This window comes from Lagopus muta, chromosome 1, assembly GCF_023343835.1.
Source record: "Lagopus muta isolate bLagMut1 chromosome 1, bLagMut1 primary, whole genome shotgun sequence".
NCBI classification, from domain to species: Eukaryota; Metazoa; Chordata; class Aves; order Galliformes; family Phasianidae; genus Lagopus; species Lagopus muta.
Window position 1 is genome coordinate 108,890,188 of NC_064433.1, and position 71,278 is coordinate 108,961,465.

Consider the following 71,278-nt stretch of genomic DNA (forward strand, 5'->3'; position numbering starts at 1 on the left):
AAAGAGTCAGAAACCATGAGTCAAAGCCCTCCAGAATGAAAAAAATGGTCCGGACCTTCATGAGGCTATTTCTGAGTCAGATTTTGGCCTTAGGCTTTGGAATTTCCCTTGCCCATCCCTAGCCCAGCAACACAACAACTTTAAAGCCAGTAGGGCAGTCTACTCACTTTATTCTTACGCTTTGTCCAGAAATCACTTTTTCACATACTGCCTCAATGTTCTTTTATCAAGCCTTTCTCTTGCAGCTGTTGGACGTTTTTTTTTTCTCCACCAGCATAGGAGGAAGAAAGGATGAAGCCACTTCCACATTCACTAGCGAAAAAGGAGGAAGGGACAGTAACAAATGACACAGGACTGTTCTGAGCTGTGCAGCCTTCTCAACTTTCTCTTAAACACAAATATTAGCTCTCAAGGGGAAATGAGATAGCAGGAAAAGTAGAGCAGGTGCTCCTTTGGCTCTTCAGGCTCAGAGTTGCTCCTCAGGCCCAGAAGGTTTGCTGCTACACCTGGCTGCAATGGAAGCAGCTTCGTCTTTCCTTTCTCCTATTTGGAATCCCAAGCAGCTGCAAGAAGCAAGTGAAAATGGGCTGGAAATACAGCCAAAATTCAGTTGCATAGGTGGCAATGCTTGAAATTGAGCCAGCTGCCAGCAAAAACACAGCAGGCCTAAACCTGGCAGACTGTAGAGCTTCCAGTGAAAAACAGAGGGGCAGGCAGACTGGCTCATTTGCTATGCAAAGCCTGTATCCACACTTAGTCTCATAGCCCAGTAAAAGCAGGGCAGGAACGTTTTAATTTATTTAATTCCTTCAGACTTAACCAAAAGAGCAGCTTTAGAAACTGACAACTGAAGTCAGTACAGTGCTCTAGCACTGCTCAGGAGAACAGCACTCTGCATGCCTTCTTCAGAAACCAATGAGTTTGTCTCAAAGGAATATGGATTGTAAGTTTTCTCCCTAGTGGGAACAATCATCAGAACTCTGAATATTTCTAAGATACTTCAATCAAAAGGAAAACTGTACTCACACAAACTGGGCCACAGCTCACCTGGGAAACTACTGCCCAAAGCCTCACTTGAATGCAGCCATTTCATCAGAAGCTATCACAGTGCTGTTCTGCTGATGTAAGGATGCATGTAACTTGTATTTGCCTTTAGTCCTGCCAAAACAATCTAGTCAGAAAGCAGCCACCAAAACTCAAAGTATGAGAAAAGTACTGAACTAGCAACCGTCAGAGTGCAATGAAGAACGTACAGAGCTGATAACCATCACCTTTCTCTCTCCCACTTCACATATGGAGAAATGAAGATGCTGGCTACCAGAGCTGGTCTGCTGGCAGATACGGTCTGGTAGCTCTCACTGTTCAAACTGTTTTCAAAAGTCAATTTACAGCTGAAACTTCAGAGCAATTGAATTGACGCCTTTTTTGGCAGGAACTTTCATCTCTGCAAGATGGGACCTTCTAAAATAGCTCTGGTGCAGCTGCTGAAACTGTGTGCAGCTGTGGATGGCGTTGTCCTTTGCTATTCTTTCTTCTTGCTAAAGGTTATCTTTATAGGAAATGAAGCATGACACTCAGCACTAGAAGATCAGATGTTTATGACTGATGAGCACACTGCTGAGGAGCATGGATCATTCACACAGTCCAAGAGACACGCTCCATTTCCTATATACACATATTGAAAACTGCAAAAAGAACCAGGAGACATTTGTAAATATAATGCGGTAAATAAAATTGGCTAATTGGATAAATTCAGAAATACCTGTGCATAGTCTTAGGATGCATCATGTATCTTTTCGATGCAAAGACAGGCTGATTTGTTCTGTAGACATCTGGCTGCAATTCTGGTTTTTTAAAATGGGAATTCACACATTCCAGTGTAAAGCTACGCTCAATAGCATATACCTCAGGCTCACCTTTGTAGTAAATTAGCACAGCCATATGTATTCTCTCCCATGACTGGGAGAGAATACCCATGTCTTACCTATTAGGTATTACTTCCTTACCAGCTGATGTGAGCACACACCAAGTCAGTATCATTTTTTTCAGCTCTGACACTTCCTCAAACAGGACTGATTTTCAGAACCCTCCTAAGTGAGTGCTTGGAGAACCCAGTGATTAATACTTTCCCTACCTGATACAAAAGCAGTTCACGTTCTGCAATGTTAAAGACAGCATACTTGGTACAAGCTGCAATTGTAAAAGTAAGACTGTGGGAATTAATGGTTGTGTCCATTGCCAAAGTTTTGCAGTACAATCCATGCAACACTGGGGAAAAAAAGAATCGCCTCCAAAAAATTGTCCCCCTTCTCAGTCACTCGTTTCCTCAACACTTCTTTTTTTTTTTCTGTCAAAATGAGCTTTCTTGTTCTCTATACATTACCACAATAGAAGAGCCCTTATCAGGTTAGGAAAATAAACAGCAACCAACCCACCAAGTTACACTCTTTTGATAGTTCAACTTTATGAAGTAAATATCATTGTTTTGTTTGTTATGTATTTAAGGCATGCTCCACCAGCCCTACAAAAACAAGTCAAAGGATCATTTGAAAGTGACTTGAGCCAAAAGCTGAGAATTTAAAACTGTAGTCTATGTCCTCATCAGTGATTTAAAGAGCAGCATCCCATTTAAAGGAAAGGGATAATTTTTGTCAGATTCTTATTAAAAAAAGGCTTTATTTTTGAACAAATTTTCTCCATTTGGTTTTACAGTCTCAACATACATCATATTCATGGACAAGCAGCATTTCCACAGAATAAGAGCCAAATACAAATAAGAGGAAGCCACTCGGGATTAACATTTTCAACCTAATTGACTCAGACTTCCAAAAATACTGTATGCTGTCACTTATTTGAGGTATAGGAATTCCGTAAGATCAGACCCACTGTTAAGAGCCAACAACAATGTATCTGTGAAAAACAGGACCTATAGGGAGAGAGGGAAAAATTCAACTCTATACATATAAGAACAGAATGGGCGAGTAGGATTCCCTACCTTTGCGTTGGTAAATGAATCAGGTTTGGACTACCATGTTTATCTAAATTTGTGCAGTTTACATTTCAGATGGGATTAATTTTATTGGTAGCATACATCCTTAAGGGTGAACATCACTGATGCTGTATTATGAGCTTGGTTTACATGCTGAATGCCGTCACCAGTAAAACTCATTGCTTTCAGCACCCTTTAAGACATCTTCCAGTAACAAGAGGAGGAGGAAAACTGTTTGCTATCTGTTCACACAAAAAAATGTACTTGCTGTTCAGCACTGCTTAGATAAACAGATGAAAGCCATTATAAAGACACATTTATACTAGTTTAAAATGGATTTGTTTATACAGCAAACTAGCTTGTGCCAATAACCCATGTGAAAAAAGATCTTAAGCATTTTAAGTAGTACCCACTAGTAACCACATTATACTGGATACCGTATTAAAAACTAGTGGCTACTCTCACCTTTTTGAGCTTGAGATTTAAATTAGTTCACTAATAATCCTAAATCTCATTCAGGAAATGGAACTGGATTAATGCCCTTTAGACCAGAACTAAGTTATCAATGTTAAATTCCTCATACCTAGCAGACATATCACAGGTTTCAGTTCAGCCATCTATTCTAGGCACCAATCAACTTCTTCCACCAAAAAAGAATTCATAGTTCATGTATTTGCAACAAAATATAAATACTGAAGCTGTCTTCATGTAGAGATACCTTTCTTTTTAAAAGTTATGGCAGAAAAAATTCCACAAACTGGTTGGTCAAACCACTCAGAACAAATGTAATAAATTCAATTTAAGTTGGTACAACAATATAGTTCTAAAAGACAACTTATATTCATTTAGAAATGCACTTTTTAATACATTTTTTCTTCGCCATCTCCAAGTTACAGCAAGCAAAGTGATTTTTTATTTTGGTTTGTTAATCTGTCTATGCAACACTTCCATATTCTTTATTATCCTTTTATTTACTTTAAATGATTAAGGAGCAGATCTATCACTTATCAAGTTACCATACTCTAAGAATTAAAGAGCTGGTAAATGCTCTGTCACATCAGAAAGCTATTATTATTGCATTAGGTAGTTTTACAGACATAAATATGACCACTGACCAAAACTTCATGCTACCTCACAAGCAGAATAAAATTGAAATTGCAAGTACACTGTACAGTCTCTCAAGCAACATTTCAATTAAACTCCTTAAGGGATGCACAACCTAGGATACATAGCTGTTGTGCGATTCAACTGGACCAAGACAGAAAATGTCTTGTGAAGAAACTGCCATCTGTTTGTCAGCCTCCATCACACTTTACATCTCTTCAAAAGTAAGTAAAACTGGAAAAAAATATATTTTCCACAGTATCCAATTAGTCCTCTGTCATCCCGAAGGCTAGGGAAACACTCTTCATTAAGCAACAGCTAGGAGAACACAGTGAAAAAATTCAGTCTGTTAAGAAATGTGGGCCTTCTATTTAGGACCTTTAGTTTCTGTCAATAGATGCTGTGTTTCCTGTTGTATGGAGCATGAGTTTTTAAAAAAGAAACTCATTGCTACTGAGACAAAAATACTGTTTCCCACCCCTCCCACACACTGCAATAGGTAACTTCATTTCTAGCAAAGATGAGGAAATCAGTCAGGAATAAAAAAACCCCTCAGCTACGAACTCTGGCACTGCCAGGAGTAGCAACGCAACTACTCTGGAGTGCTTAGAAAAAAGGCTTTAGATTTTACACCAAGAAACTGGAATTTATTGTAAATGCCACAGTCACATTGATAGACAGAGCACAGACTTCTGGTAACAAACAAACATACATTTTGTAACTAAGCGTTTCTACTTGGTAAATAAATGCACTTCGCACAGCCTTCCTTTTAAATGTGCCTAAACTAACCTAAATAAGCAGACAGCATAGCAGAAAAGGGAAACTTATTTGAGTAACTGTTTCTTAAGCAGTATATTATTTTTTTACTATGTATATAATATTTCATATTATATACACACACATTTTCATCAACAGTTCAAATCATGTCCAAATAAAAAATAAAAACAAAAAAAAACCCCAAACTGGCCCTCCTCCAATACATTTACCACCTTTCCCTCAGGCATAGTATTAATCCAGGTATTTGTCAAGATAGAGGAATGACAGTTAAAAAGACCCCCCCCCCCCCCCCCCAACAAGAAACAAGTTACACAAAGAATACTGTATCACTACAAATTTTTATTCAGAAGCCCATCTTTAAAAAAAATCTCATTATGAACTTGTTTGGTCAAACTACAACACTTTCTAGCAGACATACAGTAAAAATGGCATGGCTCAGAATCGACCGGATCTTTCACGATCTCTTGATCGCCTCCTATCACGTTCACGTCCTCCTCCTCCTCCACCACCACCTCCACGACCACGATCTCTGGATCTAGACCGACGTTCACGGGACCTCGACCTGGATCTATGCCTTCAAAGAAAGTTTGAACACTTTATTATTTCAGCACTTGCAGTAGCATTCCAGGGAATATTGAAGGATGAAAGTAACGGGGCAGAAGAAAAACAGTGTGGAATACTCTAAGTATTGGTAAATTGGCACTCACACTGTGAAATCACACACTTATGTATTGAACAAACCTAACACTCAGGAGTCAGCTATCGTAAAAAGACTCCGCTGTTCACTGCCAGTCATAAAACTTGAGGAGAGGCACGTAGAGGAAACAAATGCACTTTCATACAGCTGTTAATTGAAGCAAAAAGAAAAGGGGACAACTGCTTCTGTAGCTGGTAAATAACAGCTCTCAAGCACACAGAGGAAAAACCTTCAGCTAAACATTTACAAGTCCAAACCCATTAAATCAACAGCATTATCTAGCAGCTAAAAAATCTGAGTTTTATGCAGTTTTGCTTTTTTTCCTGCCTTCCATTTCCAGAAGCCATCAACCTTTGCAAATAATCCTTCCCTGCCTCTAGTGTTGATGACTTCAAGAAGAATGCTAAAGCCACACAGAATTCTAACACAGCTACTATGGATTTGTATCTTACATGGCACTTGTCAAGGAAACAATGTTCTGAAGGGTTATTAAGATTTCAGACAATTCAGTAACGGGAGAAGAAAGTAAACACTACTATTTAAATACATGCAGAAATTACAGCAGAATTCAGAAGACCATGGAAACAAATGCTACAAGTCTGGTTTTACAAAACATTGTTCCATGTCGAGGTGCTCCAGGATGGGAGCAAACACAGAGGCATACAGGTCTTGCATACCACTGAGCTTCAGAATTACTAAATTAGCTTATTTTTCACAGGTTCAGGTACACCCTTCTTTTTTCTACTTGAAATTTCAAAGTACATAATTTTATGTAGGCGTATTTTCAGGTCATTCTAATCTATACAATCTACCTGCAAAACCCCATTGATGCAAGAAGTGCATGTTTTAACATCCAGCCTTACTGCTAGCATGTGACAGCCTTAGCTTCACCAAGAGTTTAAAGAGGACAAATAAAGACTAAAATACTCTGAGGACTCAACTATTTTATTTGCTTGACCCCAGACTGAAATTAGGCCATGGTAAAACAATCATATTCCACAGCCAGATACGCAAGTCTGATCTTTACTGCGATAAAAGATGACTTACTGGTGCCTAAGTCAGAAAGATTCAGATTCTTGGGTGTGACCAAAAGGCTAAGATGAGCATATTTAATCTTTTTTCACAAATTGTTTGAACGCCCCAAGAAATTACACTGAAATTTGAACACTGTAAGAAAGTTAAACATGTTAATTCACATTTTGAAAGTTAAATTTATCCTCACAGATTTTAAGATGCTGCCTATTAGAGACACTTACAGGAAAAGCATTTTCATATTCCCAGGCTCCCTCTGTGATTGAAAGAGCCATATAAAACCACTCCATACAAAAGCAAATACAACAATTAAACATGCTTAACCTAAATAAGAAGTTCCTAAAACCAAAGGGATTCAATCCAGCACAAAGTGGACCATCCACAAAAACATGCTGCATTAACAGCAGTGATGTAAGCTTTTCCACAAAGTATCTTAATAAATATATACTCTAGTATTAACCTCCTGTTGCTAAGGTACAAATACTGGCTACAAAAGCTAGCCATTAACTGTTAAATCAAACTAAAGAGAAATACTAAATACTCATCAGGTCCTGAAATGACCCACAGATCTTGACAGAATCATACTTCTGGTTGTTTTTACAAAAAACACACTCTTTGGTTCTAAGCTATCTGCTTTCTAGCTGTACTCAATGCCTTTCACAGGTGCACGTCAGTAAAAGCAAGAGAAGACTGAAGTTTAAAAGGTTTGTCTTCTGAACATTACACAACTGATGTGTAATGTATCTGTTTTAGTTGTTTAAAAGCAAACTCACTTTTTACGACGACGCCCGTACAACTCACGTCTTAACTCTCGAGAAATGGGCTTCAAATGCATGAAGTTGCAGAAACCTCCTCGTGTACACTCTCTGAAAAGAAATGCCAAGAAAGTTACAGTTCTCAGCTCTAAAGTGGATCTGTTTGCCCTAAGCCCTTACTAGGCCTCTAGCCATTCACAAGTTCATCACCTCTAATACTAGAAACAGTAAAGAACATTTACAGAAACTGACTTGCTCCTAGATCAAAATCCAAAAGATGTAAAAGTCAAGAAGCTGACTAGATTCTCCAGATTACCGTTGCCTGAAGTGCTTTTTCATCTTACTCTGAATTACACATAAAACCCACACCCAAGCAACCATCTTGTCTGTGCAAACACTTCAAAAGACACTTCCATAGGCAAACAGGAAGTTGCTTTTTACCCCATTTCGTATTGACGGCAACAGGCCTCTCTGAAATCGGTCACAGGTGAAAGCTCAGCATGAATAGGCTGCCCATTAAACCAGCGATTGTTCAGGTCAATCACAGCCTTTTCCGCATCTTCTTCACGGCGAAACTAAAAGCAAAAATATTTTTTCATGCTGTGGAGAAGCAACAGAAGTAGATCAAAGATTCCTGACAAAACAGGTTCATGTTATCTGTGGCTTAGGACTACTAATATAATTACGAACTACTTCAGAGCTCCTAAGACAGACAGTCTCATCAGGGTAAAAATAAATAATCTACTTTTCACCAATTTGAATTCAGGGCTAATCACAACAGATACTTTTTCACAGCCATATTCTCTTGGTCTTTTCAGTTTTGCAGCTTATAATGTAAGTTATGGGAACGCTGCCTTCTCACTACAACTTTAAACACAGCGTACATCATGTAATACTAATGCTCCAAACGTAACAGAACTTCTTCAAGCGTTTAAGATAAATCAGCATGAGAACTGAAGCCCTTGTTCACTTGCAGAAACTTACATCCTCTTTCAAAAAGAGGATGAAAAGCATTTTTTTTTTTCCCCACAGTCCCAACATAAATTTTCAGAAGCAACTTGTCTTTCCGATTATTACGGTCTACACAGATACATGCAGTCATACACATATGGCCCCCAAATATTTCCCAGTTCAGGAAAATTACAGTAAAAATATTCACCTGCTCTTGTTCACCATCTTCCTGACACTTTGCATGCACAATGAAATTTCTGCAAGTGGGTAACTGTGTACATATGACTGAAAGCAGGTATCAACAGCTTTTAACAGCTAGACCTAAGCCCTTCAGTTTGGACCTTAAACCAACTAGTACCATTGGTTACAAGATGTTTTGTTTAACTGGGAAGTTAGGAACTAAGTGCATCTGTTGAACATGAGCACCTGCTGCAAATAAACCTCTACTCTTAGTGAAGTTCTTAGAATGCAGCATGACAGGAAGAAAGATCCAGAATTCATACTGGTCAGTTAAGAGACCTTCAGCAGAGACTGTTTATTAACCAGGCAAAAAAGGTTGCATGTGTCTTAATAACCTGACACAGACTTTGAGTATCAGAAACACTTTTCACTGTTTCTAAAGATTTGTTTCAAATTCCATTGCTAGTTCCACTCTTTTTAACTTATAGTAATAAGCTGGAGAGCATTTAGGATCCTGAAGTGCAACCTGCACAGAAGCTACAAGAGTACAGCGCTTTTAAACTTATGAATCTGTCATACTACTTCTATTCATTTCAATTAACAATTCTCTTTTTATCCTACCTTTACGTATACATTTCCAACTAGATGATCTCCAAGGTTATCACAAACATTCATCTCCTCAACTTCACCGTATTTTTCTTCCATTTCTGTGAAGACCTCCTGAACACAAACCGGTTTAAAAAATAAAGAAAATTAACATGTTGGGACATGCTGAAGTGCAGAACGGATGCACTTAACTATTAGTAACAACTGAAAGAAGACCATTCTTTGAAGTCTTTACATTTCCCATCTTAAAATTGGTACTTGCTTGGCCTGTACTGCGTCCACCTCTAAGCACAGTGCTAACAGGATAAAATAAAAAGCTAAGGAAAACATTAAGCATACAGTATTTAGTCAACACATAAGAAGCACTAAAAACACCACACATAAGCCTTGCAGCTATAGTGTTCCTTACATGTATATCCATACAAATGATTATGTGTTGGGTTTTTTTTTTCATTTACAGAAGAGATTACAGAATCCAAATGCCACTCAGCATGGGTTGACAATTTTTAAACAAAGCCTGTTATATACAGTAAAGCTAAACTGAAGTTACACCAGCAAATACTTAGCACTGAAAGTCTGAAGTTTAAACAAACACCTGAGGAAACAAATGGTCTTCTCTGAACCCTTTACTTGTGATATTCACCAAAACTCACTTAAGTCATTTGCTTCTGTAAATCTGAGAACACTTCAATGCATTTTGAACATTTGCTTTTTCTGCATACCTCAAAGAATTCATCATAATGCTCCTGCATCTCAACATCGCTCACAGCACCTGCAAAAATCAAGAGTCATACCGATTAGAGCCCGTCACGAAAGAAATAAATGCTTATACTACAAAACGTAACCTAGAGGTGCCACCTGGAGCATAAAGGACACCATATATCATGTAGCTAACTAACAGGAGTATTAAAGAAAATCGGTATATGCCAACAATTTAAAGTCCAAAATAATACGTCAAGGCATTCTATTGACATGATCAAATCAGAACCAATTTTAAATCAGAACCAAACTTGTATGCCACAAATCTAAAGGGAGGAAAGGGAACGGAATTGCTCTGAAGTATGATTTACGTTTGATGCACAATTCCACCCTTTATCTACCAACAATGTTACCTAAACAGAAGGCAAGTGCTTTGTCACAGGTGCATATTCCTAAGTACAATTGCAGTTTATCACTTCTCTCCCTAAATATAGAATTTCCTTTTAACAAATCCACCTCTCCATCTCCAGCACATAGATATTAGAATGTGAGAGTTCACCAAGTAACGCAGCTCAGAATTTTATTTAATTCTTTTAACAATTTCCTCAGAGGAGTTATTAAAATGGTGCTTCTTAAGTGCTCCCAAAGAAGGGTACTACAATGCCTTGCAACAGAAAGCACTGTTTGGGGTTTGTTTTTTGTTTTTAAAGTATCACTTAGTTTTTTTTATAGCCCTGAAAAAATATTTTAGTGCAAGATAAGCCAGCCACATAAGTTAAACTGTTTTACATGCTCCAAGCTGCACTTCACAAATGAACGCTGCTTGCCTGCTGCCATTAAAAAAGCAACATAAGTTTGGCTGATTTACAGAGCATTAAGAATATAAAAATAAGTTTAATTTATTTCCACTACTCTGTGGTATTTTAAGGTATATTAAGCTGTATACATTAAAGCCTAATGGATTAGCTCTTCAGCAGTTAAGTGGTTTATTACGATCAAGTGAGTGGAGCAGTTTTAAAATGAACCCTGCATTTCAGGCTAGAAAAATATTTTAGCCTTTAAATTACAAACACTGCTGTTTTAGTTCACAGAATGCGAAAGAAACAGAGCCAACAAGGCTAAGTTTATTCAGCTTGGGCTGCTATGAAAAAACAGATGCCTTGGGCTCGGCCATTTTTGGCTAACAGTACCATCTGGAAGAACACAGCATCTTTCTTCAAAGTCTCTAACAGTAACCAGCCACATTCTCTGGAACTGCAATTATTTTTCTCCCAGCCAGCTGCCTCCTGAAGAAGGCTAAGGCAGGCTTGTCATGCAGTTTAGGTTCACGTTTCTTGATTTGAAAAATGTTTGCTTTCAGAGCTTTCATCTTCCTCACCACTTTCCCACAGTTACACAGCAAACGAAGCAAATACCAAACGTTCAACCAGTTCTTCTAGACAGGTAATACTTTACTATATTCCCAAGGTGGTGCAGTCACCACTCATAACAGCTTATAGATACCTAAGGATTTATTTATTTTTAAGATATCAGATGGGGGCTCCGTGAGCCACATAGGGAATAATTAATTTTAACCAAATGGATGAGTGCTAGAAACTTTAAGGAGATTCCACTGTCAAATTAAGAGATCATAAGCAACAGTTAGTTAATGACTACGTGAAGGTCCTTCTAAGTGGGAAGCATACATATGCACAGGCTTTACAAACATTCATGTTCCAGGGCCACCGGTATCTGAACCTTGAGAAGCCCCATTACTAATTAAAATACTCAGGAAAACTATTATCGTTCAAAACTAAGGTTAATCCTCTACGACGGCAATAGAAAGGAAGACAGTTAAGCAACAACAAACAACACATTCAATAGCTACCCGAGTTACCCATTTAAAATACATGCAGTACTTAAGTTGGGACAAAAATATGGAAAAAACGGGGAGCTGGGAGTTTCAGCAAACGTACTGATAACAGAGCTCCAGCTCTACCACACAAGGTACAGGCAGGCTCTGTTAAATGACTACCCACTCGTCAAGGCAAACTGAAGTTGGATACCAGCTTTTGGAAGACTAGAGGGTCTGTTCAAGTCAAGACTCTCGCAGCTGTACAATCTAAATAGCTCCACAGACCAAACTGCTGTAACCGTGCAAATTAGTTACCAGCGCATTGAGAATTTAGGGACAGTGGAAAAACCCAACTGAACGTTTTTCTTTTATCAAAACAGCATTAACTACAAAGCATCTGCAGCGAGGCCTACAAACCAATGGAAGTGTTTAGCATCTAGACAAACTTACACAGCTCATTATGCATCTAGCTTGATCGCTTCACATAAAACAAGCTCGAGTTGCTTAACTGGGCCATTATTACTTCTAAAGCAGACGACACAGTGTTGACTTTTAAGGTAGTGGTTGATTTCACAAATGCTGGTAACTAATCTGAACTAGTCTGTAATCCGACAGCCCAAAAAAGGAATAGCCAAACAAAGCTTTATTACCACACAGTCATATTCACTTCAACAAGAAATATTAGTTAGAAAATAATATCGATCCTTTTTGATTCTAGCTTTTAAATTTAATCTTATTCTAATATGATGTTTCAGTCACAATGACAGGTCAGTAATTGCAGATCAACAATCTTGGTCATTTAATTTCTACCAGTCTTAGAGTAGATGTTTTCCTCTTTTGTCCATTCCTACCTCATGAGGAGTCATCAAGTTAATTTGTGACCATGCACAAATGGCTGCCCCTCCTCAAAAGTACTTTTAAAGATTTATTTTCCTACATGAATATGCAACTTGGTTTTGGAATTTGAATTTTCAAAGCATGGAAGGAATTTTAACCATGCACCTATCCAAAAGGACAGCTGCCAAAAGGGAAGCTATTATCAGTGCATTCTTCCAAAGCAGACTACAAATGGAAGCCACATCATTAACCTAGAACAAATTTCTGCTTGAAGTCTGAAGAGTTTCAAATTCAACTTCCCTTAACAATGACAGCAGGAAATTTACTCTGGATGAAGTCAACGTGTCATTATCCTGCTCTTTTAGGCGGTGGAATCTTATGGATACCATAAAACATACAGAAAAGCACTGCTTGGAAGCAAGCAGCTGGCAAGGAGAAAGGAGGGGCGGATGAAGGCAGTGCATCGAGACTGCTTTTACATGGAAAGTACACTTCCAACTTAATTAATAGATGGTATTCAGATTCCCCTCATAGTTTTCAGAGTAGGGAAGAAGGTGAGCGGGACAAAAAGTTTTGGGTATTTTTGGGGGCACATTTCATTAAACGTGGTCAGTTTGATCTGTTAAACTAATATGGTAGACCAGCTTAAGTCGACACTGAGCTCTGACAATCAAGCCCAGGGAACCAGTGAAGGAACTTGTATGAACTTACAGCGCAAACCGTCAGCAGACTGGGAAGAGTTTTGAGGGTTACGGTAAATGTTCAAGAGGGCAATGGTCTGAAATACAAAACGCAACAACTTTATATTATAGAAAATAATTTTAACAAGAAACTGGTTTCCTTTAGGGTCGCTCTAGCCGAGTCTGTGCTGAAAGAGAGGTGGTTATTTTCTCCCAAGAAGGAGAACTTTCTCTTAGCTGGTGACCTTTCTGAATAATCCTAACACTGTAAAATAAGAGATCTCATGATACTCCACTATTGTATTTTACTTTTATTTTAGTAACCAATATTAACCTGTGGAGGGGTTTTGCATGACTTCATGCAGACACGTAATAAACGGTACCCAAAAGCAGTATTCAAAACTATGGCCACAATCATACTCGCATGAATTTGGTCTTCCTGAATGGATTCTTAGTAACAAAGCCCCAGGAACAGAGATAATACAATATCGGAGCATGACATGAGATCTCCATCTTCCTATAAAAGTTAAGGCGAAAGAAGAACCACAGTCTGGGAAACTTACCGTACATCACAAATAGACCTATTTTTTTTGTTGTTGGATCAAGAATTTGATAAATGCCTGCAGTTTAACCCTTTAAAAAGAATGCAGCGTTACTAAGCAATCCAATTTGCATCAAGTCCAATTCATGAAACCACGTTCTGCATTCTGAATTGCACACATTTGACAAGTTCTTGATATATGCGCAAGAAGAGTTCCATCACTTGTCCTGTTTGCAACAGCTTTATGTCAGCAGCTCAGAAGCCAACATGATTTTCTCGTAATTAGGAGTGGGCTCTTTAACACCATTCTTTAAAAAAATTTCTCCAACTGTGGGACTTACAGTGTGAGCCGTCAGCCGTCTGTGCACTGTTTTGGGGGTTACGATAGATGTTTTGAATCAAGATGGTCTGCGGGGAAAAAAAATAAAAAGGGGAATTCTACTGGCTGCTGTGCATATAATAGACAATTGCAAAGAGACAACTTGTTTGCAAACATCTAAAAGTAATAGCTTGTTCTTAAGACTTCCTTTTCGCATTTGCAGAAAATCTTCCAATTGCATCCAGACCATCATATTATGAAAACAGTTGTAATTAACCACCAAGAAAGAGCTGCGTTTGTCTCAACAGCTATCCTCAAAATGGGAGTTGTGAGGCACAGTAACCTGAAACACCAAACTACGTGATAGGACGGATACACCTAGCTTCATCTTATTTTGAAGATCAGATTCATTACTGTGAGTCTAGGAAAAAAAGTAAGTGTTATGTGCACAGCATACAATACATAATGCCACAGAGCCTAGAACGTTACACCACACCATAAGGTTTTTAGGCATGAGCTGCATCTCGTTTTGTGTATCGGGAATTTCTTGGTGGAATTTCTGTTTAAATAATATAATAGCATCATAGGTTCGCATGTTTTCCGATCCTTCAAATAAGGACAATATCCTTTTAGCCCTTCTGCTTTTTACTTGAAGAATTAGCCCAGGCAGACTTGAAACCTTACATTTGTACCGTTCTTCTTAAAATCAAGTTGTCTGAAAAAACAAACCATGTTTAAGTTAGTAAACTAATATTACAAAAAAAAAAAAAAAAAAAAAAAAAAAAAATCCAAATGTCCATATCACTGTAAGCAGCTCAAAAACTGAAACGTGATTACTTACTTAAAGTACAAGCTCAACGTTAGTACAAATCGCAGTCCCCAAATTATCCTAGCTTATACATTATCATTAGTTACATCATGAAAAGAAAAGTCACAGGACCAGCAATGTCATACCTACATATGCTGACCACTTAACATTACAGAATCTGTAGCATCACATTTAAATCACACACTTGTTTTGTAACAGGTACGGTCTTATCAACCAAAGCTTTGTGCTTCCGTGGCCCAGGTTTAAAATAACTGTTTTACTCTACAATTGGAGAGAGCCAGAAACACAGTTACAGTGTTTCTGCTAATTAGTGGTAATTTGATCGCTTTGGATTGCATAACCTTGCCTTACACAGCCCTTCAATAAGGGCCGCACCAGGGGAAGATAGAAACACTGAGGCAGCAGCTTCCCATTAATAGCATATTTCTTCCTCTATTTTCTATCACAGCTGATTACCAATCTGCACACAAATAAAGATTTCTGTAAGGAATCCCAGACACTGCAGATGTTCCAATACAGTGTGTCAGCCAAGAGCAGCACTCCCAGATGTCGCCAGATGATTCCAGCATGCCCTGCTGACCCACTTCAGCCAGCAGTACTAACTGCAGCTTCGGCAGCAAAACTGAAGGCTGCAGCCAAAGGGCTGCATATAAATGCTCTCTTAAAAATACACATATGGTTTTAAGATTATAACAACCACTGTGGAAGTTGTCTAGTTTCAAATTATCTTCTAGTAGCCAAGAACCTAAACTCAAGCCTCTACATTACCTAATGATTTGAGTATGCTGTCCATCTATATCAGTAACAGTCAGAAAAATGGGCAGTACTGTTTGATAAGCAGTATCTACACTAAGAATTATTAAGTTCCCTTAGATGGAAAAACTCCCTCTGTTGATGAAGTACCAGCAGTAGCGCTCACAACCCTGACAGTTTCTATCCCTCAAACCACTCCTACATAGCACACTCACAGACCACTTGTATTTAATAGGTTTAACTTCAGGAGCACCACCTCTAACCTCCAGCCCTGTGGCTGTTACCTGCCTTCTGAACTCCCCCTTAACCAACCAACTTAGCCCAGAGGACTCCCCACTGCTACGTAAATTTCACCTCTGCACATAAAACTGCTCCTAAAAAAGCAGTTTCCATGAGCACATCATACACAGCTCTCCCAAAGAAATCTATTTACCTGCACACCTTGACAATCAGCGGTGATAGAAAAATGAAAAGCATATAATTCTCCAGGTAAAAGCAGTTTTCTGAAAACCATAGAGCTCATAATAACAAAAACAACCCTATCACCCTCTGCACCAGTTCTTTAAGCAGACGTGCTGTCGCTCATCTTGTCCCTAATGTTTAGATAGCCAAAATCTAAGTAATCTGTCAAGTTAACTGATGTATACGCCCTCGGCAACCAGGCAAGTTACTTTCAAGAAATAATTTGTTCATGTTCAAAAGAAGCAAGTAAGTTACACTTGAAACTTAAGAGCCTGGGTCAGAGAGCAAAAACAGTGACAGGAAAGTCACTTATTTGCTTTTGTTGTTCTTGTTGTTCTTTCTCTTATATGCAAAGACTTAAGTTCACACCTTTTGGCTAGGTGGAACAAGCTGCTATTAGTTGTGATAATAAAAAAATCTGGGAAGGTTTAAGTGCCTAACATCACTGAGAAGGCACACTCACCTGAAAGTTAGCACTGGTTGGTCTCTACTACAGGCAAGCTTACAACAGCATCGCTTCCTGCAGCCATTAAGGGTGACAGGAGATGATTAGAAATGCTGGGAGAAGTAAATGGAATACCCCCAAAAAAGCAAAATCCCATATAAACTGGGGCCAAAAGTGAACTACTTAATCTGGAGCTCTGTAATTATTCACTTTTATCTGAGGATCTACGTTTTAAAGAATATACTTCTATGAATTCAAAACAAACAAATAAAAAGCAAAAGGAAAACAAACCTGGCTAAATGTTGGTTTGTTGTGCAACCGAGAACATCTGTCTCCATGACGGCAAGCTCCGATTTTGAAATAAAACGAACAGTTGACTCTGCAAGTATAAAACCCAAAGTAGTCACATACTGGAATAGAAAGAAGTTAGTATACAGTTCCTATAAAACATGCCCCAAATGCCTTTATTTTGATGTGGAAAAGCAAATGAGCGATTACTGCTATTCTACCCTTCCAATCCCTCCCTTCATTTATCTTTCTGTCAATTTTGTGGTATGGAGGAATAGGAAGTAAGGTGAAGAGCTGTCTGAAAAGTTACACCACAAGCAATAGAGTTATGTCCTCTATGCAACCCCTTCCTCTAGGCAATATAATGTGCTTTAAAACTGATACAGCTGCACCTATGCAATGTTTTAAAAACCCACCTGTTTAAGGTTACACTCCAACGGGAGCTAAAAGCACTACCAAGATACTATCTGAAATAATTCAGATAAGGGAAAGAAGTGTACACAAAGGAAGGATTTGTCTTGCGCGTGCATATTTCCTCGCCAAGCCATCTTTGTGATCTAGTTCTTTGTAAAGCAAGCTTTATTTATGTTTGCTGCTCATTATATCTTCTCTTGCTCCAACTACCACCCAGCAACAGCTGGTTTGGGTATGCCAGTAGAAATCTCCTGGATGCAGAATGGTGGAAGAGGCAGCACAAAGAGCTCAGTTAACTCAACCGGGAAAACTGCAAGCAAAGTTATCAAGGCATAAAAGCTATTATGGGCTAGATATGCATAAAGGGAAATAAAATTTCTCCTGGAAGAAAAAAAAAAATCATTATTCTCATGTTCGTAACTCTACAGTGTGCAGTAATCCTTCAAACTTTTAACACTTCGCAGAGCGTTCCACTCGCCGCTCAGACAAACAGTGCGAGCACGGGGATTGGACTCCCTGCGAGATCGCAGTGCTTACGCCACGAGAGATGGCAGGGTTAGCACACAGCTCCAGAGAAGCACAGCCGCCGCGGCGGGTGCCGAGTGTTGAACAAAAGGAAAAAGCGAGGCCCGGCCGTACGGCGCAGCCGCCGCGGGGAAGAGGAAGAGGGCCGGAGCGCCGGAGGCGCGCCACGAGGCGCGGGCACGCCCGCATGGCGGCGGCGCTCCCCGGAGAGAGCGGAGCGGGCCCAGCCCGGACACGGGGCGGGGCCGGCGCGCGCACACGGGGGCGCGCACTCCCCCTCTTTTCTCGGAGGCGGCGCGCGCACGCGCGCTCCAGCCCGGAGGTGGGGGAGGGGAGGACACCGCGCCGCGGGCTGAGGGGGGAGCGCGAAGGGGGGGGAGGGGGGGGAAGGGTGAGAGGAGGGAGCGCGGCCGCCTCTTTCCCCTTCGCTTCCCTCCGCGGGCGCCGCGTTCCAGCGCGCGGCCCAGGCTGCGCGGGGGGGGGGGGGGGGGGGGGGGCGCCGCAGCCCCTGAAGGGAAGCAGCGACGGAAAGCTCCGGGCACCGCGGGTGCAAAGCAGATCCCGCCGCCGCCGCCGGCCTCACTCCAGCCCCCACCCGCGAAGCGCGGGAGCGGCGCGAGAAGAGGGATGGGGCACTCACTTGTCCTTCTCTGTTCCGAAGATGGAGGCCAGATACTCCGCCATCTCCCACCGCCCGCCCGCCGGACAGCCCGGCGCCGACCGCACACGTCACAGCCGCGGCGCCGGAAACGCTTCTCGTCTGCCCCCTGCAAAGGCGGGATGGGGGCCGCCGCCTCCACCACCCCCTGCGCATGCGCGCGAAGAGATTACCTCCTGATTGGTGTAGCCGTGCGGGCCGTCTCCCCCAACCCCTTCGGCCGCGCGGCTGGCGCTAGCGCCACGCGGGGTCGTTGCCGCGCATGCGCGGTGCAGTGTGGCGCTGGGAGCTGAGGCGGGGTGGAAGAGCGGGCTGCAGGTGTAGGGGTTTGCGGATAGGGGACTGACGTAGAATGACTTATATTAGCAAGGATCTAAAGACCATCTCATTTCAACCTCTCTACTGTGGAGAGGGCTGCCACTCAGTGGATCATGCTGCCCAGGGTTTCATCCAGCCTGGCTTTGAGGCCTCCAGGGATGTGGTGCTGCTCATCAGTGTGGGTCTCTGGCTTGTGTGGCAATGTAGAACCTGCTCCGTGCACTCAAAAACCAGCCTGGCTTAGGTTAGGAGGGTCATGTTGGCCATCACACACTTTGCATCCACCCTTTTGTTCACTGCGTTCTGGAAAGTCACTGCAGGGAAGCAAAACTTGCTCATTTTTTATCTTCTTCCTTCTAATTACTTTTCATTTTATGCCACAGTGACGTTACACTGATGTTGGTTTTGGTAGATTGGCAACACAATGGCTGTTTGTGGTTTGACAGTATTTTACACTGATGGTCATAACAATAGTTTCTCTTAGGCCTTATAAATGTACTTAGAAATACTCCTCCTTATAAAGGAAGAATAATTGTGGTACAAAAAACAGGCTGAGCAGTCAGTCTGCTGCAAGTAAAATGTATGTCGTATTTTATTTTTCTGAAGCATTTACAAATACGCTTTATTTCATATAAAGTTCATAGTGTCATTGTAGCCAGTAGGACTGTTCACAAACATGAGTGCTTGCTACATCATGCCCTGACCCCTTCCTGACTCCAGAAGATGTTTAAAATGCAGCTGCCTTAAAAAAGGAACAGCAATTCCAGCAACAATTCATTTCTTGGATAGTAGTTAACAGAATGAAGGCAGTTCAGTCACTTTTCATGATTAGGATCCAGATACTAGAAGCAGAAATCACAGGCAAAATCTGAGAAGATCTTATTTCTGGAAACAGATACTGCTGCTTAGCTTTGCATTGCGACCTATGAGCCCCAAAAGTTTGTTTATTAGAGGATGCTCTTTTTTTTTGCAACTGTTATTTGCTCACTGCACACCTGCCTCCTACCATATATAAACTTAGGAAACAAGTAGAAAAAAAAACTTGCAGATAGTAGAGTGATTTCCTGCTCATGTAGCAAGCTGAACTGGCTCACTGAGTAGTGAAATAAGTGCTGGACAGAAGGGAAGATCAGGATTTCACCAGCTGTACTTGCAGATGAAGGAGCAGGACAAGCACTTTCAGTAATAGTGTGCTGCTAGATCAGCCCAGTCCCCTGGTGAGGACCTGCTATGAGGCCTGACCTAGCCTCAGTTGTCAGGGGAACTGCAGCTACAGCAGCCCACAGTGAGCTCCAACAAAGCTGAAGTTGCTGGTGGTTGGGATTCAGCACTAAAAGCAGCTTGTGACGTGTGTTCCCAGAGTATACACTTTACATGATAAGCAGAACAAAACTGTTTGTTTGTTTTGCTTTAATGCGTTAAAGCTTTCAGGTGATGTGTTGAAATGCATGTTTCTTTCTGGGGAACTGATTTAGTTTCCTCTGGTGTTTTTACTGGTGGAAGTACAGTGGGTTCTGACTCTTTACCTTGTTCACAGATTGATGTTTTTGATATCTTGTGTAGCACAGCATACCACTGACAGCAGAAACTGTCCTCCAGAGCACTGCTTTAACTTAGACAGTCCATAAGTCCTGTGAAGCTTGCTGCTACTGAGATGTGTGTTTCTCAGACAACAGACCTGGATATGCTATTAGAAAACAAAACAGCTGCTCCCATATTGGAGATGTGCCTTTGAACATGACAAGCAGAGATCTTACAAAGTCTTCAGCAGGAGTACATTATCCAGTAATCCAGTAATCCAGTGTCAATTAAAATTACTCATTAACTGTAAAAGTTTAAAGAAAAATGCAAAGTTCTGTGGCGCACGTGTTACTGTACTGGTAGTGTTTTGATGGGTTGCTGGTACTTGAATAATCACTGTCTTTTTTCAGACTTGTAAAATAGTAATCACTTTTCTACTGAAAAATAAACCCACTCCCACATTGCTCTTTGTTTCCATAGGAGTCTTCCATACCTCAGGAGCCCCTTACACTAGTGACAGTGGACCCCATCCACACTTGAGTTTTGGAACCCTCTGCCTCTTCCTGCATCCTGCTCCCCCCCTGTGCTCATCCTGGCTGTATATGTGCCAGTGCCTGAAACAGCACCAGCACTGAAACACACCTGAGAGTAGGTCTGCACCTACATGGTACCCTCCATGTAGGGAAAGGTATTTCTATGCTCTGCATTTTATGTACCTGCTTCCATCTACAGGTGTCTATGCGTGAATCAAGAATTGAAACCAGGTGCCCTTTTTTTTTTTATTTTGTGACTTCATGAGGTGCCAATGGGCTTGTAATTAATCCAGTGTCAAAGAGCCAGAATTACATCTACATTAGAGATGGTAGCAACATTACAACTGATTGTATGAGCATACTCTCCACAGGCTAGTGACTTAGAGTGGATTACATCACCACCCCCAACTCGTTTAGATCTATGTGGTTAAATGCTGCCACAAACCTTCCACTGCTCGGGTTTGCCTTAAACCCAGCACCATACTAGATAACAGTTACCCGATGAGGAGAAGATGGTGACACACCCACTTGGTTTCCTGGTTTTCAGGGCTGGGGAGATGAGAAAAGAGAAGAAGAGAAAATGGAGGTAGGGAAACAGTTTTAATGAGAGGCAGAACAAGGAGGAAAGGAGAAGAAAACAGTGGTTGTGAAACAAAAGAGAACAATAGTATACATTATGCATTCAATAGAAAATGGCATGCACTTTTTACTCAAGCCCAGAACTATGTATTAAAGAGATAACTGGAGCTCTAGGCCAGTACACACCTGGCTTCTCCAGTTAGAAGGATTTTGTTAACAATGGGTGTGTAGAGATAATTAGCTGACAGACAGCAAGGCCTTTGTACAGTTTTACTAGCTCTCTACTTGCCACGTCTGAGAACAAGGCACAAACATGAGGAAAGAGAATCCATTTAAGATGCAGCATCAAAAATTAATTAGAGAAAGCAACTTATGTACACTGTAATACAGCTGTAGTTGGTAATCTCATTTAATCTGCTTCCATTTCTATAAATTTCTATACTTCACTAATCACCATGGTTATATAAGCAGATCTTATCAAAGATCCTTAATTATAGCAGCCCAAGTAAATGCTACATAACACAGAGAAAAGTGGGATCTCTTTATCCATATGGGCCTGGGGAGGAATGTGTTTATGTATTAGGAGCATGGTATACAATAATGAAGGATCATTGTGCCACGTGGAGAAGGTCCTCTCCATGCATTCACTCCTCTACATCACTCAGGGGTCAGCACAAATCACCATCAGGGCCCTGCTTTGATGCCGTTGTTAGGGTAAATGTAATTAGTCAGGCATGAGGTGCAGTCAGTGGAGCAGGATGAATGGCAAGGAAGAGGAGAGGAAATGCTGAGTGTTAGACTAAGTGAATAGTGTTAGACCTAAGACTTCAGAGCATGGATCTGGGTGTGTTAAGAAAAATTTATCTTGGGGCATTTTTTGCAATACTGGCCGTGGTTAGGAACACTGCTGATTTAGCTGTTACTATGAGAGTGTGTCTTACAATTGAAGAACAGGAACATTAATAAAGCTGTAGGACTTTTAAGTTAAGCATGTTATTTTATGTTGTTTAGCACTTTGGGATGGGAAACTTCCGTGAGGTCTGGGATTAAGAGGTCTCATTATGTTGATTCCTTTACATAGGTGACTTTCTTTCCCTGCCCAGAGGAGCTTACAAATCCCATCCTCCTCCTCTGCAGCAGTGGTATAGAAATCAAGTGATTTTCCTAAAGGCAACCTAAAGAGAGCGAGCAAGAGGTACAAATTGAGCAGGGGATGTTCAGCATGAAGATGAGAATTTAGCCTCATCCCTTGTCCTCTGACTGTCCTTGACCCCCAGATTAGGGCAACTTGATTGCCATCACCGTGGTGTGAGGGTAGTGTGGTAGAAAACAGCATCCCTGTTATTCTTTAGAGAAAAAGGAAAAAGGAAAAAAAAAAATAGACAAAACTTTTTCTTCCACTCTTAGTGCCTGTCCCTAAGAGTGTAATTCTTTTCTCTCAGCCCTCCTTTCCCAACCTGGTGATGTGCTGCCCCAGGGCTTATCTCTCGACCTGTGGCACTCCTGCTCCTACACACAGGAACTGTGCCTTACCTGGGGGCCAAAGTGATTGACTGGAATGTAACCAGAGTCAACCCAGCTGATCTTCTGAGAGAATTTCTCCTCATGTGCTACCCTGTACAGTTTGGATCGTTTCATGGGAGAAGCTGACCTCATTGCACCCCTCTCAGTACTCTTGGAAAATTTCTTGAGGTGTTGCTTGCTGTCCCCTTGCTTGTTGCTCTGTGCCAGGTAGAGAGCAGAGATGACAGCTTAGCAGCAACAGCAGGGTTGGGTAGAAACGTTGGCAAATGTGGAGGAAGCCCTGTTCATCACACAGGTGTGCTGTGTGGTGGGGAGCTGATTTCCACGTTGGTCTGATCTGGCCAGCAGGAGCAGTGAAACCTTTACATCCTCCTCACATCAGGGTGGAAGGATGCAGGTCGGCACAAGCTCTTCCATGGCTGCATGTTTCTTGTGTACCACCCTATCTTTCCAGGATCACTCCCAGTTTAGTTTGAAAAGGACCTTAAAGATCATTGAGCTCCAACCCTCTATTGTGAGCAGGGTTGCCACCCACCAGCTTAGGATGCCCATGGCCCATCCAACCTGACCTTGAGTTGAGGAAGCCACAGCTTCTCTGGGCAGCCTGTGCCAGGGCCTCACCACCCTAAATTAAATCATCCAGTTCAACTCCAGGCTCCACACAGGACCACCCAACACCAAACCCTATGTCTTAGAGAGTAGTCCAAACTCTCCTAGAACTTTGTCACTGGTGGCTGTGCCCACAGCCCCATGCAGCCCGTTCCACATCCACCGCCCTGTGGTGCAGAGCCTTTCCCTGACCCCCCAGCTGCCCTCCCCTGACACAACTCCATGCCCTGTTGCTGTCACACAGAGCAGAGCTCAGCACTGCCCCTCTGCTTCCTGTGAGGAGCTGCAGCCGCCATCAGGCATCCCCTCAGCTCTTCTGCTCTGGGCTTAAAAAATAGCAGGTATTATTGCAAGTGAAGTAGAACAGGAGTATCAAAGCAAGTTCTTAGGGGCAGGGGTGAAATCTGCTTCTTGTTCCGAGGGCTGTCTGCAGCTAAACTCTGCTTACCACTCACAAAGAAAGTAGCTTGCTGGATTTATACTGAAATACACCTTCAGAAGATGTATTTTACTTAGAAAAAGAGCCGAGGTGTAACAGTCTGCATGGAGGGAAAAGCACCTCTGTCTACTTTCCTTTGTGAGATGTGAACTGTGTGGGTGCTCTGCAGCTCTTTTGGTTCTCACCCTGAGATCTGGTAAACATACAGGCTGACAGGCATGGATGGACATTAGACGGTGTCCATACTGTTCCCATTTGTCGTCAACCAGTACAAAATAATACCTTGGCTCCAAAAGGCCAGGAGATGCATTTAGAGAAATGATGACTGCAGGAGCTCCCTTGAGCTTTCATTTGCTTTCCTGTAGCTCCCTCCTGTGGCCGCCATCTAAAAGGGCTCACCCGATGCAGCCGTACAATTACTGGCACGAACCGGGCCTCTGAGTCCCTCTGGTTGCTGAAATCTACGGTACAATGATTGTTAGATAGTGAGCAGGCTTTGTGCATGCTAGATTAGTTGTCAGAAAAAGATAGAAGAAAATGTTTTCACTGATGTACTAATTTGGTTATTTGTGGTCTGCTAGGAAAAACAGACAACTTTCTGTAATGTTTTGCTGTATTTAAGAACATATTTAGGCTGCTCTTCCTTAATTGCATATCTTGCGATTATTGCTAGAAAGAAAGAGGCTACCAGGTAGGTAGTGATAGGAAAAGAGGTAATGACTTCAAGTTACACCAGGGAAGGTTTAGGGTAGATATTAGGAAACACTTCTTCTCAGAAAAAGCAGTGAGGCAGTGGCACAGGCTGCCCAGGGAGGTGGTGGCACCATCCCTGGAGGTGTTCATGAAATTTACAGATGTGGCACTGAGGGACATGGTCAGTGGGCATGGTGGGGATGAGTTGAAGGTTGGACTAGATGACCTTAATGGTATTTTCCAACCTTAATAATTCCATAATTCTGTGCCTGTGAGGCGACTCGAATGGGGAATCTGCCTTGGAGGAAGGAGAAGTAGCTTTGGAAAGGCTGCCTGACCTTGTAGGGGATCACTCAGGGAATTGTTATTAGACCAGGTGATGTGACATATCCAGGAAATCTCCTGGAGGAACCAGATGGCTGTAGGGAGTCTCTGAGTGTGTGTGAATGTGACACTTAGGAACTGATGGCAGAAAAACTTGTCTTGTATGGTGTGCCTGGCCTGGAGAAGCTGTGGTGCACAAGCTCTGCTTTCCCAGCTTTATTGCATAGGTGCCTTGGGAAATGTTACCCAAAGCCAAGCTGCTTATTTGCAAAACAAGAAACTCTAATCCTGTGCAAACATTACTTTCCATTTATGACTTGCAGAATGGCTGATGCAGATCCAATCGATCTGTTTAGTTAGTGCTGTGAAAGCACCAGCATCAAAGCTTTTGGTGTCCATGCAGCTAAGAGCTGTGCCACCTCTTGTGAGTTCTTCTCTTTGTAGCACTTCATTTTGGGGCAGTAACTGTAGTGACAGACTTCTTCACTACCAGCTGATTAAAACACTGGAAGGATTTTCATCCCTGTACTTTCTATCACCTGGAACAGCTCTCATTTAGCCATGACGCTTGCCAGGCTCAGGGTCCTGGTCTCTTGGCCTTGGCCACACGTGCATGGTGCCCCAGTTCACAGCCTGCAGAAACCATCCGGATCTCTGAGAGGCTGCAAGGATGGGCTGGAAGCACATGGCAGTGACCATGCAATGCACATGCCATTGCAATCTTAATAAGCTCGTGTTTCGCCACCTTGAAATGTTGTTGGGGATGACATCTCCACAAGGCAAAGAGGCTCTGCTGGTGTCCCTTTGCATTAGTCATTACAACAGACCACACTAATTCTTTGCAATGACTGAGCAGCAGCAAATGTCCATCCAAGCCCTTTTCTATGCCCTTCTTCACGCATGCTCTCTCTGTCCTTTGTCTCTTTCAATAAATAAGCAGATACAATGAGCACCCTAAGGCAAGATACATGACACTTTAATCAGTACGCCAGTGTCTACAAAAGAGTCTACTTCTTTTTATCCTCATGTAAACTGCTTTCCTAAGCAGTTGTCTTCATTGGAATGCCCTGAGAATTTTGCTGTACTGTTTCTAGACCAGAAATGCTTTTAAAGTCGCAGCTGTGAAAAAATGCCCTGTTTGGCATTGCTTAGTTATTGAACAGGTATATTGATGTAGGCTTATTAACAGCTGCTGTCAATTTACCCATTCTGATAAATAACTGGATTAGCAAGGTTAAATCTTACAGCTGTCACTCTTTATTCTGTTTTGATATGGTAGATTTTGTGTGTCTGTTCCTGAGCACTCATGAAGTCCAGCTGTAGACTGGAGGAAAAAAGCTACACAAATTGCTGCTTGATTCATCTTTTCTGGAGATGCCTTGTTCTCAGTTCACCCTGACTGACTCACCCTGATCCTTTTGTGACTGGCTGTGTGTCAGTCCCTCATCCAGCACTGAGTACCAGAGATGCTGCCTCTAGACATGCTGCTTGCCCACAGCTTGTAGAAGTCCGTGCAGTGGTGGAAGGCTGAGATGCTGCAGAGAGGTCCCCTCCCACCTCTAAGAGTTGTGTGCTGAATGTAATGTGAGGTTCACGTGCCACTTTTGGGTTTGTGATGGACTTGCTGCAAAGGTTCCGTCACCTGTAGGAATGAAGGGGACTTGTTGGCCATGGAGGCTGCAGCTGTGCTTAAGAGAGCTTAAGTCACAAGCGCTGCATTTCATGTCTGGATTTTGTACACTGTAAGGAACTTGAGTATATCAGGTCACAGAAGGCCACTTGCATGGTTTTGCTCTGGACATGAGCTTCCCTTAGCATTTGGGCTTTTGGGGCCAAGGAAATGTACTCAGCTTGGAAAGTAAGAACATACAAGCAACTTAAAACGAGTTCTTACCTCCAAAGCTGCTGCTGTCTGGAAGACAGAAAGCTAAAAAGGTGTGAAACAAGGCAACAGCATCCATGAAACCTCAACTCTTTCCTTTGCAATTTCTTTTGTTGAGATAACTCAGCTTATCTTCTTTCATCTGTCTGTGCCACAGTCACATTGACTTGGGGCTGCTTGGGAAAATCCATTGTCTGTGGCCCTGACTGAGCTGGAAGACGAGCACTTACAAAACCAAACCTTGGTTTAAGGATGAAAATGAAAGCAAAGGTCATTTGAAAGTGAGAACCCATATCTCTCCTCATGTGGAGAACAATGTTGATATAGCAAGGATGAGATTCCTTACAAGCTAACTCAGGTTATCTTCAGGCACTTTGTGTGTTGTTGCTTTTTAGAGGTTCAAAAAATTATTTTACATGTGACTGGAAACTGTAACAGAGACCCCACTAACCCCTTCCAGAGCTGCTCAAGTTTTTCAGCCCCCTAGAGCATGTTTTGCCTGAGTGCTTCGTAAAGGAAAAGCCACTTTGCAGTGTGGTAGCCTATGGGAATAGATGCTAAATGGATGTGGAGCATATTGTCATTTCAACCGAAGACTGCACATTGCTTCTGATATGCTGTGAACATACTGGAAAAACTGTCTACACTACGATTTACAGAGATGGAATAGCACTTGCCAAGTATGATATGTAACTCATCAAGTAACCATGTTAAAGTCCTTGCAATAGCATTCACAGAAGGTCGTGTATCTACTGCTTTGTGTGAGGAAATTTACTGTGTGATGTTGCAGGAGTACAGTATCTGTCTTGTCATGCAGTAGATGGAGAGGAAGCATAAAAGGATTGGGCAGCACTACCCAGTGCAAATTTCTATTTGCTCATCTGCCAAAATGCTATCAGAAACCTCCAGAACTGCTCTCCTATACCTACAGCCACTAATCGAATGCATTACTTTTATAACTAAGAGCATCAAAATGGTGTCACTGAAAAGCTGATGTGATCTATAGGTCATTGTGTCACTCTTGTAAGTGAGAAATATTATGCAAAGACTTCTGTGCTTGCATGCTGTGACTTTAGATTTTGGACCCTGTGTTTAAAAATTATAGTTCTAATATTTCTGCCTCTTATTGCACTCGGAGCTGCACCTCCCCTCCTCCACACCGTTTCTCTGGGTTGTAAAATTCAAATTTCCTCCCTTTCTTTTACTGAACAGGTGCAGAGGAGATTTCTCTATTTGCTTGTTTTCTCTCACCATGTTTGGTCCCCACAGCTATGACCTTTGACGAAAAGCATAAAGCATATGGGGAAAAAAAACAAAAAACAAAAAACGACAAAGAGAAAAGATAGATTGGCTTAGACCAGAGCTCTTGTGACAGTTTTTGTCATTTAACCTTGATTATACACAGCAGAGCCCTAGTCATTGGTGTTACATTAGCTGTCTCAAGTTTGTTCCCATCTGCTGTTCCTGAGAGTAGCACTTTCCACTGGGTTAGAGTCTGGGAAACATGATGCTCATCAGCTTCATTATCCCCTACTTTGCTGTCCTCTCCCCAGAAGCGTGCTCCAGCCCATGGCCTGTGTGCTCTTTTTACCTTGATCAAGGAGACCACTGTCTTGCATCGACTGGTTTCCTTTCTCTGGTGATGCAAAGCAGACATAAACCTGTGGTGCATAATGAGTAAGAAGAAGGGCTGAGAGCAAGCCTTTGCATTTTTCCTGTGTGTGCACAGTGACGCATGCAGAGCCTGTCTCGACGTGGTGTTCACCAGCCTATCGCCCTAATCTTCTTGCTGCTAACCTCCACCACTCCCATGCTAATGCTCATCCTCACATGAGCGCACGTAAAACCAGCAAGAGGATTTGGGACCAGCTGAAACAAATGGATCAGTAGGGTCTTTCTCTGCCAAGTTATGTTTTCCCAAGGTTCCCATCACTGATCTACTGTAAAAATAAATTCTCCAAGTCACCAGACAGCTGCCACCATAACAGACTCATCTGGCGTCCATGCGTGAGGGACCAGGGATCATGAGCCCATCAAGAGCTGACTTTTTTACACACCATTTAGCTGGATGGACACAGCAACAGGGAAGTTTGCAGGTCCTGTAGCACCGCCCAGGTGCTTGGCAGAGGTTCAGAGGTGCACCCTGTGATTGCCTGCTGAAGGATGTGCTCCCCACAGTAGATGCTGGATGTGCTTGCATTGTGCAGGTGCAGTAGGTTGTCTAAAGTAAGTTTAAATAGCTTAATTACACCGATAGCCCGTGTACATACAGTAGCAGGTTCAGAGGTCTAACTTTCTAACCTGAATCATTAACACAGCTTATCTGTCCAAACCCCTTTCATCAGTGTCCTTTCTGTACCTGACACAGCCCTCTTGTCTTGATTGGACAAGTCCTGTCTTCTCCGTGAGTTGATATCCGTGCTTTTTTAGCACCAAAAACCAGTTCAATTCCCAGTGCCAGCATTATCCAGTTGAGCTCAGGCTTGTTCTTGAGGACTTTGCTGCAGCATTACCTGTGATCAGGCAGTCTATTGAGCTTTCCTATGAGGTTTCACCCAGGAAGTAACATCTACCCATTCAATAGTATCTACCCTTGATGTCTATTGTTTTCTTCCCAAGCCCTGCTCAGACAGTGTGAGGTAGACTCAAACCAGGACTTTGTGGGTCACTGTAGAATTACCAAGGGGGCTGCAGCATTTGTCTTGATTGCTTCCCAAGCCTTCTACATTGCCAACCTTCTGAACAGCAATTAAGGATCTAATTCCTTAAACTCTTACATGTCTTAACTTCATTATTTTCTTTAGATCAGTAAGCATCATCTCACAAAAGAATCTTGCAGTCTCAGGTTCTGTAGTCTGAGAAGAATGGTTATTATCCCCACAGCAAAGGGAATATTTGATACTGTAAGAACAGAGGCCATGGAAAGCTCTTGGAGAGGAAGCCTGGTTGCAAGGCAGAGAGACTCTCAGCAGCAAGCTCTGGGAAGTTGCAAGAGAGGCAGTTTTATTCATGCAGAAGATGAGGGGAGTGAAAAGGGCTCAGATTTTACACCTGTCTTTCATAGTGAGAACTCATTTTACTTACTGTTCCAAGTCACCGTGCTGATACTTACCTCTTCTGTAAAGTGCTCTGAGATCTACAGATGGGAAGAAGCACCCTTACTCAGCAGCTGTAAATTTCCAGACCTGCTTCTCTTCCAGTTCTCCTGCTCTCCGTGCTAGATGCTGTCTTCATGTCTCCCACACTGGTGTACTGCTGCAGACTGGGAAGGGGAGAGCATCTCTCATTCACTATGTAAATCCATTGATGAAAACATAAAATGCATTGTGCTTCTAAAACTTGCTGAGCTTGTTTGAATAAATGCCAAGGATTAACAGCATGTAAATTCACCATTGATTTGACAACAATGATGTTATGTGCCCCAAACACTGATGGGATTTGTTCAGTGTTTAGGATGTGGGCTCTGAGGTGGAAAAAAGGGATTGCTTGTAATTTTTTAAGCCTCTTTGGCTGCACCAAGGCAGACTGTTGGTGTTATATAAATTCTTTAGATAAAATAAATATCAGTCTTTGCATAAGGAGAGTGGATGTTTAACTTTTCCAGTATACAGCTGAACAGTAAATCTGTGGATCGGTGTAAGCCAGGAAATAAAAATAGCCCCATCTCTTTAAAATAGGGAGGAAGGAGCTGTGGGGATGGAAATCCCAAAGGCCAGCAGTAAAGCAAAGGACTGTGTCTTAAAAACAGTGAGACAAAGATGTCTTTTTATGAAGAAAACTAGAAATGTCATCTCCACTATTTATCCCCTCTATGGGGGCAAATTTTTGCCTCTCCCTGTCTCCAGTGATAACTTTACAAGTGCCGTACCTGTGGAACAAAAACAGAGCTCCCCAGGAACATGCTGACATGTCTTTAAAAGAAAAACAACCCAAGGTGTTGTTTTTTTTTGTTTGTTTGTTTGTTTTTAAATACACTTGCTGATGGATAGGCTCCTAGATCTGTATTTAAACTTCTTAACACAGGGCCTGATTTTCAAAGATGCTCAGTGGGCAACAGCCCTCTCACTATCTGCTTTTTTGCTAAGCGCTGTCTTCAGAGGGGGGTTTTCAGATGTTCATTTTGCTTTTAACAAGAAACATTTGTTCATCTAATGATAAAAGAATATAAAGTATGTCCCCTCTTGCTTCAGCCCTCCCATTGGGTTAACCCTGCAGCCCCAGCCATAGTTAATCAAGGTGTGCAAATCTTACTGATTATTTGGCCTCATTTCCTCCCATCAATAGGGACTTAGTAGGATATCAGTAGTACCCAAAACTCAGCAGAAATTGTTACTTTAGTACTTTTCATGGTATTAAGTGGCACTGGGGAAAGTGAGGCCATCTGCAGCTGTGCTCAGTCATTCTTTCCTCCATCAATATGCCAGGGCAGATGCGATAGGTTGGATATTCAGGTTTCAGGTTGGATATCAGGAGCAATTTTTCTCAGAAAGAGCGGTGATGCAATGGCACAGGCTGCCCAGGGAAGTGGTGCAGTCAGCATCCCTGGAGGTGTTCAGGAGCCGTGTGGATGTGGCACCGAGGGACGTGGGCAGTGGGTATGGTGGGGGTGGGCTGGTGGTTGAACTTAATGATGCCAGAGGTCTCTTCCAACTTCTATGATTCTATGATACTGCTCTGTGTGTTATGTGTGTATGTGAGGAACAGAAAAAGAGTTTTCTAGTGAAAGGACTCTTACTTTAAGAAGAAAAAATTAAATACTGTGAGTTCACTTCTAGACTAAGCACCTAATAAGTGGCTTAGCAGCTTGGCAAAGGATGAGCCAAAACTGATAATATTGTTTCCCTAGAGTGTCTGCCTGCTTGGCTTTACTGCTTGTATATTGACTTCAATGGGCTTCTTGCATCCTTTCCAAAGCTGGGTCTATTTGAGACGAGGAAAAGCATGTTGTTGTTTTTTTTTTCCCTGCTCACCAGCTCTGTCACAGATATTTCATAGTATTTTCTACTGGAGCCAGGCTGTTAGGTAGAAAACTTGCAAGGAACTCACGTTATTACCTGTGGGTCTGTTATTAACCCTTTTTTGTACTCACAGAAATGTTTATCCAAGGGGAAAACTCTTAATTATTATGCTTCAACAATTTTAACTTTAAATAAGGGCAGACATCATTCAGTCCCCTGTGTTGTTATTATGCAGCTTACACCTAAATGTAGAGAACCATCTAAGTGGATACAGTCCTACCTTTTCAGGTTGAGTGGTCTTGAAAATAAAAGCATCGGAACTCATTCTCATCTTCTTCAAAATTTGTCTGAAGAATAAGGTCAGGTCTGCAGGTCAGAAGAGACCGCTTGCCTTGAGAGGGCATGCAGATCGGAGCAGAAAGATTGCCTTCCTGGGCTCTCGTGGGGTTGCAATGCAGCAGTCAAAAGCAGTGCTCGAGGTGATATTAGTACTTCAGAATCACATATGTACCCTCCACAGTTACGCTTGACCGGTCACTTCACTGTTCTTTTGCTTTTCGTGCTGGGCTTGCACTGTGCTTACCAGTAGCGCTGGTTTCACCCAGAAACTGACAGGTGAGGGTCAGCCATGCATCCAAGCTAGAGGCAGCTGGAAACAAGCAAGTACTGTGCTTGGTTACTGGAGCCTGCTTTACTCAGAAACCTGACCTAGGATTTCTGCTAATTGTCCTGGGCAACGTCTTGGCCTTCACTATGTGTCTCATGTGCTGTCATTTATTCATAATAGCTTAGGAAGGGATTCTTTTAAAAATAAGCTAGACAGCAAATCCTACAGTGAGGCTTTTTGAGTTGTACTTACATTTGAAATTTGCAATGGGCTTTGAGAGGGTCTCGTCTTTGATGCATGGCTTTTGGGTACACACCCTTGAATGTATGCTTCAGTCTGTTCCTCTTATGGGAACACAAACAAGTCTCACTGCTTTTGCTCAGTAGGTGATAATGATGCATAAAGACTGTGCATCCTGGTCCCCTGAATAAGTGCAAAATCGTTGCTTTCTCCTCTCTCCAAACTATTTAATATAGCACCAATGGAGTTTATGACTTCTCTTTCACTCTTTGTATTCCCAGACATAGTTTTCTTCTGAGAAGTATAAGTCAGACTGTATGGGATTAATCTCACCAGCTCTGGTTGTCCAGAAAGAGGTTGGAATTAGAATTACTTTTTAACTCAGTTGAAATTTGGGCAGCACTGAAGGATGCCTCATTTCACCTTTTCTAGCCATTCACAGTATAGCACAAGACATTTGGAGGCATCTTTCTCTCTTCACTGACTGAACAGGGAGCCCAGACAACTCATTTACACTGGATGTCTAAGTTTTAGCCTGCTGAAAGTTAGATGTGATGAGTCTCATGAGACCACTTGTTGCCTCAAGGCAGAGAGACAGTTGGAAGCCTACAATGGAAAAAGAATGACATTTATGCTTCAGTGAAGTATTTGCATAGAATCACAGATTCATTAAGTTTGGAAAAGACCGCTAAGATCATCTGTCAACCCATCATCCCCATGCCCACCAACCGTGTCCCTCACTGCCACACCTCCATGCTTTTTTAACATCTCTGGATGGTGACACCACCACCTCTCTGAGCATTCCTTCTTACTCCTTCAGAGAAGAAATCTTTCCTAATATCCAGCCTGAACCTCCCCAGTGCAATTTGAAGCCATTCCCTCTTGTCCTGTCACTGTTACTTGGGAAAAGAGACTGAGCCCCACCTCACTACAACATCCTTTCAGGGAGTTGTAGAGTGCAATAAAACAGTTTTGCCCACAAAAAAGAAAAATGCCTATCAAAGACAAAATAGACATAACCAGTTCTAGGGAGATCCATGAAAATATATGTCCAGGTGAAACTTAATACATAAATCCTTGAATATTATTCAAATATTTGCATCTTAATATACTGCATTTTAGATGAAATTTAGGCAAAGAGAGATTTTCTCTTTTTCTCTCAACAGTGTATTCCCACCTGTGCACTGAGAACACACATGCTCTGATTCTGATCAATCCTCAGCCATGGGTGGATGCTGGATATTGCTGAGCTTCCTTGTGTGGCTGGTATGCAGGTAAGTGGCTGTTCTCCTTCTGCTGGCTGTTATTGCTGAGAGAAGCACAGCCCATGGGGGCTCCCACTAGCCCATCCTTGCTCCACATGGGGAACTTGCTGGAGGATCCCTGCCCAGATTTATCAGATACACTTTATAGCACACTGCAAAAATTGCCCCTTTTACAAACTCAAGTTAGACCTTTTTTTCTTCTCTTGGAAGAAAATTATTTTGTATTTTGAGCAGACTCCGCTTCAAGAGATGACAGAAACAAAAGCACATAGGCACAAAGCCAAGGGCCGGGGGCAAAGACCCGCAGAAGGGGCCTCCTCCCCATCCATCCCTTAGAATCTGCCTGGCAGCTCTTGTTCATCCAGAAGATACGCCGATGCCCCTGGGCAGAAACCATCTCATGCATCACAGCCTGGCAGCATCCCTCCAGGAGATCTGGCGCTGGTTCCCACCAGACTGTCATCCCCAGGTCAGTCTCCGCATTTCTGCTGACCACGTTGCCTTCGTCGTGAGATCATGTCTTTCCAGAGAAATCCCACTAATGCCTTCATTCTGCGAGATCGGTATATATAGGGGCAGCCTTCCCCGGGCTGCACTGTGCAGGCCAGCAAAGGCATCGCTGTCCTCCAAGCGGTTGCACGGCTCCCACGCTCTCCTTTTAGAACAAGACATAGCAGCAGCAAATATGGACATTACCATCCAGCACCCCTGGTTCAAACGCGCCCTGGGACCCCTGATTCCAAGCCGTTTGTTCGACCAGTTTTTTGGAGAGGGTCTCCTGGAGTACGATCTCCTGCCTTTGTTCTCCTCCACTATCAGCCCCTACTACCGGCAGTCCCTGTTCCGCAGCGTGCTGGAGTCGGGCATTTCAGAGGTAAGGCTCCTTACCGCCCCCTCCTTTGCCTTCCTCTCCTTCTCCACACCTCTGCTGGCTTCTCTCTGCCCAGTGTTTTCTGGAGTGGGGCAGAAGCTTTAGCCCTGTGCTCAGGCCGTCAGACTCAGCCTGGGCTGCCATAGCCAGCCTCTTGCCCCTTCTGGGAGCACAGGTCCCTGGCTTGGGAGAAGGCTGCCCTTCAAGCAATGGAAAGTTGTTTGACTCCCTACCGTTCATCACATTATGTACCAGGCTGCCTGTGTTGCCCTCACAGCTGTCAGCTCTTTGGTAAGGGAGGGACCGAGCTTCTCCTGGAATAAGCACCCATGAGCTGGGCTCCGCATTAGAGAGGACATTGGCGAGCACAAGCAGGAGTTTCTTCAGCCCCCTTCTCTGCCTTGGCAGCTCCTCAGTTTTTGCCAGTATGCACTGGAGGACCTAAGAGCAGTTCTCCAAGCGCATGAGGAGCGGTGAAGGCTGTAGTCGGAAGCTCAGGGACTGGGGCTTTCTCTAGCCCACTGGTTTCCTCCCAGAAACTAGCTACAGAGCTGAAACCACAAAGACATTCTAAATTGCTGAAAGGACAAAACACATGCTGTCACGGAGCATTAATTTTAATCCCCTCTTGCTGCTGAGCACAAATGCTCAGTGCATCTGGCAAATTTCTAAGTGCAATCAAAGGGGTGCCTGACAAAAGAATAGTGGCAAGAAAAGATGCATCTGCCCATGGCAAAAGAAAAGGTGCTGCAAAGACCCCCAGAGTCCCTGATGCCTCATTCTCCACCCTGGGAAGGAAGACTCCTTCTGAGACTGGCGGGCTGTGGATACAGCCTGGCCTGTAGCCCCATTAAAGAGAACTGTAAAGCTGTTGGCTTTTGAGGCTGATGCAGCCTTTGTGTGTAAAGCCTGGGTCTTAATTGCTAACAATGTTCCTTTCAGGTGAGGTCTGACCGGGACAAGTTCACAATCATGCTGGATGTAAAACATTTCTCTCCTGAAGATCTGAGCGTGAAGATTATTGATGACTTTGTGGAAATCCACGGCAAGCACAGTGAAAGACAGGTAAGTGGAAGTAAGCAGGGTGATTAAGCAACTGGGGAATCAAGCTCTGTTTTATTTCTTTCCAACATTACCCAAGGGAAGAAAGAAAAAAAAAGAGGAGTTACAAATTGTCATGCTTGGCATATCCAGCTCTGATGGAGCCCAGATCTGATCTGATGGCAGTAATGAAATAATCCAGCTCTCCTTTGTTTATGTTTGGCCATCATCTTCCATAACCATCAGATGACAATGTGCATTGTTCACTAATAACACCAGGCCTGAAGAAGAGTATTATTCGGTGTTGCCACTGAATAATGGATGAGTTTTTATAAGCCAGAATTATTAGGGGAAACAGGGAATTCATATGCTGATCTGGAAGAGAAAAGCAAAACAAAACAACCAAATGCCTCAGGCTTGCAAACGTACTTTTAACATGTATGTTATGGAAATATTGGTGGGTGTTGAAAAGTGAGTTATACTAGTGAGGGGGTTAATTCTTCTCCTGAACATTCTGGAGGCTGCAGTGTGTCATGAGGGGACACCTGATCCTACAAACCTGAAAGATAAAACAAAAAGCGGAGATGCCCTGAGTAAGGTCTCAGGTCATGCCAGGTTCAATGCAGACCACTTCTGGTCAACAGCACAGAAGGGTGGGCTCCAGGGGCTTCTGACAGGGCTTTCTCCTCTTCTCTACACGTCAGGATGATCATGGCTACATCTCCCGTGAGTTCCACCGCCGGTACCGCCTGCCTGCCAATGTGGACCAGTCTGCCATCACCTGTTCCCTGTCCAGTGATGGCATGCTGACCTTCTCGGGCCCAAAGGTCCCCTCCAATATGGACCCCAGCCACAGCGAGAGGCCCATCCCTGTGTCCCGGGAGGAAAAGCCCACCTCTGCACCTTCCTCCTAAACCCTCTGTGGTACGCAGGCTGCCACCGGCTGCAGGTCTCACTCCTAGAGCCATTGCGTAGATATCAGTGAATACCTAGAGGGGTTTGTTCTGTTGTTTGTTTCTTTTTTTTTCTTCTTTTTTTCTCCCCCATATGTTTACTTTCTCCCCTTGTATGGAATGAGGTGCTGGGTGAACGGCTGGTGGACTTTGAGGCTTAAACCTGCAATTCATGCTGTCAGGATGGCATGGATTTCACACACTGCCATGCCATTGCAGTTGCCAAAAGGGTCTTCCTCTGGTGCAGTAGTCCACAACCACCACCAGGAAGGAAGGAGTGCACGAGTAACACCATCTCCTGGTGCACAAATGCTTGTAGTGGGACTTGGAGTGGGGTAGAAGCCCCAGAGACTTTTTCTGTCCCACACAGTTAACTGGTTACTCCAAAAAGCGCAACTTGGCCAAGCCAAGCCCCACACTGGGATACTGCGTATGTGCGATAAATGTACCACAGGTTCCTTGCAACCACAGGACAGATAATAATGTGTTACGTTTGAGGGTCACAGCATATATTTTTTCTCAGCGAAGTGTTTCAGTGTGTCTGTTCACACCACCAGCCTGTCACTTCCTTAGGGACATCTGACACAAGGACAAGTGCGTCTTTCCAGTATCTTAGCAGTGGGGAGAGAGGGGGCTCACCGCTCTGCAGAGGCTTCAGACCGCACCAAACTCTCCCCAGCCTGTGCGTATCACACCCTTGCTCCTGCCCTCGCTGTAATTCTAGTGTAGCTCCATCTGACCCACTGGTATCTGGCACTCAACCCGAGAACTCAGTCCCTGGCAGTCAATAAAGAGATATAGGAAACACGCAATTGGCTTTGGGGGTTTGATTTTTCCTTTCCAAAGGTTCTGAAGTGGAAAGGTGAACGTGGTGCCTTGCACCACTCAGAGGATGCACTTTCCACCACATTCTGTAATTATTTTGTGTATTTGCCCTTTCATCTTCCTCTTCACACAAGCCAAACAAAGGGATTAAAAAAGAAAAAAAAAAAAAAGCTCAACAACCCAACGCTGAGCCATTTCTTAAGCAGAGAAGGGAGATGGTTGTTAATTAGAGAGCAAGGCATTCCTGTGAACTCTAATAATATTTTAAACCTATTTTTACTGTGATTAATTATCAGGCAATTCCAAAGCTTTCAACCAAAAAATGTGCCATCTCTAGGGGAAATGCATGAATGATCATGTTTGAGAAAAGGATGGCATCGTACTGGGAGTGAGCAGCTACTACAGAGCTGGGAGGCAGGGAGAGGTCATGGTAAAAAAAAGCTGCCTCTTTCTGCCTCGCCTGGCTGTAAAGGGCCAGTGGCCACTGCTCCTTTGCTCTTAAAGGCACCTACAGGGTGCTGGCATCTCTCTTTCCTGACACAGACCCAACAGAGCTGGGAGGAAAGAATCAAACCAGCCTCATGGCAATACATGACAGGGGATTGAAACTAGGTGATGTTTAAGGTCCCTTCCAACCCTAAGTCATCCTGTTACACTATGAAAAATTCTATGATCCTATTAAAAATGTGAGAGGCTGCTATAAGCTTTTGTGTGAAGACACACTGGTGTTTTGTGCAGGGGTGGAATGTGTCCCCAGAGATTTAAAGCTCAAACTGAGGCCTCAAGCATAAGGCACCCCTTCTTCTAGTTACACAGCTGTAGGATACCCCTTCTATTTGTTGCACTTGGCTCTGCAAAAACCATTGCTTCCTTTCACCGGGATTAATGTTCTTTTACAAAGGTCTTTACAAACCATGATCACAGTTTCGAGAGAGAGCTCTTCACCAAAGCTTTTTTGCACAAATTCACCTATAACAAGGTGCTACTAACACACTTCAAGGATTAACAAAATTTCTTGGAAAGTTTTTTGTTAGAAACTCAATGATGACTTTGTCATGGAGTGAAAGGCAGGGGGGAACCTGCCTTAGGGTGCCAATGGCACCTGGCAGTGTCCAGACAGTGTGGTGTATGGTAACTGTACCAAGGTTTATAAAATCAGAACCATAGAATATCCCAAGTTGGAAGGGAACCACAAGGATCATTGAGTTCTGGAGATGGTATAGGAAAGTCTCTGCACAATCCACACAGCAGGATCGGAGCTGGGGATATCCCATCCTAGCGTGGGTTAGGAGATTAGCACTTAGATTGACTGGCACTTCACTGGTGGAAAAATATGAGATTGGGACATGGCACAGGTGTTCATGGCATGTGTAGCACAAGCAGGGTAGCAATTAATGATGTAGTGGATGTTGGGGGACTTAGCACAGGGAGAGTGGTGATGTATTGGAATAGGCTGCCCAGAGAGGTGATGAAATCACTGTCCATGGAGGTGTTCAAGAGCTGTGTGGATGTAGCACTGAAGGGCATGGTCGGTGGGCATGGTGGGGATGGGCTGATGGCTGGACTAGGTGATCTTAGCGGTCTTTTTCCAGCCTTAATGATTCTATGATTCTTTTGGATCCAGGCATAAATGAGCAGTGCTTTGAGCCATACCCATTCCCACTCTAAACTGCAGCAGTGCAAGATTTACCTAAACCATGACAGAATCAGAAGGCCTGAAGGGACATCAGCTGAGCTTGGTCTGTGATCTCTAGACACCACTGCTGGGGACTCTCCTACTTGACACACTCATTGCTTTCAGAGGATGTTGCCATGCAGTGCTGGACAGAAGGGCACGGTGCAGGCAGTTTGCACTGGGCATTCACAGAAGCGGGGAGAGCAGGAGGGCAGACTATCCCTCCCCACTTTGGAGTCCAGTTTACCTGTCAGCTGCCTCCCAGACAACAAATCCGCCATGGTCTCCACTAGTTAGAGAGCTCTGGCCAAAAATGATGTGGTGACTCAAATGCAGTGCCTGCTCAAGAAGGCAGCTGTTCAGATCTCCGACTGCAGGGATGCCTGAGCCTGCTGCTGCCAGTGGAGGGCGGCAGGGATTCCACCTGCATGAGGTGTGAGCTGAGGGAAGGTCTGCTTAGCATGGTGGCAGAGCTCAAGGAGGAAGTGGAGAGGTAAAAGAGGATCAAGGAGTGTGAGCAAGAGATAGATTGGTGGAGAAACTCCCTGTCATACCTGTGAGAAAGGCACCAGAGTGATTCACCCCAAATGGTGGTGGACCCCCTGCCCTGCCACTGTTGGGAAGAGGGAATGGACCCTAAAAGATGGTAAAGAATGGAAACAGGTCTCCGCTCAGTGTCACAGGCAACTCCCCAACCCTACCTACCTTGGTTGCCCAGGTGTTTCTATGTAATAATAAATTTGAAGCTCCGGAACTTGAGGGAGAGGTAAGTGCCCATGTGGTTGTCTGGGGCAAGGTGGTCAACCCCACATCTCAGGACTGCCTCTGCCAAGAAGGAAATAAGGATAACTGTCATAGACAACTCCCTTCTGAGGGGAACAGAGGGCTCCACATGTCAGCCAGATCCTACCTGTAGGAAAGTGTGTTGCCTCTCTGGGGCCAGGACATTAACTAAAAAATGTCCTAGTCTGGTTCAACCCTCTGATTATTACCCTTTACTGATAGTTCAGGCTGTCAGCAATGAAATCACTGAGAGAAACTTGAGGGCTATCAAAAGGGACTTCAGGACATTGGAGTTGTGAATTGGTGGAACAGGAGTTCCCATGGTATTTTCCTCTATCCCCTAAGTGGCAACAAGGGATGCTGAGAGGACCAGGAAAACCCATCTCATAAATATGTGGCTGGGGTCATAACAGCAATTTTGGCTTTTTTGAACATGAGGCAGTTTGCTTGGTGCCTGACCTGCTGCCTGCTGATGGGTCTAATCTGTCTCAAAGGGAGAAATGAATCCTGGCCCATGAGCTGGCAGAACTCATTGAGAGGGCTTTAAACTAAATATGAAGGGGGAGGGAGAAAAAAACCTTTCCTTCAGAAGGAATAGGCAAGGAAGGAGGCATGGCTCTCTGTGTTAAGAGAGTGTTTTTGATGTTGTTGAGCTTGGGGCTGGAAATTATAAGATTGAGTCTCTATGGGTAAGGGTCGGGGGAAGGCCAACAAGACTGACATCCCAGTGGGGGCCTGTTATAGACCACCTACACAGGATGAAGAGGCTGACGAGGTGTTCTATGAGCGGCTGGCAGAAGTTGTGCAATCACCAGCCCTTGTTCTCATGGAAGACTTCAACTTCCCTGATACATACTGGAAATATAATACAGTGCAGAAAAAGTCTAGGAGATTTCTAGAATGTATGGAAGATAACTTCATGGCATAGCTGATAAGAGAGCCTAACCAGGGGAGATGTCCCGTTAGACCTGCTGTTCACAAACAGAGAAGGACTGGGGGGAGATATGGGAGCAGTTTTAAGCAAAGCGACCTCAAAATGGTAGAGTTCTTGATTCTCAATGAAGTCAGGAGCGGAGGGCAGCAAAACTGCTATCTTGGGCTTCTGGAGGGCTGACTTTGAACTATTCAGGACACTGGTAGGGAGGGTACCTTGATATTCAGTCCTGAAAGGTGAAGGGGTCCAGGCAGGCTGGTTGCTCCTCAAGAAGGAAGTCTTCAAGGGGCAGTAGTAGGCTGTCCCTCTGTGCCTCAAGATGAGACAGTGGGGAAGAAGACTTGCAAAAGAAGAACTTTTTGAGGCTCCAGAAGAAAAAGAGAGTCAACCTCCTGTGGAAGAAGGGATGGCAACTTGGAAAGAGTACAAAGAAATTGTTGGAATACGCAAGGAGAAAATTAGAAAGGCAAAAGCCCAGCTTGAACTCAACTTGGCCACTGTCCTAAAAGATAAAAAACTTTTTTTACTAGTATATTAACAATAAGAGGAGGAGGACTAAGGAGAATTGCCATCCTATATTGGATTCAGTGGGGAATATGACCACTCAGTACAAGGAAAAGGCTGAGATTCTCATTCTTTACATTCTTTACATGCATTCTTTACATCTGTCTTTTAAAGTCACACCAGTTATCCTCAGGATACTCTACCCCCTGACCAGAAGACTTGGAGAGTAGAATAAATCCCTCACAATTCAGGTGGAAATAGTTAGAGACCTACTACTCCATCTGGACTGTCTCAAGTCCATGGGCCAGATGGGATCCACATGAGGGTGCTGAGAGAGCTGGTACAGGTGATTGCCAAGCCTCTTTCCACCATCTATCAAGTATTCCTGGTCCACTGGAGAGGTCCCAGAGGATAAGAGCTTTGCATTGTGACTCCCACTTACAAGAGGGCTCATAAGCAGGATCCAGGGAACTACAGGCCTGTCAGCCTGACCTTGGTACCAGGGAAGTTTATGCAACAGATCGTCTTGAGTGCAGTCACAAGGCATGTGGAGCAATGAGTGGATCAGGTCCAGCTAGCATGGGTTCATGAAAGGCAGGTCCTGCTTGACCAACCTGATTTCCTATGACCAAGTGACCCACCTGGTTGATGAGGGAAAGGTTGTTGATATAATCTACCTAGACTTCACCAAAGCCTTTGACACTATCATCTCCCACAGTATTCCCCTGAGGAAGCTGGTAGCCAGTGGCTTGGACAGATACACTCTTTGCTGGGTAAAGAACTGTCTGGATGGCTGGGCACAGAGAGCGGTGGTGAATGGAGTTAAATCCAGCTGGCAAGTTGTCACGAGTGATGTTCCCCAGAGAGTCAGTACTGGGGCCTGTCTCGCTCAATATCTTTATTGATGATCTGGATGAGGAATCGAGTGCACTCTCAGTAAGTTTGCAGATGACACCAAGTTCACAGGAAGTATCAATCTGCCTGGGAATAGGAAGGCCCTACAGAGGGATCTGGACAGGCTGGATAGTTGGGATGAGGCCAATGGGATGAAGTTCAACATGACCAAGTGCTGGGTCCTGCACTTTGGCCACAGTAATCCCAGGCAACGCTATAGGCTTGGGCAGAGTGAATGGAAAACTCTGCAGAGGAAAAGGACCTGGGGGCATTGGTTGACACTCAGCTTAACATGAGCCACCAGTGTGTCCAGGTAGCCAAGAAGGCCAATGGCCTCCTAGCTTGTATCAGAAATAGTGTACCAGCAGGGACTGGGAGGTGATGATCCCCCTGTGCTTGGTGCTGGTGAAGCTACATTTTGAGTGATGTGTTCAGTTTTGGGCTCCTCACTGCAAGAAAGGCATTGAGACCCTGGAGTGTCCAGTGAGACCCAGTGAAAGGCAATGAGGCTGAAAGATCTGGAGCACAAATCTATGAGTAACAGCTGAGAGAACCGGGATTGTTCAGACTGCAGAGAGAAGGCTTGGGAAACCTTATTGCTCTCCAGAGCCACCTGAAAGGAGATTGTGGCGAGGTGAGAGTCATTCTCTTCTCCCACATAACAGCAAAAGAATGAGAGTGAGTGGCCTCAAGTTGCACAAGGGGTTCAGTTTGGATATTAGGAAAAATCTTTTCTGAAAGAGTGGTGAGGCACTGCCCAGAGAGTTGGTGAAGTCACCGTCCCCTGGAGCTTTTCATGAAATATGTAGATGTGGTACTAAGAAACATGGTTTAGGACAAGTGCATGAGGTAATTTTAGAGGTCTCTTCCAACCTTAAAGATTCTATAATTCTATGGAGCTGTCTGAGGTTGGGTACTCAGCCCATTGGGGGCTGGAAAGCCCCACATGGCATACATTCATCGTGCAAACTCTTGGGATCGTGGATGTCTTGGATACTTTGTTAGCCTCCTCCTGTCAAGGGAAAAGGCATCTATGAAGCTCTGTCTAAGGGCATCTGTGTAATAAAGCGACAGCTAACTGAGCATGTGTGCCTAGCATGTACAAAGCTTTGCATCTCTGGCATAATGTCTGCACACAGACCATTTTGTTTCCTTGGCATCCCCAATTCTCTGCTTAAAGATGCCATACCAAAGGATTTTTATACATGTATCTATCTGTTCTGGAAAAGAAAAAGGCAGCTGAACAAAGTGATAGCTGTTTCTGAAATCAGGCAGCTCCGGGAGCCCCGTGAGTGGCCAAAAGATGGCAGCAGCCCCATGTCTTTGGAATTTCGCAACCCTCTGCTTCGAAGGAAATGCCAAACAGAAAGGTCACGTTTGGTATTTTTCTGAGTATCTCCTGTGTATTCCTCTAGCAATGTTTTTATTTTTATTCTTTTCTCCTTTTTTTTTTTTTTTTTTTTTTTTTTTTTTTTTTTTTTTCTTTTTCTCCTCCCAGCAGCAATTACTTCAGTTTTCTTTCTCCTTCCCTCACAGGAAGCTGTGCGGTGCCACTGTCCCTGCTGTCTCCTCTTTCCACCCACTTGGACTGATGCCAGTCCCTCGGTGCAGGACTCCACGTGCTGTCCCCGTGCCTATAATGCTGTTATTTTCTCTGGAAAAGTGGCTGGGAGCCCCTCTCCCACCTCCCTTGTTTTCCATACTCAGACCCTCACACGGAGGGAGGAAACAAGGGGGTGGAGTGAACAGATGTCTCCCAAGCTGTCCATCTCGTGCCCTTCAGAAGTCACCTGAACATGGGTCTGAACACCCTGCTGGAGCAGGGAGTGGGCCGCAGGGACCCAGAGGTGCTTTCCCACCTCACCCACCCTGTGATAAGAAGAAGGGGTGCTCTGCTCCCCCACACACAGCACACAACCAAGCCTGGGATGCCCAGCCGAGGTCTGGAACGACATTTGGCTCTGCTGGTGCTTATCTGGAGATAACCCACTCCTTGAGATAAGCCACCCTGAGCCTATGGCAGTGCTCAGAGCTGAGCTGTGGAGATCACTGGGAGTACCCTGCTCAATGGTTTTCAGTGCTGCCTAAGGAAGGCTTGGACTTTAATTTCCTGTTTTTTTCACTGTTTGTTTTTACTTAAGGAGAAGTATTCAGGACATCTCACCTCATCTTGGCCGGTTTTGCTGGAAGACTCCTTGGGCATTTCACAGGGTGTGCATATCGAGCCCACCATAAACAAAGCACGTCCAACCCTTCTCAATGATGCTGACTTCCCAAAGCATTCACTAACAGCTTGTCCTTTTTTTCCTCACAATTTATGAACCACTTCCAAACAGCTCACAAAACAGCAATGCAGAACGCTTGGCTTAAACTTACGCGGGGCTTCAGGGTGAGGGAAGCTATACAAAGCATGGCTTCAGAATCTGAATGTGTCAGCATTCTGCTTGTGAGGTTCACAACACTGCAACGCATGATTCTGTATGACAGAAAGCAGGAGCACGTCTGGCTCATTCAGTTCTCTGGCATTTTGGCTTCTCCTGAGTGCACCTTTTGTCCCATTGATTTTTGGTGTGGCAGCTGAAAGTCTCACCTGAACGTAGCACAAAATGAATGCCCTGTCACATCAGTGTGGAGAAAATGGAACACAATGAACTTCATTAGCAGTGGCAGAGTGATTCTGTGGAGTCAGTGAAAGGATTTTGTAAAGAAAAGCAATCGTTGAAGATTTTTTTTGCTTGGCAGGAGTTTCTCTAGCAACACAAACCAGAGATGACATCCTAGGGTGAGCCCCACGGGCTGGCTTTGCTCTTCCAGCAACAAGTAATCCCCTATCATTTCAACTCATTAAGAAGGAGAGCATAGAGTGAGAGAAACAGACTGGCCTGAACTGAAGGCTCAAACAAGCAGTGGAACCAATGGGTGAACCAGTGAAGCTGCCATAATATTCATTTCTATCTTAGAGAATCATAGAATCATGTAATTGTTTGAGTTGGAAGGGATCCCTAAAGGTCACCTGGTCCAACTCCCCTGTAGTGAACAGGGAACAGCTACATCAGGTTGCTCAGAGCCACATCCTGCCTGACCTTGGATGCCTCCAGGGATGGGACATCCACCACCTCTCTGGGCAACCTGTGACAGTGCCTCACCATCCTTATTTTAAAAAACTTTTTCCTTATACCCAACCTAATTTTCCCCTCTTTTAGCTTGAAACCAGTTCCTCTTATCCTATCACAACAGACCCTGCAAAAGACTCTGTCCCCTACTTTTTTACAGCCCTCTTTACATACCGAATGGCCACACTTAGGTCTCCCCAGAGCCTTCTCTTCTCCAAGCTGAACAGCCCCAGTTCTCTCAGCCTGTTCTCCTAGGGAAGGTGTTTCCTTCCTCAGATCATTTCAAACATGTTCTAACAGGACCATGTCTCTCCTATCTTCCTAGGAAAGATCAGCCCATTGGTGCTCCCCCAGAGATCAGACAGATAACTCAGAGACAAAGCCTCCAGCTAAATAATATCCACAGAGCTACTTATTTCTGGTTCAGTAACACAAACTAAAAGGGAAGAACAAAAACAACAACAACCAAAAAACAACACAACCAAGCAAAAACAAACAAACGAACAAAAAAAACCCAACAACCCACAAACAAACAAAAAATCACAACGGAACTAACAAACTTCAAAGCCTAAAGGCTATACGTGTTTTCTTATGGTTTGATAGGATAAAGTGCAGAAGCTGGCCTAAAATCCAGAATAATTGTAAATGCTCCCTGACAGCATGAGGCAGAACTCAGTGTGTGAACGCTTTGCAGCTGGACCGTGCTGTTCTGCTGCCTGGAGCTGAAGCATGGGGGTGTGCCCGCGTTGGGGGCTTCGGTGTGATTTCAGTTTCTTATTCCGATTCATGCCTGGTTCATTATGCAAAGCAGCCCAACCGTGTGACTGGCATTTGAGTTGTTAATGTGGCAGCTGGAAGTACACTGATTTAGCCAAAAGATTTAAAAAAGTTTGAAAAACAAACGAACAAACAAACAGAACCAAGAAATCTGAGCCTGACAATGTTTCACCTATAAATTTTGCAGTTAACAGATGGTGTGAATGGAAGAAATAATGCATATCCATAGAATTTGTGGTTTTGTTTGCACAGGCCTTTCGTTGCCAGCTGCTGCAGGATGGGCTTGCGTGCATGGATGCCTTGGGGAGATGGCGTCAGCCTGATGTGACCAGTTACTGTGTTGAGTAAACCTCTCCTACAGGGTTCTGCCTTGTGCCCTCACAGTGCTTGGAGCTCAGAGGAGTTACTCAGCGCCTGTCTGCACTGCAGAGTAAAGTCTTCCCGTGAATCAGATGTAAACTCGCATTTCTTAAGCATCTGAGGACAAATGCTTGGAAAATTTACCTTGGAAAAGGACCAGGCTCGGAGGCCTCCAGTGTATTTTGCTGTAGCTGCAATATCTCAGGACACCACCAGGTCAAAGGTTTGTAGACAGAGGTAATATTTTTCTTTATACCCCCTGGCAGAGTTGGAAAAATTAGAGGAGTTTTTGGGCACGAAAGCCAACCTATGAGTCACTGAGGGCTTTGAGAGATGAGCCTTGACCGTGCTTGTTATGGTGGGTTAGACATTACCCCCTTTTAAATTAAAGGAATGTTCTGTTGGTGTACAATACATAGGTACTGAGGTTGCTGTCTGAGTGGAAGCAAACTTTCCCTAGTGTGAGGCAATGAAGAAGAGGTCTCAAGGCAGAAAACAAGGTTTTGCCTAGGTGGAACTGCCCCCTAGCTTAGAATCATAGAATCACCAAGGTTGGAAAAGACCTCTAAAATGACCTAGTCCAACTGTCATACACCACCAGTATTTCCCTGCTAACCCCTGTCCCTTAGTTCAACATCTCCACATTTCTTGAACACCTCCATGGATGGTGACTCCACCACCTCCCTGGGCAGCCTGTTCCAACCCTTGAACACCCAGGGCCAGGGCTGATGCTGATGAGCTGCAGGGATGCTACCTAGGGGAATCCCCTGGGCAGCAGCTGGATTCCTGCAGAGACAGCAGGAAGAGGGGAATGGCTGCAGCTTTTAAGCAGTGTGTTTATGCATGCTGATTGCAAACTATTCAGGGTCTCCTTGCTATGGGTTTGGATTTATTCAGGGTCTCCCAGCTCTGCTGGGAGAGGGTGATGCCAAACTGTGGTGCTGCTTTAGCTGTGGATCTGTCCTCCTGCAACCCTTGTTTGTATCTTGGGAGCACGTCTGTCTCATCTGAGCTCACACAGAGCCCTGTCTGCAAGTGCTGCCTATTCATTCCCTGCAGGTCAATGCTGCACCCATGGTAGAGCCTGTGATGAGACCTGTTGTGGGACTACATGATGGGACCCATGATGGATACATGATAGAACCTGTGCTGGGAACACAATTTAACTTGTCAGCATGCTGTCACATGGTGAGGTACTGTCTGGAAAGAAGAAAGCCTTACCTCCAGAAATGTATGGGTTGGAGGTATACGGGGGCCAAAGGAAAGAGGAGGGGACTGAACAATGACTGGCCTTGTATTAATTCCAGCTGAATCACGGGAGGAATATAACCTTCCAGGCAATGATGTTTATTAAAGCCTTTATTCTCAAATATGTCCAGTTTGCAATTGGAAACCAAGAAACATGTCCCTTCTACCAGTGGCGGAGTAGTATGGTGACATTTCGGTGCGCCTGTCTTAATGCAACTGTACTTGCCATTGAGCACTAGCCGTGCAAGACATCTGTCTCTTCCTTCCCCTTGCATCTGAGAGCCAGCACCTCTCAGTGCAATAAGCAGCCGTTTTCCCCCTTGCTTTCCATTCCCCAGCTGGCCAGGCTTAGCCAGTTCTCAGGACATGTCCCCACTGACTGATGAGGAGAGGCAAAGCTGTATTGTTTTTCAGCTGAGAAGGAGCAAAGAGTGCACCTTCACCAGCTCAAGCTGCTGACATTAACAAGCTATCGTTTTACTCTGGCTGGTGTGGATATTGTGACACTGCCATGCTGAGGAACCAGCTGGCACAGCAATCCAGCAAAGCCTTGCAAAATGCCAGGGCCTTTGGCCAGAGCTTCCCTGCTTCAGCAAAAGGCTGCAGCTGAAAATAGGCCCTCCTTTCCAAAGGATGTCCCGTCTTGAATACTTGGCATGCCCACAGTGCTTGGTGGGCGGGTTAGGCATTGTCAGCCTGCTGAGAATAGGATCCTATGGGCAGAGGGAGGATGGCAATGCCTGTTACTGAGCGAGGTGGGACTTTTAACACCTGTTACTGAGGTAACCGTTGTGCGCATGCACTAGGGATGCCTGGAGTCATCAAGGTCTTCTGTCACACCTCCAAGCAGTGTCCTTCCCACGTCCGCAAAATCACTGGACACCGAATCTGGCTGGCATTCAGCACTGCTGTAGGACCCTGGTTGTACATTTACTTTCTGTGCAGCTTGTTCTGGCTTAGCAGGAATACACCCTGTGCTTGGAGAGGGCTGGCGGAAACATAAGCTCTCTCGCTTTTGTCCTTTAAATGTCATAGAAAAGGGCACAAACCAGTTGCAGAAGATGGGGCAGGAAAAGTGGAGGCTGTGGAGCTGTAGACCCACTGCCATTATAAATACCTAAGGCTGGTGTCACCCTGTCAAGGCCCATCCTGCCCAGTGGGGTTCACAGAAGGTTTTCTCCCCACACCTCACTGCATTCTGGACCACCAAGTACTTCCTGAGCATCTTTGACCCAATTTACATCAACAGGACAAAAGATCAAAAGCCATAAACTCTGCTACAGTACAGGATGATAGCAGGTGAGATCCAGAGCCTTGCCAGCATGCCAGCAGCTGGCAGGAGAAGAACACATGGGGAGGAGTCTGCAGAGGACAAATCAAATTTGAGCACTTAAGTTGATCAAAGTATTTTGATGTCTGTAGCGTCTGTGGGGAAGCTCAAGCTCCACGTGCCATGTACAGCTGAGAAAGGGCTTGGCATCAGGTTGTGAATGGCAAGCCCCATGGCCCAAGCATTCTGCAGTCCCTTGCAAGGATAGGATTCAGCTCACTTAACTGGGAAAATGGAGTTGGACACTGTTCTAGGCTTGAAAGGGTCTCAAAGAAAGGAGTGGATTTGGCTTCCATAACCCTTCTACATTGCTCACTTTAATCACAGCCTAAGGTTATCTTGTTTACAAGTAGAAGGCATTGGCTCAGGTCTGCTTGAAACTTGGTCTTGAAAGATTTGTGAACCTCTCTCAACTTTGATTTTGCCTCACTCGCTTTATCAGCTTATGAGGAAGTGCAAGCAATTCACTGCTGCGTTTTTATGCACACCGCCATTTATGACAGCACAAACTTTGCAAATGTGGATCCAAAACACCAGTGCTGGTGTGGAAGCATTCTGCAGTCCCCTTGTCTGTAATTCCTATCATTATGGAGATCCTGACTGTGGGTTTCCAATATTTACTTGAATCTCCTTTTCCTGGAAGATTTAAAATACAGGTTTCCCTAGGAAAGGCACCTTCCTTCTTTGGTCTGAGGCCATCCAAAACTTTCTGAGTGATGACCTGGACACAAACCCATGGTTTCCTAAGGTGGAGAAGAAGAGGAAACTGTAGGAAATTGCATTGTCTGAATGCAGCAGTCTTCAGGGAAGTAAACAGCAGATTGGAAGCTGAGGCTGATGCAGCTGAACACGCAACAGGGACCTTGTGTCCATGGAGAGTATTATTCAGGGGAGGATGGGAAATGTTTGTGCTCTTGGAGTGAGATCTAGATCCTGCCACAACAGGACAACTCCAGGTACCTCATGGGTTTTCAGTTAATACCAGGCCACAGAAATTAATTGCTCCCTGTGGGTATACTCAGCCAGCATGTCCTTGACCAGGAGTGCTCATTTTCAAAGTCCTGCTGAAGGGCATCCTGCAAAGGTTTCAGATGCTTTTGGCTGCTTGATAGGTTACTGGGGTCTTTACATGCTGGGAAAAACAAGCTGGTGTCATGTATACTCAGTACATACTCCATGGCTGAAGTTTCTGTTTTAATGGTGCATTAAAATCCTGCCCTATTCAGCTACACACCTTTGTCATTGTTTAGTGTCACTGTATTTTAAACAGCATTCTCCATATGGGGACTTCCAATTCTGCATAGCCCTCAAGCATTACTTTTTATTTTTTTAACACACTTTCTCTTAAAAGAAGGAATATGATTTAGCAGAGGGTTGTTAGAGTTAGGGTACTAAGGTTAGGCTGTGGTTGGACTTGATGATCCTTGAGGTCCCTTCCAACCTGTGTAATTCTATGATTCTATGATTCTATGACCCAGAATGATCAAATCTAGACCAGACAAAACAGCTAGACATGGTTCAATGCAACTTTTCTGTGCAAAGGCCAGACAGAAGGATGGCTTTGCAAAGTTCTTAAACCGACTTGTACTCAAAGTAGTGGAATTAATTTGCAGACCTTGTTTTTGCCTATTCACATCACTTGCCACATGGTGCAAGGGTATGTATTGGATGAAAGACTTCTGACACATCTTGGTTGCTCTTGAAAACAGACTTAAAAGTAGCTTGACCTTTGTTCTGTAAAGCCTTTTTGATTAGGGCTTCTTTCACTCAGTCAGTGCTGAGACCAAGGCAGCAAGTGAACTCTGGCCCATTTGCAGATATGACGAGGAACATGAGAGCTTTGGGCCTCCCAAGAATGCCAGAGGGACCTCCTGGACATTGCCTTCATTCCCTCAAATGACTTTGACAGACATGGCTCAAATTATTTAAAATGAAGAACCTCCAAAGAAATGAGGCAGGATGTCATACCTGGGGAGTTGTTTTGAATGATGAGCAGCCAGAATGTGGCAAAGAATCAACAGATAAATGGGAAAAAGTAATGTGGGCTAGATGATTCAGAAGAGGCCAGAGGCTCAGTCTGGGTTGAGATGTGTTTGTACACATGTGGGAAGAATGTATGTCACTATTAAGATTTGAATTGCTGCTCTGTCAAGACATTATCACAATGGCTGTGGAGAAGTAATAAGCTTGGGAGGTTTATTCCATGGCTTGCAGATGAGGGACTATTGACACAAATCTAGGATTGGTACCTCTTTCAGAAAATTACCGTTACGAGAAGACTCATTAGAGATAATATTCTCATTTCCTTTCTGGCAGCAAGTCTGCAAACTAAAATAAACAGTAGGATGCTCCTCACTGATGGGAAAAAACATATTCCTGTATTGTAATCCAGAGGGACAATATATATTCATTTTTCAAAGCAGTGCAGGTCATTTATCAGCAACGTAGCTTTGTCCTTGGCAAGATTTTATTTAGTGTGTGTGCACAGCACAGCCTCATACCATGATATGAGTTCTCCACTGGACAGCTGAAGGCTTGGTTTTGATCCATGCTCTGCAAGAGTCCTCTTGTTTCAGGTCTAGTTGTAAGCCCTTGAGTTGCTAAGCTTCACCAAAGTGTTGGCTCAGTAAGGATAGGTAAGCCTCAGATGAGAATCACATGAGTCTTGGCCAAGTTTAAGAAACCTCTCTGCCTCTTAGTAAGGCATTATTGCTTTGGGTCAAGCCAGGCAAAAGGTCCATTAATGTTTCTGACTGAGACAAAGCGGAATGTAAGGGATGTGTGCCAAGTCCCAATGCCCACTGCCTGTGTCTTGTACAGTTTCTGTTACTGCAGTTCTTAAAATGAGGATGTTTATTTCTCAGTGGTGCAACTCAGTTTTGCCAATGGGATTTTGGAGGGACTTTAGAGGACTAAAGCTTCTCCCTTGGCCAGCAATCCATTCTGCCTGGCTCTCGCCCAGGACAACTCTTCTCTTGTCCCAGTTAGAAAATGGTCCTGCTCTAAGGGGAGAGATGTTTTCCTGTTTTCCTCATGCTGTGGTGCCCTGAGAGCACACGTAATGATATAACATCATGTTTGCACTGAAAAATGCCCCTAATTCGTGGTGCTGTGAATCTGTAACAAGTCGCCTAAGCGCGTGCTTTTTATGAAGAGTAAAACAGTGATGAGCCTCCCAGCTTGTATCAGGAAGCTGGGAGCAGCCAGTGCTCCTTGGTTCATTGGTACAGTGAGGACATGGGTCCTCAAGGGCCACCCCACCGGCTGCCCCCGCCCCAGTCTGCCCACACTTGGCACTGCTGGGCACTGCCAGGATGGCTGGTTGTTGAATGTTACCTCTTTGTGTGGGAAGGGCTGTTGGAAGTGGCTGAGGTGGACACTGAGCCAACCTCACTGTTGTACTTCAGTGTTTGACGTGGGTCATTTGGTGCAGCCATCACATGGCAGCGTTTGGAGATCCCTGCAGTTCCAGGTCACAGGCAAGACTGGCTCAGCTAAGGTCAGTGAGTTTAACTGCAGTAAAACCAGGGCTTGTTTTCTCTCTGAGAAAGGACAGAAGTTGTGGCAAGGTGTTTTTCTTAGAGGCAAGGCAGCCACTTTTCTCTGTGTGCTCTCATTCCCATGTAGGCTGGACAGGGCTCTGAGCACCCTGATCTAGATGTAGGTGTCCTTATTCACTGCAGGTAGTTGGACCAAATGGCCTTTAAGGGTCCTTTCCAGCTCAAATGATTTTGTGGTTCTACGTATGTCCAGGGTTTCCCAAGTGAAATGCTGGGAACCCAGCCCAGCCTGAGTGCATTAGCACTGTGGCTGGAAGTATGGCCGGAATCAGGCTGGTGGCTCCCAGTCAAATCCAGTGGACATCTCCTTCTTGGACATATCTCAAGGGTGCCTGCAGGCTGCTGGAGTAGGTACAGAGCCCTGTCCCCAGAGCTCTTCCATGGTCCCTGCCTGCCCTTTGCTATGGCAAACCTCCTAAGAAAAGGCAGGGAGTGGTTTTGCCCTGGTGGAGGTAGAGCACAAAGTCCTCGGGATTTGGCTTCCTGGAGGGAGTCCCCACACAGGATCTTCTTGATTGTTTAAAGAAGGTGTTTGAAACAAATACGGATTCCTGCTTTACCTCAGCGAGCTGACACATGTCATCCTCTCTCCTTCTCCCCAGGGAAGTGTGCTGGCCCTCCTGTGCCCCCTTTCCATCCGTGTTCTTAAATGAGGCCACAACTTGCTGAAAGTCCTTGTAAGGATTCCTGTGAAGAATAAATCAAAACAACATAATCAGATAAAAAATTAATTGCTTTTCCACCTGCTGAAGGTTATAAAAAAAAAAAAAACAACAAAAAACCAGCAACTTCTGCCACTAATCACCCTGTTTTCTATCTGCTTTTATGTTAAAATAAAATACAGGCAAGTATTGTGATTATCTATTGTTGAGAAATGATTAACTTGAGGAAACATTTGTGGTGGAAGGAAATTTAAGTCAAGTCCAATTTGACCTCTGGACCTGCCAGGAGCAGTGGGAGCACCTGCAGGCTGAGCATCGCCTGGATGGGAGCTGCTCCTTCCATTCCCTGCTCAGCGAGTCTAGTGCAATAGGGTTTAGACACAAGTTGTGTTCAGTGGTGCTGTGTGGAGCCAGGAGTTGTATTCAATGTTCTTTGTGGGCCCCTTCCAGCTCAGGATATTCTATGGTTCTTTTACACATCTCTGCTTCCCAGCAAGACCCTGGAAGATGCGTTGCTGCCCAGCTGTGCTGCAGGTACCATCTATTCACAGGCATTGAGGAAAACCCAGTGCCATGGCTAGGTTTATTTGTTCAGCTTCCCACCCTGCCCCATCTCCCACCTAAAATTAGTTCTAAGCACAGACATGCAAAGATTTTCCAAACAAATTATTGTGCAATCCGCAGATCTCTGCCTGGGCTGATTGCTCAGGTTGCCTTATTAGCATTGCACCTGCTTTAAGCATCGATGCTACCAAATGATATGGAAAAAACATGCAAATTCCGTGTAGCTTTCTGGCAAATTAGCATGCTTCCTGCTCAAAGGTGAAGATTATGTAGAGAATACTAACATAATCTGACTAATTACTGAGGTAAGTAAATTAGGTGAAAGGATGAGTAAAAAAGGGCATAAGCATCAATTCAATCATATGGAAAAAAAACTGATGTAAGGATAACACAAAGGGTGCCTGTGGTTTGTCTGCATGGTGCTTGGTGCATGGAGCTGCCTACCTCCCTGCTGGCAAGCAGGATTACGGTGGCTGCCTACTTTAGCAAAAGGGAGGCATGGGATGTTCATGTTGGGAATGGAGGCACAAGGTACTAGCTTTTTTGATAGAAAGACAGAAGCATTAGTGATACTGATGTACCCAATCTATAGTTACTGAGTGGCCACAAAGTTCAGTCCTTTGGGTGTGTGTGTATCCTAAACGTCTAATGATGTCAACTACTGTGGGAAAAATCACAGGAATAATCCTAGAAATTAAAGTGTACATACATGAGGCCATGCAGGCAGCCTTCAGCCTGTGTGGAATCCTAGAATCCTAGAATCATTAAGGTTGGAAAGAACCTCTAAGACTACCCAGTCCAACCATCAGCCCATCCCCACCGTGCCCACTGCCCATGTCCCTCAGTGCCACATCCGCATGGTTCTCGAACACCTCCAGGGGATGCTGACTCCACCACCTCCTCAGGCAGCCTGTTCCAATACTTCACCACTTTCCCTATGCTAAATCCCCCAATATCCACTGCATCATTCATTTCTACCTTGCTTGTGTTACGCAAGCCATGAGCACCATCCGTGTTTCCCAAATAGTGAAGCACAGCTCCATTGGCTCTGGGGACCAGCAACCTTCATCTTGCACATCTCTAAAGGGTCTCTGCTGTCCCCTGTGCTTCTATGTGCCCCTAAAGGCACAGTACCATCTTCTCCCTGTGTTCTGCATCTTCATAGGAGTCTCTTCTTTGAAAGCTTAAAATCCGCTTTGATGAACTTCTCAGAAAGCCACTTCTAGGCATCTTAAAACCATCCAATTACCTTCTACAAACAAATGCAGATGTTTAGTTCTGTTAGAAACTGAGTGCTGATGCATCCTAACACCTTCATCCATTGTCTTCCAGGAGTGTTTCTGTATGCTTCTGCCAGGGTAATACCGCACTATCTTCCCCTGTGCCCTCTCAGCAGCTCCCTTTGCACCTGAACAATTTAAACAGACAAGAAATGTGCCTGTGCTGCAGAGTCAACTATGCTGTTTGCCTTAGAGTGCTTGGCACGTGTCCTGATGGGACAAAATGAGAGATCAGGCATGCAAGAAGCAACCAGAGCCATTCCTCAGACAAGTGCTCGCTGAGATTGCACAGGCCATAGGAAATACATGTACAAGTCCTGGAGCCAAACACATGGGTCGTGTTCTTCCTTCAAGTAGCATTTCATTGTATATGGAAATGGAGAGCATGGGCCAAAAGAGCTGTCTGATGCACTCATTTAGTAAAGAACACCCATTCACTTCCTGGTTTTGTATGTCACAATTTGACTTTTACCACTGAGGAGTATTGTCTGAAAATGCTCCCCTCTCTTTGGGATGGCTTCAATTTTCATGTTGTGCTAGGGCCCTAACAGCTTGTTTTCTGTTGGCTTTGCCTGCAAAGTGCAATTAGCACTTTGTGCACATTTGATCAGGTGCTAATTTAACTCAGGGGATGATTTACTTTCCTAAATATGTGCTAAAAGTTCTCTTAAAGAAAGAAAAAAAGAAAAAGAAAAAGAAAAACCTGTGTAGAGCAGGATGGAAGGATGGAGGCAGAGAGAAAGCAGCGGACAGAATATTTTCAACTGGGCCAAAATGATGAAATTAATTTTCCTACTCATTTCCAGCTCCTTGGGCAGGCACCTCACTGCTGAACTCCTTGCCAAAAAGGCACACTTCTCCAAGAGAAGTCAACTGGTGTTCCTTTAATCCAGGGTATTCAATGGGCATGCAAACTTTTCTACGTACAACTGAGTTGTCAGAAGTATGTTCTTGGACTGGACATGCCTTAGAATCCTAGAATCATAGAATCAGAATTGTATGATCATAGGACCATAGAATATCCTGAGCTGGAAGGGACTCATAAGGATCATCAAGTCCAACTGCTTGGACCACCCAAAAATCAGACCGTATGTCTGAGAGCACTGTAACCATCATTACAGCATCTTGCTTCTCTTTTTACTTTTTTTCCTCTTTATTTACTTATTTTAATTTTAAGAGAAGCTCAGCTTTGGTCTTGGCAATTACTGTTGAACCTGTTGCAGCCTGTTGGTTACTGATGTAGCCAACATCTAACACACAGAGGGGTTTGTTTCTTTCGTGTTCTACTCAATGTTGTTTAGGAAAATAAAATGAAGTTTCAATAAAAGGGGATTTTAAGAGGAAATACCCCAAACTCTGAGGAATCTGAACATCACTAGATACTTCTGACAGCTCTTGCCACTGTTATAACTTGAATTGTCAGTTACAGCTGAGCCCCTGGTGAGCTCTGGATTTGTGGATGCATGTACACAAGGTGTTTTTCTTCACCCTCATTTTGCATGACTTAAGCCATAGCTATTCCATCTTTTCCTCAGAAGCTTATTCAACAACAGCAAATTTTCACTGTCAGATATATGAAGATCACCCTGGAAGAAATGTCTCCTATTTATTTCCATGGAAACTAGAACAGATACAAAGAGCACAATAACACTGCTGGATAGAGCAAATTCTCAGCTGCACAACACTATTTGTCAACATAGTCACCACCACTACACATTTTTGCCAGTAATGAACAAGAGCCTGCACGCTGCACTCATAAAAATCTGCACCCATGGAGGTGACCCACTGTTTCACAGCTGCTGTGATGGTGTTGTTGCAAGGAAAATGTTGTCCAGCTTTCATCAGCCTGAACAGCTGGAAGTCAGAACGTGCCAAATCCAGACTATACTGTGAGTGTGCCAGGACAATGTGCTCTATGGTCTTCAAACTAGTATGAGGCCTGGCATTATCGTGTTGCAAGAGAAAGACTGTCTGCTGCACCCATTTCCTAGGGACTTAGGAACTTTGTTCTTTTGTGAATGAGTCCACCTGAACCACGTTCAGCAAATGACAAGAAGTGGCGAGGGGCTGTAACGGGCTGCCTAAGGAGTTGGCTGGGACACAATTCGTATCCAAGAACTGTTTAGATGTTGTATTGAGGGACATGGTTTAGTGGGGAAATATTGGTGGTAGGTGAATGGTTAGACTGGATGATCTTGGAGGTCTTTTCCAACCTGGGTGATTATGTGGTTCTATGATTCTATAATTCTTCTCTAGCTGACTCTGGAAGTTTGAGATTTCAGCTTAGTCGGTGTTGTGAGGTAGTGGTGAGAGTTCAGGTTCCAGGAAATCCAGAAGGATCACCCCTTTCCTATCCCAAAAGACAGTGCACATTTCTTAACCTGCTGAGGGCTGCATCTTAAACTTTTTATTCAATGGGGAATTCACATATTGCCACTTCATGGACTGCCATTTTGACTCTGGCTTATAGTGGTGACAGCATGTCTTGTCACTGATAATTATGTGATCCAGGAAACTATCATCTCCAGCCTCATATTGATTCAATAGGTCTTGATAAACTTAACTTTAACTTGGTATAGCTCAAACATTGCTAGCTTCATCATCTCCTTGAGAACACAGAAGGCCCTGCTGAAGGCAGGAACAAGGGGACAGTCTCAAATGCAAAGTAATCCCTCGTGATATGAGGGGTGAGTTCTGGCATGGGGAAAATGTGGTGAGGCCAGGTCACTGCTGGCTGCATGAGAGTACCTTTCAGAGGCCATAGGGCTTTGCTCAGGCTTGAGAACCTCTGCAGCTACTATTTCAAAGGTCACCGGCACCTTTTTGGGAAAGAGTTCATTCTTCTCTTACAGAACATCTACCCATCCCACAAATGTATTCATTTACATACCTTATCTAGCTTTTCTGCCTGAAACTATTTCCACATATTTTCCTTACCCCATTTAAATTGCTTTTATACCGTGTCTAATACCCCGCAGGTCCCTTCAATTCACAACTGCTGTTATTTAGTGAACTGTTCTCCCTAGGTCAACAGACTTTCATTTCAGGGTAGATAATCCTCAGTATATCCCCTGCGGGAGGTCGGGCTCTGCTCTGCAACCGAGAGACTCTTTGTCTGGGTAATAAACTGAGAGCAGGATTTAGAAGAAATTACCTCAGAACAGAGTCCTTTGCCACAACTTTTTATTCCTTCTTCAAGTCATGTTTTCCTAAGGGCTCTTCAAATATAGGGATCAAGAATACATTTTATCTTTGCAAAATGAAACAAAGCAAACAGATGGATTACTCTGTTAGTAGAAAAGTGCATATAAGCAAAGGCTGCTACCAAGGTGAAAAAACCTGCCTATAAGTAGAGGTGAAAGAGTGGGCTTTTTTTTCATAGGAAAGTGTGCATTTACCAAACCTCAAAAACATAGTTTATTTACCTGCTTTTTAATTCCAATGTGACTTTTGTAGAAAAATAAGTTCTCTAATATTGAATCTCCCTAGCAAAATAGGATTTGTTGCATGGCTTATCTTAGGACAGCAATGGATTTGAGTTTGAGCAGCTTTCTGAGGAGGCTCTTCTTGGTGCTATTGACCTCTAGTTTTCTCATTGCTCTCTTGTTTCAAAGATAGGCATTTTAAGCAATGAGGTATCTGATATCCATCTCTCCCACTTACAGTCTCACTGTAAAAAGCTGTATAATTTTCCTGGTCCCTTCCTCTCCTCTACACCTTTATGGCACTTGACAGCTCACACAAAGAAAGCAAACCTAGTTCTTAGACAAAGTAACACCATCGGGTAAGGCTGTTTCTGTTCATAATGGTGTCTCTGAATCATGGAAGCTCTTTCCTGTTAGTCAATCCAGAAATGCTAAGGTCTTGTGAAAATAAATGACCTTTGATGCTTACAGGCTTCTGTTGATTGAATGCAGAGCAAAACATCCTTGTAAAAATCTCAGCAGCACAGAGCATTTAAGACCCTGCATTGTAGGCACTGAACAGAATTTATTAATGGATTAAGAGAAGTATTTTTACAGCCTCTGAGGGCCACCATGATTTTGCATGGCAGAGGCACATACGAAACACAGAGGTGAAAAGAGCTCCTGGGTCACTGAATTCAGGACCCTGCTGTGGCTGACAACCATGTCCCATAAGCCTATACATAAATACTGTCAAGAGAGGCTGGCTGCTTCTCTTGCAATTTGGAGAATGTTCTAGGGACTCACTAGGCTTTAAAACTAACTTCTTTACTCTTAATTATGTTATCTTGTTCTGTTTAAAAAGTAAGGAGTTCTCTTTTTCTTGGCTTCAGTGTGAAAATGTAAAGGAATGCATGAACTCAGGCTGTTCAGCCTCCCCAGCATGCTGGAGCCTGGCCTATTCCGACTGAGCTCTGTTCAGCACCATTCAGCATCCTCAAGGGGAAGAGAGAATTTCAGGATCTGATGACAATGCAGATCCTCCAACTCTTGTGATAGACTCTGCAGCAACTCCAATTCCTGCAACAGGTCCTGTGGCTTCTCTGAGCATGGTGACAGACCCTGCTGTCATTCCAGCCCTCGCAATGAGCCCTACAATTGTTCCTGCTACTGGTCCTATGGTTGCTCCGTGTATCTCAACAAGAAGAAGAAAAGCATTCCCCCTTAAGGAGGTAGACTATGGCGGAGCCCTGTAGTCTCTCCAGCTTCTGCAGCAGGCCCTGTGGTTGCTCCAGCTCCTGCAGTAGGCCTTGCAGATGCCACAACACTCACAACCAGTCCTGTGGTCACTCCAATCCCGTGACAAGTCTCATAACTGTTGTGGTTTAACATGGCAGGGGGCTCAGCACCACAGTCATTTGCTCAATCCCTCCCTTCCCAGTGGGATGGGGGTGAGAATCAAGACAAAAAAGGTAGAACTTTTAAATTGAGATAAAAATATTTGCTAAGACAGAAAAAAGGAAAAAGATAATAGCCATGATTATATATGTATATATATGTAGATATATATATATATATATATAAAATCCATATAAAAAGTGATGCACAAGCAATTAAGCAATTGCTCCATTCCAGGTGAAACTAAGACATCCTGTAAGAAGGATGCCATAAGATGCTGCTGTGTGCCTGCCTAAGGTCAAGTCACTTCACTGGAAGACCAGCAGTGTGCATTGTATATTTCTTCTAGACTCACTGGTGCAACAGTTTTTGTTCTCTTTTCTTTCAATTGTGAAAACATCATTCTAGGATAGGCCTAAAAATGTATTAAGATCAGTTAATGTGTTCAAAGATAGAGGTTAGCGTGGACTTGTGTAAGACTTTCACCTAGCCTATATATCTTTCTCTTTTATGATCCCACTTGGAATTATTCTTTACTGAAACAATTATTCTGAGGGAGTGTGAGTGACTGAGATCAGTTCAATGCACTGTAATTTCCCTGTTGTTGTCCTTGTTTTCACCGTGCAAGTTACTCTACACCCATATGAGGCCAGTCCTTGATGAAGGGCATTCTACTTATCCTCACCTGGTGAGCCTCAGTTCCTCCAATGAACAGGGCTGCAGTCAGTTCTCAGCCTCAACTAGCTAAATTGGTGTTTTTTGCTAGATGTTAAGAGGCCTTGACGTCCATGCAATCTCAGAAAACAGGATGAAGAACAGCAGTTTTGTTCACACTTGTCTGCTTAGTGACTTTTCCAAAGTTGTGTACCCCTCCATTGGGCCTATGACCTCTGAAAGGCTGAAAACTGTCTTTTTTTTTTTTGAGTTTAGTTGCAAGGCCCAGCAAACATTGCTCCAGTGCCTCTCTGTGCATTTCCTGAGGATGCCTACATATTACTTTGGTATCGAGAGATAAGCACAACCCTTGACAGACCATCACATGTGCTCACTGGCAGCTATGTTTTTTAAGGCTGTATATAATTTTCCAGAAGTCGGGCAACACAAACTGAAATAAGTATTAAACAATACTTATGGTTTGTGCCCACTGCCTGATTTGTCTTCCTGTCAGCTTTGCCTCTGCCAACGTCATCTGAAGACAATTTTCCATTTCAGTGAGAAGCTAATCTGTGAAAAAGGAGGGGAAGAGGAAACCAGAAGGACTGGGATCTGCTGACAGCAGAACTCTCTCAGTGGAAATGCAGGCAATGATTTCTTACCTGTTATCGTAAGAAGACAGAGAAAGTCAATACAAAGCAGAGGAAAGTCAAATGTTTCAAGATTGCCATTGGTTTCTCCGTCAATAGCCAAACCTTTCACCTTGGATATTACTCCCTACCCAGTAGCTGCTTGGATATGCCCGTTCAGTGCCACCAACATTTGACAAGGGACAAGAGAGGAGTGAGGAGGCAGGAGAGCTGTTGCTCACTCTTCTGAACCTGCCACTTCCACGAAGTTTTACAGAACAAACATTTTCATCTACAAGACAAGAAACTTATGCTAGCGAGACTACTGCTGAATGAGTCAAATGCAAATAAAAACCTTGCTTTGTCTTGACCAAGAAAAGAGTTCAAGAAAATTAATGGGAAGGTCAAGAAAATTTTGGCTCTTTGATACATGGCACAAACACCTTTTCCCTTGTGCCAGTGGAGTCATGAGCCCCAAAGGCAGTACTTCTAGCTGTGCACAGCTTTTGTGGGATGGCCAGGTGGCTGGGTGACTGTCTCCATCACATAGAGATTAGGAGCCAAGGACCACCCAAAGGCCACCTCCTGAGCTCTCAGTGAGTTTCTATGAACAAAGACCCTCAAGTGAAAGCCCAGAAGGAGTTCAGTTTCATCCAGATCAACCTTTCAGGTGTTTCTGTGCTCTGCTTGAGGAACCTGAGCTCTTGCCACCCCTGGCTGGGATGGGAAGGAATGGAGAAGGTGGAGAGGAGTACAGCTCTTGGACTGGTACCCTGCCTGTGGGCTCATGTGCCACACAAAGTAGTGTGACACTGAAATCTTGGGTGGAAGGTGTTAAGCATCCAAGTAAAATGCCTGATCTTCTCAGACCAAAACATTCCCGTGCCTACCATGGGCTCAGCCATAGAGCAGTGGAAGAGGCATAAGTGAGAGAGCAGGACCAGCACTGTGCAGCTCATGATAAGCATCAGTGCCCCTTACTCCTTACTTGAGGGAGCAGCTTCCCATGTTTCTCTGAAGGTCGCCTGTGGTGTGCTGAAGCCTATCCTTAGGGAAGTTTTAACACTTTAATGTATTTTTTTTAATGGAATAATTCTTCATATCCCGTTGCCTTCAATGTCAGTTGGCTTAGCTGTCCTGGGCTCTAAATGTGCAGGGCTCATTTGGGAGATGATGTCTGTCACGAGTGCTATAAAATAAATTGCACTCTGTGACAGCCTCTGACATCTTCAGTCCTCCTGAGGCTAAAGGTGAGTGCTGTATCCTTAGAGATTTTCCCCTTTTCAGCAGTGCAAAGCTCTCAGATCAGAGCTTCTACTTTCACCCACATGGAGTGAAATCGGTGATGAAATCTGCACAGATCTTAGTGCAGACCTAGACTATACCCAGGAGATTAATTTATCCCTTCTGTTTGCCTTACTGGCCTCATCCTTTTGCATATGCATAAGAACATGCCCTAATGTGGATACATGCAGCATAAAATAGATTTACTTTCATGCCTGTTTATTGTGTAGCAAAATAGGCTTCCTCCAAGCTGAGAACCAGTTTCCAGTTTCCAGCTTGTTTTGTTGGGCTGTGGTGTTCCTTACCTCTCACTACTGAAATGCTGACACCAGAATTAGTTCAACTATTTCAAATCATAGGTTGCAGGCGGAAATGTTTCCTTTGTTCTCAGTCTGATAAAGAAGGAGAGAGGAACAGCAGGTCTGTGACCATAAAGTGAACAGCTGGGCATTCTTGCTTCCCTGCGGCATGTACAAACATATGTCTTCATGTTATTCTCCCAAGAAGTGGCTCTTAGAAACCCAGGGTGTGCAGGCACTGAGCAGCAATGCTGCTGCTCCTGAGACATCCTTACATGAATATTCACCAGTATGGAAACTCCTCCTGACCTTTAGCCACTGCTACAGGGCACAATGGGTGCGCACAGTTCTCAAACAGCTTCTTGTAGCCAGTGATCCGCCCACATCAACAGCTGAGCATCAATCACATATGGCTATCCTTGCTTCCACAGCTGGTTTTAGATGTGTTTTGTGCCTTTCCTTTGGCTTGCCATCAAAGAAGCAGCACTGTTGTTGTCCCAAACCCTTTTTCCCCAGAGGGTATGGCTGTCCCAGACAGACAGGGGAAAGACTTTTTTTGTGTCCAGCCTGGGTAGATAGCAAGCCAGTGGGGAGGTCCTGTTTAACTGACTTAATTTCCTTTATTGACAAGATCACCCATCCAGTTGGCCAAGGGAAGCCGGTTGATGTTACCTTTTTTTGTTTCAGTAAAGCTTTTGATACTGCTTCTCACGATGTCCTTCGGAACCAAATGTCCAGCATATGGCTAGACAAAAACATAAGGCAGTGGGTGAACAGTTGACTGATGGGCTGGGCTCAAAGGGTTATAGTAAACAGAGTTCCATCAGGCTGTTCCCCCAGGCTGCTTTTTAGGTTCAGTTCTCTTAAGTACTTTCACAAATGACTTGGATATATGACTAGGAGGTGTTTTGAGCAAGTTTGCTGATGATAGTAAACTGGGAGGAACTACTGAGGGTAAAGAGGCCTTGCAGAGAGGTCTAGACAAAATAGAGAACTGGGCAATTGCTAGCTGCATGAAGTTTAAGAAGAGCAAATGCTGTATTCTGCACCTGGGAAGGGGCAACCCTGGATATATGTACAGTCTGGGGGATGAGATGCTGAGAGCAGCCCTGCAGAAAGAGATTTGGGTGTCTTGGTCAACAGCATGCTGAACACGAGCCAACAGTGTGCCCAGGCAGCCATCAAGCACAGCATTGCTAGCCAGTTGAGGAATTGTCCTGTGCTGCTCTGCACTGCACTGATGCAGCCTCACCTAGAGTACTGTGTCAAGTTTTGGGTGCCACAGTACAAAAATAACATAAAACTATTAGAGAGCATCCAAAGGAGGGCTGCAAAATGGGGAGGGGTCTGAGGGCAAGGTGTGTGAGGAGCAGCTGAGGCCCCTCGCTGTGCTCAGCGCAGAGCAGAGGAGCTGAGAGGAGGCCTGATGGCGGCTGCAGCTCCTCACAGGAGGGGCAGCGCTGAGCTCTGCTCTGTGTGACAGCGACAGGGCCCGAGGGAACGGCATGGAGCTGCGTCAGGGGAGGGCAGCTGGGGGTCAGGGAAAGGGGCTGCACCAGAGGAATGGAATGGGCTGCCCAGGGCTGTGGGCACGGCCACCAGTGCTGGAGTTCAAAGAGTGTCTGGTCACCACTCTCAGGCATGGAGTTTGGATTTTGGGTGGTCCTGGGGTTGGTCTTGATGATCCTTTAGGGTTCCTTCCAACTTAGGATATTCTTTTATTCTACAATTCAAGTGGAAGTCATGGGGAAAAAAAGGCATCTTCCGCTCCTCCAAGCAGCTAACCAAATGACTGCCTTGGCTCAAGTGGAGGAGGTGAGATATAAGGCTTAGAAACTATTCTTTGGAATGTGTTTTCTTCTAGTTAATATGATCACTGAATGCATTGGGATGGAGCATCTTGTCCTTGAATCACTTTGGAGCCCACCTGTGACATGACTCATGGCCTTGATGACGGGCTTAGGATGACTGAGCCTCATCAGGGCTCTCTGATTAAGCAGCCACCAGCGCTTATGTCGTGCCCAGACTTGCAGGAACCCCAAATATAGAAAATGCAGTTGGACCAAGTGAAACTTTTGCTGAATAAAGCTTTCCATAGAAGAGAACAATCCTCCAAACTGCAGTGAGAACAGTAATTGTTAAAGTGATATTCCCAGCCCCACTGGTCCCTAATTTATCTGAAAAGGAAGAGAGTCTGAGCACTTCCAGCATGAGTACTAATGTAAACACCCTCACCAACTGCTTTATTTACACATGCTTGCACCAACAGCTCAGTTTGTAAAACACCATCTTCTCCTCAACTGTGTGGTGCTTCTGAGCTGCATCCATTAGGAGGGAGAAAAAGAGGCAGCTCAGGACTTGGTTCCCCACTGAAGGAGGTTTGCAAACAGCACCCACCAGTGCTCTGGTCTTGGAGGCTGTGCTCCCAGCCTTGCTCCAACCCTGGGTCCCATGCGTGTCAGGGACAGAGATGCACACATCTGCCTGGCTGCAGAGAGCTACATCCTTTTGAGGATGGGAAATAATCGACACTTTGCTCTGCTGGCAGCCAGCGCCCCACAGATGGCTGGGTTTGTCATTTCGCATCCCCTCGGAGGCTCTAATTTAAAATTTACACTAACATATGCCCAGAGACCTGCTGGCCTTCCCCCAGCACCGCTAATGCTTATTCCCTGCTGCCCTGCGCAGTGATGGGTAAGGAATAAGTGACATTTCTGCTTCTGCCACAGGTCTCTTGGCCTCCTGCAGTGGGAGAACAGAACCTTTTTGTTCCTTCCCCTCTGCATTTTTTATTATCTTTATTTTTTAGCTCAGGCAGCTGGAGACCAGGGTGCTTCCAGTACAGTTATTTAGCCACATGACTCCCATTAACGTCAATGACAATTGCACAGCCAAAACTGTGCACATCCTGTTGAAGATTTACCCCCGGGGTTAACACTTTACAAAGGCACTCTCCTCCCCCTTACAGCCTTTGCTGCTGTCATTTCGCCGGGGGGGGGGAACTGGAAGTCCCTGCACAAAAGGAACAAGCATTCACGCAGGGAGTAGAAATTTGCACCGGGCAAGTGTACCGTGCCCCAGGAGCTCCCCCTCTGGAATGCAGCGCCTGCTGGAGGAGTTATTTGTCCCCCTGACACCAGCCGTATATTCGGCGGCTGGGAGGAGCCATTATGCTAGTGTGACCCCTGGCAGAACACAGCCAGTGATTTGCGCATCTAGCCCAGAACTCCCTCTGGAGATCCAGTAAATTTGGGGGAAAAGCAGCCTGTCCTGACCTAAGGGCTGCGGGAAGCACTTTTGATGGTTAATGACCCTTACAACATGAGCACACACACTCTCCCGGTCTGAACCTGCCCACTTTGACGCCTCACTGCACGTTTTCTGCCCAGGGCTTGTTTCCCTGGGATGGATCTCAGCCCCTATCACCTTCATGCCACCCCCAGGCCAGGGGAGCAAATTGAATTTCTCCTGTGTTACCTGTCAGCTCGTTGCTGGGAGGCATACATACCAAGCATGGAAAGGAAGAGGAGCAGGCAGCCTACCTTGTCACCTGCATGCCAGCACCCATGATCCAACAGCTAGTCTCCCTTGTGCCATCACTTGGAATCAGAGAATCACAGAATGGTTTGCACTGGAAGGAACCTCAAAGCCCATGCTGCCCCAGCCACTGCCATGGGCAGGGCTGCCCCCCACCAGCTCAGCTGCCCAGGGCCCCATCCAAACTGGCCTTGAGCGCCTCCAGGGATGGGGAACCACAGCTTCTCTGGGCAGCTGTGCCAGCGCCTCACCGCCCTCTAAGGAAAGAATTTTGTCCTCACATCTAACCTAAATCTCCCTTATTTTAGTTTAAAGCCATTTCCTCTTGTCTGATCACTATCTGCCTTCCCCTCTGTTTATCAGCTCCCCTCAAGTACTGGAAGACTGCAGTGATGTCTTCCAGAGCTCTCTCTTCTCCAGGATGAACAAGCCCAGCAGCCTCAACCTTTGTCTTTGTCTTTGTGGCCTCCTGTGGACCCTCTCCAACAGCTCTGCATCCTTCTTGAGCTGGGGGCCATAGGCCTGGATGCAGTACTTAAGACTACATTTTGGGGATCTGGCAGCTCCCCAAGGGAGGGTCAGGGTCTGCTGCAGGACAGGAGGAGGGAGAGGAGAGGAAGACTGTGCCTTGCACTGGCAGAGCAGAAGACAGATGTGAGCGAAGGATTCTCATAGGACCAATTCTTTAAAAGTAATCTAGGGGCCAGAGCTGTTCCTCCCAGTCATTAGAGAAAAAAGCGAACTCCTTTAAAAGGGTAAAAAAGAGTGGAATTAGTCTGTGTATTTTCCCTGAAGGTCATTGTTTATTTCCAGCTGCCACAGGACAGAATGCTGTCTGAGCTTGGATGCTCAGTCCCTGATCTTTCATTACCTGTGCACCAGGGTCAGTACTAGACAGAAGCTCTGAGAAGGTCTCATTCCTCACTCTGTACTCCCACTGCCCTGCACCCTCAGGGCAAGCAGCAAGATAGGAGAGGGCAAGCAGCAGTGAGATGGGTATTTAACCAATCTCACTCCCATGTGGAAGACAGGCTTGGGAGAGCTGGAGGTCTGCTCTGCTGAGCTCCTCAATGCCATGTGGGGCTGGTGGCTTTGTCAGCTTGCCAGTGGGGGTGTGATGAGGGGCGAATTTCTACACTTTTGCAGACAAAGAGAAGTACAACCTTTGGTGCTGCTGGAAAGTCATGCTCAGTAGGGGCCTTAGCATCCTGGAGCATTAAGACTGAAGACATTCTGCTGCTAACTCCAGAGAAAACTGTAGAGAGGGGAGTAAAATGCAGCCCCCAGGCAAAAGGTGATCTCCTGCATGAGATAGCAATTACTCTCCATTTACCCCTCCTTCTCTGACAGTCCTGTCACTGTTGGAATAAAAAAAGCTAAATCACACATTTATAAAAGGACAGCTAAGGCTTTCTGAAAACCATTTTTCAGCACAGGAAAAGTCAACTGCTATTTTCAGTGCAATCACTAATCCCAGAATTTCTCCTCCTCAAGTCCCCAGCATAGCCTCACATTTGTCCCTAAGGCAAGGTTAGGCTGACCATCAGGGCACCCTCAGGAAGTAGGGTGTGGGAGGCAACTGAGGGAAGAGGGTCTTCTTTCAAAACACACTCTGACAGCAGATGTACTAATGAAAATGTCTCACAAGGGACACTACTACTACTTAGATGCGTCCGTCGTCACCATTCTCAGGTTGCTCACCTCAACACGTGTTGGCCTCACTCAGGGGATGTGAGGAGTAAAGCTTGTAACTGCCATTTTGGTTGTGACCATCTGTTTTGTTCAAAAAGGGTGGGATTGGAACTTTGATGCCAGTTGGAGTTGACTCCAAATGAGCACCATAAAAATTCTATTTGTGCTGGGGGCAGACCATTGAGGAAGGTAGCATTCATGTGGCTTCCTGAAATTGCTTGATTTGTCACCCACTTGTATGCCTAATGAACCAGAAGAAGAAGCTGATCTGTTCTTTGTGTTCCAAAATGGTGTGACGCAAGGGGGCCAGAAGTTGAACTGGAGTATCCAGAGGTCAAGAGCCCTTCCAGTCCGTGCAGTCCTGGAAGGAACAGAGGTCCCTTCAAGGCTGTGGGACAGCTGACACCGGCAGGAGCTGTGTTAACATTAGCACTGCCTTTGCAGGAGTGCAGCAGAGACCTGCGCTGCCCTTCAAAGGAGTCATTTTGAAGCAGTGGCTTTGTCTGTTCTGGCTTCCTTTTCTTAACTTGTCCTGGAGATTCCAGATTTTGGATTCTCCTCAAGATCATGGAAGAGCTTTCAAAAGACCAATCTGAAATAAACCATTTTAATTTGTCTCTAAATCCTGGCTATGATTCATTCTATGTCCACATTTAATACCAGTGCTTATCTGTGTGCCCTTGCGTGCTGCTCTATCGATTTTGATGATTCTGCTTATAGCAAATGTGTTTAAAATCATAAGATTAGACAGGATCTTCTGGGCTGCTCTGTCACGTCTTCTTCTGTCACACGCAGTCATAGTACACAATCCCTTTCATAGCTTCACAAAGCTCCAGCCTAAAACTAGGCAGCACTTTGCCCCTAGGATTCCTGCAGGAAGGTCTTTTCAGCATTACATTCTTCCAGCAATCATTAATTCTGTCGTTTCTCATCTAAACATAGTCAAGGAATAGTTTAGAGGCATTTGCTCAATGGCCAACTTTGTCCTCAAGCCTAAATAACTCTTTTGCTTGCCTAGGGGACGCATCAGATGATGGAGAAGTTGTGGGGGCAGGCATGGTCCCACACAGCTCTGAGATGTGGGCAGATACTGGAGTCCATCAGGTGAGGGCAGAGAGCAGAGCTGGCACAGGAGGAGATCACAGCAGCACTGACATGAACCCAAGCATGGCCAAGGTCTCTGTGAGCCCACAGCCCCTGGCCTGACTCTCCAGGCCTTTCTGGAAATATCCTAGCTGACGCCACCTCCATTTGCATTTGCCTTTTTGTAGCCACAAGATGCTTGTGGCTCTGAGCCATCTCATGCCTGAGTGATCCATCTCTGCTGCTTTGTGGATAAGCTGCCAACATCTAGCAGAAATTCTTGATGGTAGTGTCCAAGTACATGGCAGCGTATTTTTTCCTGCTAAATTACACCCCATTTGTCTCAGTCTCATCCTTAAGGGCAGTCAGCTCCTCCTACATCATATTCCAGCCCTTATCAGTACTCACAGTGACTCCCAGCTTCACGTCATCCCTGCTCTCTCTGCTCCGGTCTTTTAAAGAAAACACGAATTAAGATAGCATCCAAAACAGCTCCTTGATGAACTCCACTGGGAACCTACTGCCAGCTCTTAAATCCTCTTCCAAGCACATCCTGCTTTCTACCCATTGTCTGGCTCCTGACCCAGACCAAATCTCTTCCACAACACCTTATCTTAATGAGCACATTCCTGCTTGGCAGCAAGGAACCAGACAGATTTCATGTCCCCTGTGCCCTGACTCGAGCAATTCAGGTGAAGACTATAGCTAGTAATCCTGTTCCATCCTTCCTTGGAGTTAGCATGTGTTGGCACATGTATTTAGCAGTGCTTGGGTGACCCATTGCTGTCTCCACTCCCTGCTCCTTCCCTGACTCCAGCTGCCATGTTGGCTCTTGTCCTACCCACAGCCTTCAGCCTGATGGCTTCAAGAAGCCAGCCTTACAATTGCAAATAGTGGTCCTGGTGTGTGGAAACACATCACTTTGGAGTTATCTTCTCTCCTTGACTCAGCACGCTCTTTCTTTATGTCTGCACTCTCCCAGGTCATAAATTCCAGCCTTTGCATCCATTTCCTATTACACCCTGCCCAACCTGATGGCTGCCACTGACAAATGAGACAAAGGATTGAATTCACACTGGGGCCTCGCAGTATTTAGTTCATGTTGGGTTGATGCCCAGATCACCTGTGCTAAGACGCATGCTTGTTGCATATTTCCTTCAGCCAAATTCTTCTTCTGTTTACTGCTCTCCCTTCTGCTCTCAATTGGTCTTCTCTGCATGTTTAATACTGCTGCTGTTAAAGTTTTATAAGCTTGGTCTGTATTTTTATGGGTGTAATATTCCTACAGTTCAGATGTTTTTACAATATTACATTTATTTTCTCCCACATACGCAGCTCCTTTGGTTGGCACAGTGGAGGTGGTTTTAAAACTAAAGTGAGAAAAAAAATTTGTCTTCCTTCTCCTGATTTCAGAGTCCTAAAACCTTTTTACATCGAAGTGCACTTGTGTATTTGATTCAAAGATTGATTCAAAGAAGCCAGGGACACAGAGGAAAAGCAACAGATGGCTGATATTGCTAGGAAGTGAACTCATCCCTTCAGTTATCTTCTGGCCCTCCTGAGCTCATTCTGGAGTTATTTAGAGCCAGTCACACTCTGTTTTTCCTCTGTGGGAAGCTGAGAGACATTGACTTTTGCAAGCTGCAAGCTGGACACATCCCCCGGTCTCCAAAAGGATGGCAACTCACAGCCTGGGAGCAACAAACTGTGCAAAGTATGGTGCACAACTCCACAGCAAATGACTTCGTGCTGGCAGGAGTGGGTACGTGAAGGTCCTACAGGTTGTGTTCGAGCTTGTTCTGCCCCTATAAAATTCCCCACACATGCAGACACTTGAAGAAAACTCATCTCCTGCTTTTTCAAGCTACTTACTTGAGAGAAGGATGGATGGAGAGTGAACCCTTAAAAAAACCTCATCATTTTGGGTGCCTTTGCTTTGCCCTCAAGATGAGTCAGATTGAAAGAAAACAAAACAAACGAACAAAAAAAGAAACACATTTGTGACATCTTTTGCTTTCATGAGGATGCGCCCTATCTCCTGTGCAGAATGGGTCATA

At 44.4% G+C, this 71,278-nt stretch overlaps 2 protein-coding genes across 5 annotated transcripts; one reads left to right on the plus strand and one right to left on the minus strand.

Annotated features, from left to right (window-relative positions):
- Positions 1-2,656: 2,656 nt before the first annotated feature.
- On the minus strand, positions 2,657-18,491 carry U2AF1 (U2 small nuclear RNA auxiliary factor 1). Of its 4 annotated transcripts, XM_048956017.1 has the most exons (9): positions 16,782-16,828; positions 16,509-16,565; positions 14,686-14,716; positions 14,024-14,090; positions 9,814-9,863; positions 9,107-9,205; positions 7,796-7,929; positions 7,373-7,465; positions 2,657-5,444 (listed from the first exon to the last, which is right to left on the minus strand). In XM_048956017.1, exons 1-9 carry the CDS (start codon positions 16,826-16,828, stop codon positions 5,306-5,308), a joined length of 717 nt encoding a protein of 238 aa, XP_048811974.1. In that variant the 3' UTR covers positions 2,657-5,305. The 4 variants fall into 4 exon arrangements, with proteins under 4 accessions (XP_048811974.1, XP_048811947.1, XP_048811955.1 ...); XM_048955990.1 differs by lacking the exons at positions 14,024-14,090; positions 14,686-14,716; positions 16,509-16,565 and adding exons at positions 13,173-13,239; positions 18,358-18,491 and having other exon boundaries at positions 16,782-16,869; XM_048955998.1 differs by lacking the exons at positions 14,686-14,716; positions 16,509-16,565 and adding an exon at positions 18,358-18,491 and having other exon boundaries at positions 16,782-16,869.
- Positions 18,492-34,552: 16,061 nt separating this feature from the next.
- CRYAA (crystallin alpha A) lies at positions 34,553-36,693 on the plus strand. The gene is made up of 3 exons (XM_048956097.1): positions 34,553-34,741; positions 35,681-35,803; positions 36,484-36,693. The coding sequence occupies exons 1-3, from the start codon at positions 34,553-34,555 to the stop codon at positions 36,691-36,693; spliced, it is 522 nt and encodes a 173-aa protein (XP_048812054.1).
- The last annotated feature ends 34,585 nt before the right edge of the window (positions 36,694-71,278 follow it).

What these genes read in the sequence shown, in the direction of transcription:
- U2AF1 (XM_048956017.1), bottom strand. Translation starts at nt 16,828, where the DNA reads ATGGAGACAGATGTTCTCGGTTGCACAACAAACCAACATTTAGCCAG. An exon ending in TTGGAAATGTATACGTAAAG is followed by an intron (nt 7,930 to 9,106) that starts GTAGGATAAAAA and finishes TTTTGCTTTTAG; the next exon opens with TTTCGCCGTGAAGAAGATGC. An exon ending in TGCCGTCAATACGAAATGGG is followed by an intron (nt 7,466 to 7,795) that starts GTAAAAAGCAAC and finishes ATTTCTTTTCAG; the next exon opens with AGAGTGTACACGAGGAGGTT.
- CRYAA (XM_048956097.1), top strand. Translation starts at nt 34,553, where the DNA reads ATGGACATTACCATCCAGCACCCCTGGTTCAAACGCGCCCTGGGACCC. An exon ending in TGGAGTCGGGCATTTCAGAG is followed by an intron (nt 34,742 to 35,680) that starts GTAAGGCTCCTT and finishes TGTTCCTTTCAG; the next exon opens with GTGAGGTCTGACCGGGACAA. An exon ending in GCAAGCACAGTGAAAGACAG is followed by an intron (nt 35,804 to 36,483) that starts GTAAGTGGAAGT and finishes TCTACACGTCAG; the next exon opens with GATGATCATGGCTACATCTC.